Source organism: Thermobia domestica, chromosome 6 (assembly GCF_964235325.1).
Source record: "Thermobia domestica chromosome 6, izTheDome1.hap1.1, whole genome shotgun sequence".
NCBI lineage: Eukaryota > Metazoa > Arthropoda > Insecta > Zygentoma > Lepismatidae > Thermobia > Thermobia domestica.
The window spans coordinates 1,214,763-1,286,851 of NC_137459.1; the positions used below are offsets into that span (position 1 = coordinate 1,214,763).

The 72,089-nt window shown below is 36.2% G+C and overlaps 1 long non-coding RNA gene across 1 annotated transcript; it reads left to right on the forward strand.

Moving 5' to 3' along the window:
• Window positions 1–41,400: 41,400 nt before the first annotated feature.
• Window positions 41,401–57,624, forward strand: LOC145687624 (uncharacterized). Its single transcript, XR_014131686.1, has 3 exons — window positions 41,401–41,532; window positions 55,534–55,673; window positions 57,502–57,624. It is a non-coding gene; the product is annotated as an uncharacterized LOC145687624 (long non-coding RNA).
• Window positions 57,625–72,089: the final 14,465 nt, after the last annotated feature.

Below are 72,089 nucleotides of genomic sequence, written 5' to 3' on the forward strand. Positions count from 1 at the left end.
GGCGTAATCGCCATTTCGAACACCAACTAATAAAGATATCGATGGCAGATTGGAGTGCTGTGTTCAATTGATGGATCGTTTTGCCGAGAGCAAGAAAGGCTGTGTCGTCTGCAAACTTGAAGAGATGTACATTTGGAGGAATTGGAGGAAGATCGGCAACGAATAGCAGATACAGAAGTGGAGATAATCCTGAGGCCTGTGGAACGCCGGAATGAATAATGACAGGGTGTGATAAGGTGTTGTTTACAGATAAGCATGTAATGCGACATGATAGAAAGTAGAAAATGAATCGGATGTAGCACATTGGTAGTTTACAGAACAGAAGCTTAAACAAAAGCGCAAGATGCCATACCTTATCGAAAGCTTTCTCAAGGTCAAATAGAAGTAAACATGATGGCTGTGAGCGGCTAAAGTGATTCGTAATGAGATTGGTGAGGCGTAAGAGCTGGTCATGAACACCAATGCGAGGGCGGAAACCTGCTTGATGGAGTGGAATGATGCGATGGCGAGAGAAATGTGGATGAAGTCTGTTAACAAGAATGCGTTCGAGAATTTTGCAGAAAGAGTGGTTAATTGGATTGGAGGTAAGATGATACTGAGGTAGCTGGCTTGTTAGGTTTTAGAAACATTAAAGTCTTGGAGGTTTTCCAATTGACGGTGAGACCGGTACGTAAAATAAAGTGAAAATATGGCTAACAGGAGCAGTAAACAGAAAGGACTCTCTTTAATGTTACGGTATCTGATAAGGTCCATGCCTGGAGCAGTGTTACGTTTGCGAGCTGTGACTTCACAAATTTTTGGAACTGTGATAGGTGTGGTAAGTTCGTTATGAGCTGGAAAGGTATGCTATGTAGTGGGTTGAAGATGAGGAGAATCGTCATTAAACGTATATGCAGGATGGTGTCGTTCAGATCTTTCAGAAGGAAATGGCGTAAAGATGGTTTGAAGGTGATTCGCAAAGGCATCAGCTTTGGCACTATTTGAGGTGAGTGGATGATCGCCGTCAATGAGACGATAAGGTGTTCGAGTCAGTTTGCCAGTCAATGCATTGAATCTTTTCCAGTATTTGGTAGGATGTGAAGTTGCGTCCAGTGTATTGCACGTTTTGACCCAGTTTCGAAGTTTATAGGCTATAACGTAGTTACGAACAGTACGTTGGAGTTATCGGTGATGGCGTAGAGCCTCTTCGTTCTTTGTACGTACGTAATCTCGGTAAATTGTCGAAAACGTCTGATCATGTGAAGGTATTGAGGTGGTAATTGACTACGCCATGGATGTACTTGCGAGGTAGGTATATTCTCGGCAGATGCTGTATGGATAGAAGAGGTGATAGCATCCAGCTCCGAGTATAGTTCATCCTCAGTATTTGGTGGCTCTAGATGTTCAAGCTTAGAAGTAAGATGAAGTCTGTAGTTATCCCAATTAGCTTTGTCAAATCTTGGGACCTCCCTAGGTGGAATGTTTACAGAACAGTGGTGGCGAAAAGAACGTTTGATAGTTAACTTGACTGGAAGGTGGTCGCTGCCAAGAGAGTCTAAGATTTCGATATGGCATTTGCTAGCAAGGGTGATGACAACATCCGGTGTAGTATCTCACAGAGGGCGTGTTGATTTTGGAAGTTTGTGCAGAATGCAAGGTATGCGTGTTGTAACGAAGTCCTGGAATTGATCCTTCTGGCAAGCTGGTCTACTATGAATGTTAATATAGGCCATGATAATGAAGTGGCGAAAATTGTTTGCGATAGGAGCTTGGAAATAGGAGCTTGGAAAGTACGATAAGGTAACTGAGAAGCAAATCCAATGAGTACGCCGCCATTGGCGCGGAGGGCTGGTGTTTGATTGTTTGCTCGAAAGATCTGCTATCCTGAGAACTTACAATACATGCAAGGTGTGAGTTGCGTTTCGTTTAGTAGAAACGCTGATGCATGTTCATCCAGAAGAAGTTGTTCGAAGGGAGGTTTATGTTGATTGAGGGAACTGATGTTGAGAAAGATAATAACGATATCCATAAAGAAATTCATAATCTTAAACAGATGTTTCGAATCGGGTGGTGTGAAAGTAAACACGTTGGCCTGTGTAGGTGGCATTGAAGGTAACGTGGAATATGCAGCGGGCATATGAACTTGTTGTAGTACATGCGACCGTAGAAAAGGATGCACGCTTTGTAGTGTTAATGTGATGAACTGAATAAGTTGAGATACTGTAACAGGCTGAGAATCAGGTGGTACATTGGAGGAAGGAGTGGAGTCGGTCGTTGGTTCACTTTGAGTGCGAATTGGTGGCACTAAGTGAGGTTTATCCGGTGAAGGTGCGGGTCGAGCTTGACACTTAAAGCTATAAGTCGGGTGTTGTTCAGGACAAGCGGAGCACTGCGGTGGACGCTACAGGTTCGGACAGGTACGTGTGGAATGGAGTCCAGCACAATATCCACATTTCAAGTTATTCCTGCAGTTGACGGTGGTGTGCGTATTATATTCTTAGCAACGCTCGCAACGGATTGGTACGGATCGACACGATGCCATTTGCGATATATATATAAGCTCCGTTATCAAGTAGCTGGTTGATGGTGTCCTGCGTTTGAGATAACACTCAGACCATGTAAGTAAGACCTCGGTCGTTTCGAATACGGATGCACTTGGAGACTTTGTGCCCTTCTTCTGTGAGTTCTTGTAGAATCTCATCGTCCGTAAGGTCAGGATTTACACCTCGTATGACCACGGAGAAAGCATGCGTGCGAGGTGGCGGAGGCGGCTGTTTGATTCTCCGGTCAGTCAGTTTAGTGAGCTGTGCATTCTTGCCAAAAATTTCATAACTGAACTTGTTACGAATAGTGGTAGACAGATGCTAATCAGGAGATTTGATGATCATCCCATTTCTGGTGGCAACAATTTCTGAGATCTGAGCTCGCTGACAATATTTAGTGAGCTGAAGATAGATGTGCTTTTCGTTCTGATATTTTGTGTCGAAATTTGTAAGTAAGAACGAATAGATTGGTTGTTTTGTACTGTCAGATAGCGATGGAAACTCCGTGTCGTCGATTCTAAGTCGCTCACTATCAGAGTCTAAGATGCTATCTCGGCGATGACGTTTCGCAGATGGTGTGTGATGGTGACCTATAACTGGAGATCGGGATCTTTCCGGGCTATTGTCGGTACGGTGTGAATCTCTGTGCCTACTTCTGATATCCGAATCTGCAGAGGATACGGTAGGACCAGCTATTACCGTAGGAAGTCCGACATGTTGTCCTCCAGTCGCCGTATCGAGTCAACCAGTGATGGGTCCCAGGCCCACTGGTCGAAATTGGGGATAAGCAACAATGAGATGTGAAAATAAGATGAGTGTAATGAAGTTCAAACGACAAGGAACCCTTCGAATGCGATAACTTTCGTCTATCCTGTAAGTGCAGTATGTGTGTTATGCTCTCAGGTATATATTGCAATACCTGGTCCTCTTTGACACACTAACAAACACAAGACAGGCTAGGTTTCTTGATGAGGTAAGTATGCCAAAGTGTTTTTTTTTTTTTTTATTAATGCTAGCCCTTGGGCTAGCTACACCCTCTTTTAGGAAAGGAATGGAGCGGAATGAAGGATTTGAAGGTTATAATCGTTGGGCTAAGAGATATTTCTTTATTTATTACTTTATATTTTGGGTCATTATAGTCTTTGCGACTATAATCATTTTATAGGTGAGGTAATTAACAACAACAACAAATATATATACAAGTACAATAAATATGATTAGAATAATACAAAACAGGCTTGTGATAATAATTCAATACTGTATAAATGAATATGAGGTATGGAATGAGGTGCGATGCACGCCACAACACATAGGGACTGTTAATAAAGACAAATGCTGGTTATCTTCTGCCTAGGGGCGACGCTAGGCCAATGTAGACAGAGGAGGCCCTGTTAGATGACAGAGGAGTTACTGTGCTTGATGTGACGGGTAGATATGCGGGAGATGAACATGAAGGCGGTGATCCTGCACAAGTGCGAAGTCTGGATGATTAGGTGGTAAAATATAGCAATAGAGTGTGAAAAGTAAATTAAGAGGGAGATGGTAATATAGTGGCCGAACAGATGATAGAGCGAGGTAATGCATGATTTCGAAAAGCAATGGTTGTTCTTGCTGGAAGCGAATGGTAATGAAGTTTCGGCGGAGAGATTCAATGTGATAAAGCAATGTAGGAAAGGTTATGAGCGAATACAAGTAGCGAGTCGGACTAGGAAGGGAAATACGATGAGCGATACGAAAGGCATGGCGCTCGAAGGTTGCCAGTTTGAAGTAGAATGAAGATGGAGCTGATATCCAGGCAGTGAAGCCATAGGTAAGTACAGGACGAAGAAAAACCTTATATGTGTTGAGAACGATGTGTGATGTTAGTCCCCATGTGGTACCTGTCAGACGTTTTAGAAGATTGAGGCGGTTATAGACTTTAGTTTTAATGTAGTTTAGATGAGGAGTCCAAGTAAGGTGTTGATCAAATATAATGCCGAGATAAGTCACTGTTTTGCTGAGACGAATTGGCGAATTCTGAATGGAGAGAGAGAGAGAGAAGTGATGGATTTCTGTGAAATCGGGAGCGTTTGCGTGGTGGAAGAAATACGATGGCCTGTGTTTTTGAAGCATTTATAGTGAGCTTCCATTTTCGACACCACTGAGAAAAACGATCAATTGATTCTTGTAATATTAAGTTGATGTGTCTGATGGTACGGCCGAGAGCGAGGAAAGCAGTATCGTCGGCATATTGAAAGGTATGTACGTCTGCGGGCAGAGTCGGAAAGTCGGAAACGAATAGCAAGTACAGCAAGGGGGACAGAGCTAATCCTTGAGGGACGCCAGAATGTAAAAATATTGGATGAGATAAATGATTGTTAATATGAACATAGGTAATCCAAAGTGTGATTGACCTCAGATTTTGAATCTAGTTAGGAAAGAATTATAGCAAAATGAAGTTTTAACATTTAAATTATAAAGAAAACCTACATTGTTTTTTTAAAACCAGATTTATGGAGTATAACTACTATTTTGGTGAAACTAAATGCATAACATTTTCTTTTAAATATCTCTTATGTTGTTTCTGAGATATGTTTCCTAAGTTCTATGAAAATGCTGCCATCTGTGAGCATAAAATTAGGATATTTACGATTTATTATTACTCATGTCAGTAAATATCTTTTTCAAAAATAGGTTTCAGAAATGACAACATAAACTTCTTTTGCAGCCACAATATTGGGCGCCATATTGAATATCTCGATTTGTATAAATTTCATAACATTTTTGACATTATTATCGGAATCCAAAAAACACATAATTTGATACCCATCTTGATAAAGTATACAAAAATATTCCTATCACTTTTACAGCCGCCATATTGGCCGCCATCTTGAATTACTCAAAATGCTCAAGGTGTATATTTGTACACCCGGCAGATTCAGATTCATCACCCTCAAATGAGGTAAAAACCGCTGAAAAACATTCTACATACTGAAATTTTTGGTTTGGTCCAAAAGTAGGGTTTTTCCTCCAGACTAGAAGCTCGATACCTCTTAATACAAGCTGCGCTTTATTTGCTTTATGATGTTGGATCAACACCAAAAATGTGTATGTTTCACAGGTAATGAAGGAAGTACCTGTGCACCAAAGAAAACCAAAGTAACCGTTCCTGTGCAGGAGAACGTAATGCCATTGTACAGAAGAATCACCGGAACTACACTCTCTGGATGACATATGCCAAAACTCATGCTATGAACTTCAAATCTTATCAACAAAATGTAGATTTTTATTGTGCTTAAATGAAAACTGCATCACTTTTTCATACAATTGGCTGTTTGAAGACTTCTTTAACATTCTTTGGAAAGGTTAATATGCCATCGTCATCCTCTTTTACATAAACATAGCACAGTTCTGAATCCTAAATGTTTAAAGTCTCTGAGTTCACATCAAATTTTCAGTGAAGGAATGGCATTTAGTGCATAAAGTAGCAGTTTGATGCAGTATCTGTTATATAGTAGAGAGCAAGTTATGATATCCTAAGGAAATATTAGGACATTCACCATAGTTTTATGGGCAGAGTCCATATATATGGGGCGTTCAGAGCACAAGGGATACGAGTCCAATTATCTAAGTTGTAAGATTAGAGACATAAGGTTTGTAACCTCAGTTTTAAATCCATGGACAATTAATGGAAAGTTACATTATATAAGTTACTTACAATATCTGGACGTAAATCTTTCGACCACTGAAAGGAGAATCAGTTACAGATATGAAATATAAAATATCACCAAAATGACCAAAATTAGATTTGAATCCTTTGCGCACCCAACGCCCCATGTATAGATGGATTCTTCGTGTGTCAATGAATTTTCTTCCTCTGCCTTTACTACGTAAAAAGGATTTCAAATCCTACTAAAGGAAGTTGCTTTTATAAATATCCTAATTATTGGCTTATAGTGTCGTTTGTAGGGTTCTTAGAATTATTTAGACATGTATATAACCGAATGAATAATGGGAATAGCTTTCTTTACTGGAACATAGCTTTGAGAATGTTTTTAAAACTGTAGATTACATGAGTCGTTGCAGAAATAAAAAGAAAAAAATCATTGGAGTAAATTGACAAATAATAGTCTTAGAAACAGCTAATTAATTTCTAACACCATAAAACTTTTTGTTAGAAGGGCAGTTACATAGAACGCATTATTCATCTCTCCATTAGGATTTTATACTTTTCCCAATTATCGAATAAAGATGCACTGCTAACAGTTGCTGTGTGTACTAGAATGCCAGTGTGTCTTAAGCGTAATACTATGAATTAGGATTAGGGATTAGATTTCTGGGCTGCCGGCCCCGTCACGTATATAAGGGATGACGTCTCTCGGCGAGCCCTCTGTCCAATGAATGGGAAGGAAGAAAGGATTGGGGAAGGAAGGAAGCAGTCTGGGACCATTATGCTAGGTACCATCCCGGCATTCGCCTGGTGTGAATGAGGAAAACCCAGGAAAAACCTCACTCAGGATTACTGCCCTAAAAAATCTATTACACATTTTCGACCGAGTGTTGCCAACAGGAATCGAACTCGGGACCTCTCGCACCAAAGACGAGAGCATTAGCAACTAGGTCAAGGGGCCACTAAGATTAACATTGTCAATCAATGTCTTCTATGTATTTGTTTTACCATATAGGTCAGACAGTGACAAAATTAGATATTTATTCTCTGTAAACTACGCTAAGGATCATTGAGAGATGTATGCATGGAGCTACTGCAAAGATAGCAAAATAATCACATATCAGAACTATGGCAGGAGTGATGATTATGTGAAGCAGGAACATTGAAATGACAGTGGGCTGGAAATTTTGCCAGAAAAAAAAATATTATCGGTGGGCCAAGGTGATTCCTAACTGGACATTAAGAGACAAGAAACGATCTAGGAAATATCTTTGTACAAGTTGGTGTCACGAAATTAACGAATACTGTGCAGATCTTAGAAAAAACTGTCCCAGGATATATGGTTATGGAGAAGAATGGGAAAGACCTTCATCTGGCAGTGGATTGATAATATTGTTGTTCATAACGATGATATACAGGGTGTTTCAAAACATCACCGACAACGTTAGGTAGGTGATTACTAGAGCAACCCAAAAGCATAAAAAGCATAATAGCGATTTACACATATGGTTGGTACCTTACACATGGTTGTGGTTGTCTAAGGGTCTAGAAGAAACTAATTTTAAAAGCATAATAAAGCATAATTTTAGAAAATAAAGCATAAAGCATAATTTAAAATATATAGCACAATTCTTGAAAAATTCTGTTTAACTGCAAGTTTAACATACTGTATTAATATTTTTTAAAACCAATATTTACAACGCAAAATCATTGAGAACATAACAATGCAACAAGGAAAAGCTTATTTTTATTCCTGTAAACTTCTTTTCGGTGTAATCCTTTGATGTGGAGAAAAAAGTAAAAGAAGAAGAAAACTTTCAGCCAACAATGAATAGTATCCAAGAACTCCACACTGTATGTGTACCTCTTGAACTTGAGCACTTTCTGTACTTTTTGGTGGTATCTTTTACTTTCCCTTTCTGTATATACGTACCTCTAAGGTGCACACAAGTGATAAGAAAAACTGACTCGAGCAGATATCTCATTACAGTGCATTAAGTAGAAAGTTCATTAAATATGAAAGAAATCGGTTGCATAAAATATTAATAAATAGATCAAGATATTTAGAATATTCAATATGTAGTAAATATTATACATTATATACGATTAATGTAAAACAGTGATTGAAATTAACAATAAAGCATAATTTGAAAAAAAAAATAAAGCATAATTAAACAAAAAATAAAGCATAATGTGGGTTGCTCTAGTGATTACTAACAATAAGACAAAAAGTATAGACCAATCTTAGTGCACAAATGTTTCCTTTCGGAGTTATAGGCTACCGAAAACGTGAAAAAATGAACTTAAAAGTCCATAGCTTCAATACTATGGGAGCTACCGTAGTCAGGTCAAGACTTCACTTAGAAACTAGTATGTACCCTATCCAAATATCTAAGTTTCACAACCCTGCGGTACTTCCGCAACATTTTTTATATAGAGAGTTGGTGAGTACTTCAAATTATACACCCGTAGTCAAATTCCTCTATAAAAATTGCTGCGTGAGTACCTCAGGATTCTGAAACTTGGATATTTGGATAGCGCTCCTAAGTAAAGTCTTGACTCTCCTACAGTACGTTCCATAGTTTTGGAGCTATGAACCTTTAAAATTCATTTGTTCATGTTTTCGGCAGCCTGTAACTCCGAAAGGAAGTATTTGTGCACCCAGGTTGGTCGATACTTTTTGTCTTACCTTGGTGTCTGGAATAATCTCTCAAACGTTGTCGGTGTTGTTTTGAAACAGCCTGTATAGTCTTGTTTAACCGAATCCCGATTGACCGAATTTCTGGATTACCTGAATCACTAAGGAAAACCTTTTCCAAAGAAGTGCCAGAAGAAAATATCAATCTTTTTCACAAGCTGAATTAAACTTCATTATTTTAGTCGAAGTGATTTAGTTTGAAAATTCTCAGCTCCAATGTTCCGTTTCGAAGGTGTGTTGCCAAAAATGTCTATCAAATATATCAAATAAATAAATCATAAAATATATCAAATATACTGTACTGTATACCAAAAATGTTGTATTTAGGTTTAACTGAATTTTCATTTAACCGAGGCACCATCGGTCCCAGCAAATTCGGTTAAAGGGGCTCTACTGTAATTGGATTGTACATTAATGATCCTAAAAGTCCCTTATATGCTACGTGCCAAGGTTACGTGAACGAACCTTGTGTATTCTCTCATCGGGAATAGAACCCATCTCTGCAGCATAAAAGTGAGGATACCAACCATCTAGCCAGAGGGAAGATTTAATTGAATCAAGGTAATGAAGCAAGTCGATGGTAAATTCTTGGGAAGGGGACACCTTGTTAAGGCTTGTGCTGGAAATACCTAAAGCTGACCTTGATTCTGCGACCTACTGGTAGTTTTATTCCGAACTGAAGTTTTTCTTAACGAGTTTTCCATAAAGCTTTGCTCATTTTATTAGCTAATTTTCGGTAGCTGTGTTTACTGTGCAGAAGTATCTCGACTTATCAATTGTGTTGTTAGTTTTGCGTACACTCGAACATACATAATTTCCCTGAAAAAAGAAGTAGTTGCAAAGAGCAAAAAACCGGATGCAGACGACGCTTGGCGTCGCTGTTCTACAAACCATCGTTTCTCTCTCTCTTTCTGCAGCGTCCATCCAGGGGCTTGCTCTCTTGTGCAATGTGGTGAACGCTTGGAGAAGAAAGGTCTCTATGGAACGATAAGGTATTTTAAATCATTTTACGAGTAAATTGTCTTAACAGTTTTTGATTTATGTTTTACTTGCTGTCAGCGCTGGTTGTACACATTCCATTAATATACTTGATAAAAAGTTTTATTACAAATGTTGTAGTGGCACGGCTGGAAAATGCGTTGTTGAAAAATGACAAAATGGCGCCCTTTTGTAAGAGTCAACTTTTTAGCGATAATGGTTTTGAAGTCACAATGAAAAGTAGTTGAATTTGTGTCTTACTTCTCATGTACTTTTTCACGTAAGTAGCCATTTCCACGTAAGAACAGGAGTACATTTTTAATAGTATGGTACGACTAAAGATTTCACCAATTCTTAGGAATGTTTACAGAAATAGTGTTAGTTGTAATGCTAAAGTCTGTGGCGCATTTAAAGATTTTTTTAAAAATTTAATAAGTAGGCCTAATGATTTTGTCCACATAATGTGGCAGCCATATTTCCATCATTAGGTGATATTTCTATTGTTTTAAGCAATAGTACAACGATCCCTATCCAGTGACAAAATAATTCGTAAACTTCTGTTCGAAGTTGTGTTTCAATTCATCCGAATCCGCAAACTGTGTGGATAATAATGTGATGTAATGATGAGTAGTTATGGTTGTGAGTTGAGTTCCATTCAGAAGACGCAAACACTGTTGCCAATTAATATCAATACGCCATTTTTATTACAAAGCAGGTTGAAAAAATACGTTTAGTTACATGAAAAGAAATAGGTATACTTGTGTTTCCTTTTAGCACATTTCTCTCCACCTGAGTTTTAGAAAGTTTGCACTTATTTTCGATTGATACACTAATAGTAAATAAATGTTCCTTAGGTTGAAAACAGGTCTTGCGCCCTTTGTTTCATGAACGCCATCTTAAATATATTCAATCCTAATAATATATTATGTTGTTAGTAAATTACTAAAACTGCATTAAGATAGTGTAGATACATTTGTTATTTATAATAGGATAGCCTATCGCAATCTGAAGCTAATCTGTTTGTAGCTTATTTAAAGATAATCAAGTCGTAATGCGTTATTTACTAGTTATACATGGCATGGCGTATTGACTTGATATTGTTAATTAGAAAATAAGTTTCGCTTGATAATGATGCAGCCACGCAGTATGGCAAGATGTAGCAGGAAATTAGGATATTAATTACTAATAGAAATGAATGTATTAGCTTATGCTGTAGAAAAAAATATATCGTTTGAAATTAATCTCAAACACAGAGTATACATTTCCTGGATTTCGTGAGTCGATTTCCAATGATGTCGATGCACGATGAAGAACAAAATCGAATAATTAGAGATAAATTAATTATGATTAAAAAACTTATATAGCTTCATTGAAAGAATACATAACTTAGTAATCTTATAACAGAATATAGAAATTAGTCAAACTAATTTTGTGTATTGTAGTTTGACTACTGTCATGTGTAAATATTGTCCCTTTGTCGCTGTAAGCATATGATAATAATTCCTTAAAAATAGCAAGCTGGCATCTGTGTGGTACAACAAATTTTGTCATATGCTAAGTTTTGTGTATTTCTTTTAAACAAATTAGTTTTGAAAATTAAATCTTTGAGCTTTACGTCCCACAGTTATGCAGGTTAGGCTAAAGGAGACGGTGATAATGAGAGATGAGTGAAATGGTGGAATGAAGAAAGTGGGAGGAAACGGGAGTACCCCGAGAAAACACACGAGCACGGTGTTTGTCCACCACAAAGTTCACTTGGCGGGGGCTGGGATCGAACCCGGGACCCCTAGCACCAGAGGTGAACGCTCTACCACTGAGCCACCGCGCCCCCCAAGTAAGTATTTGAGAAGTATATATTAACAAGAATGCAATGTAAAACTTGTATTTTGTATATTTATAAAAAATTATTTCAGAAGCTCATGTGGCTCGGATTCCACATTGAACTGTAGGTTCACGTCCTATATAGCCTCACTGTTGAATGCGACGCTAAACTCAGCTCAAATCGAACGTTATTTCGGTTGATATTGCTGGTCGTTTATTGAATTGGAAAATTTTCCTGCAAGATTACAGCGAACCACTGACGATAATGTTGCTTTAGCCTAGTTGCGTAATGACAATGACGAGCAGTGTTCTTTCAGGCAAGTTTCTTGGTGGGGTAGTACCTCCCGGAGCTTTGAGAGTATACCCCGGAGAAGATAAGGTTAACATGTGCTAGAATAGTAACGGCAGTGGGTGATAAATAGTTTCGAAATACAATTAATAAATAAATAAACAGTTTAATGAAATATTTCAGTTTAATGAGCGCGAAATATTTCAGTATGCCCTTTAGGCTAAGGGAGACGATGATTAAGGCAAGTGAACGATGATGGAAGAATTGGCGGAATGAGGAAGTTGGAGGAAACGGGAATAACCCGAGAAAACCAACGGACACGATGTTTTCCACCAGAAACTTACTTGGCCGGGAATCGAACCAGATACCTCACATATCAGAGGTAAGCGCTCTACCACGGAGGCACCTTGCACCCAAAACATTTTAATATTTGTAAGTGTTCTAAATCTCGTGTTGAAGCTATTTTTTTCCTCCATATTTTGAGATTAGGTGGTACCTTGTGTTTCTAACTGCCAATCTTGAACAGATAAGTGACAATTGAGCATCTTGTTGCGCCTACGAGTATTTCAGAAAAATGAAAGACAAGTAGGTGCAGGCGTTGTTAATACGTAGTTTCATGTAGTTCTTCAAATATAAAACCTACAAGAATTTTTTTGTTGAAAAATATAATGGATCTTTTGGATCAGGGCCAAAATTTTTTTTGAACGGCCCCTAAATCGAGTTTTCGTATTTACTACGGAATAAGCACATCATACTGAGTTAAGTGATAGTTTGGGTTTGGCTATACTGTATGTAGTTCTTCAGATGTAAGGCGTACAAGAAATTTTTTGATTGAAATATATTGAATCTTTTGATCCAAAAACTATAGGGATGCATATCTACATGAAACATGAAAATACATACATAAACATTGTGTATCTATCTATCTGTAGATCTATCTATATATTTATCTATCTATCTATCTATCTGTATATCAAAGTTTAAAGAAAACGGTTTCAGATTACAGGCTGCGACACAAAATCATAGAAATTTGATGCTCTACACACTTAAAGTGATAATTTATTAACTGTGTGCGCTACTATTGCAATAAGAAAGTGTATCATTTTCTTTACTTCAAAAGAGAACGGTTCTCTTTCGATGTCATAATGTACTAGTAAACGTACAGTGATAAACATACCCTCATTCGAAAATCCAACTTTTCCCCTTTAGGTGTCTTTTAGATTCTTGATAATATAAACCAATCCACTACGAGCTACAACCATATTACTGGATACTAGCCATAAAATATACCTTGTGTACATTGAAAGTATATTGCATTTGAAAATAAGGTACTTTTTATGCGATTTGGAGATTCATGTCCCCACCTTATGTTTGGGAAATATGATCACTAGGAGAAGCACGGAACTTTAGCAGTCCCTCTTTTCCGGTTTTCCATCTTTTGTAAGGAGTTCATAAATAACAGATCTAGTTGTTACATAGCGTCGGTTTAGAAACAGTAATTTCGCTATGAGCTCTTCCTTTGCATTTAGAATGGAGAAAGAAAAGTTATGTTTGGCCTAGAACGTTTAGGAAAATGTGACCAGGGTAGCATTAGGCTACAATATTAGTTAGGAAATACCTTGGTTCTTTTCGTGGATGTGTAGACCAATGGCACCAAAAGCGTCCCAAGGAATCAACTCATATGAAGAGGTACTGTGCTTGAGATACTCCAGCAAAGCTATCTCCTTCAGATCTCCCTCTTCTACCTTCCACCGTTGTTATTTCCTGTTTGTATATATATAATTTCATTTTACAGTATGGTCAGTTAGATACCTTAGTAAGTCCTAGAACTAGGTCTATCAGCTCTTTCTCCCGATCATTCCCTTGAAATTATTGAGGTACAGAGCTAGCTTAATACATTCTCTACCTGCATAATACGATTACTGATGAATCTTTCAACAAATTGCTACAGTAAAAGTTACTCAACTGATTAAATTGAAACGTTTTGTACGCAATTTATCCACTATACACACACTTTTGAACTCTATTGTGGAATGAATGTTGAAGTTTCAATATATTTTAAAAATATAAATGTTATGCCCATTTCTTCATTTTTTTTCCAAACTTGGGCTTCATTACAACGTTAGAATATATTAACCTTTTTTTTTTTCATATCTTACCAAGTCATCACGTAATCCAAGTTGCAAATGTGCGTGCTATTTGGATCCGATTCTCACACTTTCGATTTTCTCGACCTACCCTAATATACATACTACTACCACTACTTTATACGGATAATACAGAGGAAGTTCTGACCTCTAAAATAAGGTACTGCAGCAGGTGCTTAAATAATCCTCCATGAACATCCGTGTACGAACATCTGCAAAGCATGTTCTGATATAGCTGGCTCTACTTCTGATGCTTGTAACGTACCTCATCCACAGCAGAGTGAATGCGTTCTTCGAAAATTTGGGCACTGGTGTCATGTATACTACATGTTCAAAACAATTGAAACTCATCTGAGAATGGAAGAATGATTCATCTATAATTCCTTTATAGCAAGAACCTTTTTCAGGACTTCAGTATTCGTTTTAGAAAACTGATTCGTATCTGTTGGGTTGCATAGCTATCCAGACGTTTGAAAGAAAAGAATAGATGAACACATCTATTGGAATTATGGCACTCAGGGGTCCATATACCATATACTTATATGGGTGACTGCACAATGTAGTGCCCATATTTACTGCAAACCCTGTGCTAACGGTATTTCACAGGAGTATATTAAGGATTTTAAACATCCCACACCTCATTTTTGTGACCGTTGAATATACCTGTCTTCGTGAATATTGCAAGATCGATACACAAAATCAGTTTTGAAAGTTCTTTATAGCAAGAGCTATGGAAAATACAGAGTATATTGGCAAAAATTCCTGGCGAAGAAAAGAGTTCTCGGATATTAAGGTGTTTAAGTTTTGCAAATACGATTACATTTCTTTCTCTTCGAATATATGTCACCTACTTACACGTCAAATACGTAGCGTCCTGCCTATGATTTCCGGATCGTCCGTGTGTTGATTCCAGGACAGGATATTATCAATCCAACCAGTGGCGGAGGTTGGACGTTAAAAGTGGAGGGGCAAGACATGATGTGAACAATTGTACCTAAGTATATCAATGTTAGATTTCCTGGTTGTTTCTAACACTGTTTGATGAAAGGTTGTATAACTAATAGGATACTATCTTTTTAGACTTAAAATACCGTATATCGTATTTCTATTTTATTAAGTAAATACATAAGAGCAATAGAGGTAGGTACTAGTCCTTTATACTCTAAAACAACGAAAGTGTAAGAAGAGATTTGAGTTCTTGCTCATGAACATCTTAAAATTCTGCCTGGAAAATTGTGTGATCAGATTGTTTAACAAATTTGCAAAACAAATAAATAGAAGGGATAATATTAATCATAGTAATGAGTAATGACGCTTGTTTTGCAGAAGTTATATTGAAACTGGGAATTAGTGAACAACTTATAGTTTTAATTTCACACATGCCATTAAATGAATGTTTTTACTCTTAGAAAATGAAATACAGCAAGTACTGCGAACATATGATATGACATATAAAGAAATAAGCAATTGCAATATTAATTGCTTTGAATTGCAATTAAAACGCAATTCCTGTAGCTTTCTTAACTCCACGGGAAGACAAATAACCAATACGTACTCACGCAACGGCAAACATCATATGGCACCATTTTTTCTATGAAACAGTAATACATACAAAACCTTTATTTTCCAGGTGTCCACATTCTGGAAAATAAGTGAAAATCAGGGAAAGATCAGGGAACTAAAAATGTAACAGGTGAAGTGAGGGAATTGGCAGATTGGTTAGGGAAAGTCAGGGAAAAATCGATTTAGGTCCATTGTTCAATTACTGATTTATGAAATAGGGTTGATTTCTTTACTGTTACTGGATGCAAAATGTGGTGTTCTTAATGATGATATTGAGGGAGTCAGTGTTCTCTGATATAGTTGTTGAAACTTTTTTTTTTTTTTTTGTGAGAAACACGTCTAACTGCATCCTGGCATATTGGCTCAAAAGGGTAGACGCTGTTCTAGAAGAATTGCATGGTGCCAAGAACATATCTCGACAAGTGGCCGAGAAAGCGAAGAAATAGTATCTCCAGTTCACAGTGAAAGCTCACACTGAAGAATTTAAGGAACACTCGAATTAATTCATAGCCAATGACAGAGATGGTATTGGACTTGATGAGCTTTTTTTACTTAGCCTTAGGAAATGGGAAGAACTTCGTTGACTTATGGTCAGTTATGAAATGTGTTTTATCTTCTTTCACGGAAACGCATTTTTTGAAAGTGGTTTCACAATAAATAAAATTCTCATTGTTGATAACTTACAAGAAGAATGTCTGGTGGCTCAACGGATCATATATGATTCTGTGATGAGAATAGGTGGATCATCAGGATTAATAATTACAAGAGGTATGGTAAATTCAGTGAGAAGTTCAATGAGACAATATCAGGTGTATTTGGAAAAGAAAAGAGAAATAGATGCTGGAGACGAGAAGAGGAGAGAGAAACGGAAGATTCAGCAACAACTAAAGGAGCTGGAGGAAGAAGAGAAGAAAATTAAACTGCGGAGACAACAAGAAGGATATTCAGATCAATAAAAAGAAAATTATGCGAGAAAGAATGAAAAAAAAAATCTAAATGGGTTGCATTTAACAACTGCACCAGCAAAAGTATGTGTCACATAATATGTGTGTGTGTGTTTTTTAAATAATCAGTAAAATCATGTATGAACTGTTCATTACTATAGGTAATATTATAATGCTGTGTAATTGGTATTATAATGTGTAATTTTTTCCATATCTTAAGTACTCTGTATACTGCACACTTTCGTTTGTAACTTTACATTTTGTGTAATATTTAAATATGTAGGCCTAATCAATATCGGCCTAATGCACATGTTTGTAAATTTACATTCCTTTGGAAAGAAAATTGAAAAAAGAAAGAAACAGAAGCGGAAGAGAACAATTGGGGAGTGTGGAGCCTGGGGTTTCTTTCTTTTTTCTATATTTTTAAGTTATTCAGGGGTCAGGGAAATCTGGAATTTTCGTCATGGAAAGTCAGGGAAAAATCAGAGATTTTTTCTCTAAATAGTATGGACACCCTGTTTACATTTCCAAATGAAACTATATAAATTAGGGCCTCACTTCAAAAAGTGGGGGGAGAAAACTGCCCCCTCTTGCCCCCCCCCTAATCGCCGCCCATGAATCCAACTGTATCTTCTTCAGAATTATCATTGTGTATAGTAGGAGGTCCCCCGAATTCTCGTCAAAAAGGTAAATTTAACACTATTACTTCTCGAAGATTAACACTAAATTTCTTGAAGACGTGAGACAGCAACCTTCGATCAGCAGTCTGCTCGCTTCCAGACTATTACAGACACCTCGCTTCTAGACTATTGCATTTAGTGTTCTCATAAATTGATTGCATATTTCCCAGAGTATTTCCTTGACCTGGCTACTGTAGATGTACTGCCGGTATTTCACAACATTATATCGAGAGGTAAACACAACACTTTATTTTGATGTCCGATAATACCACAATCCGTACCAAGACAATCCCTCCTGGTCTAGTGGCTAGCACGTGAGTCTTTGGTGTAGGTAGTCCCGGATTCGATTCTCAGTAGGAGAGCACTAAAATAATTACATAATTATTCACTTTCATTAACCATTCTTCTCCTTGAGCCTAAAGAGCATAAGCGTGGGACGTTAAACTAAAGCTTCATTTCGTTTCTTACTAACCAGGGATGAGTCCAAAGTTGAACCTTGAATCTGGGGATAACTTATATATATCCTGAAAGGGTTTGTCAAACAAGTTCCAAAACTAGTTTCAATTCCTTGCCCGGAAGTGATCCTAACCCTTCAAGGTTGGAAATATATATAGAACAACTTGATTTATATGTCCTATATATCAAAGTGATCTGCATGACTAGTAGAATATATAACACACACTACTCAATTGTATCCTATATTAGTGAATAAAACCCAAAAAATGATTATTTCACTATAAATGAAGGGTTTGAGGCAAGAACATGGTAACCCACATTTTACTATTTTAAGAAATTAGAGGTTTTCTGCTGCACAATTCTTTTTCAGAATCTGAAAGTTGATTTTTTTACATAAGACTATACATGAAGGATTAAACGGACAAGGTTAAAGGAAGCGGTATGTTTTGCTCTCTATCGGTTGCTGTAAAAGGCAGCAATTTCAAAATTGTGGGTTACCATGTTCTTGCCTCACACCCTTTAAATATCCTATATTAGTGGACCAGGGCCTAGAGTTGAACGGTATTCACCAGGTTATGGCATATGCTGATGATGTAAATTTAATAGGTGATGATAGGGGAACAATAGAAAGAAATGCAGAGATCTTATTAAACGCTTGCAGGGACATGGGTTTAGAAGTAAATGCAGATAAAACTAAATACATGGAAGTGCGTCGGGACCGGAATACGGCAAATTATGGATGTGTTAAAATATTAAATAATACTTTTGATAAAGTGGATAGTTTCAAATATCTAGGATCAGTATTAACAGAGGAAAATCATGTTCACGGAGAAATTAAATGTCGACTAAAATCAGGGAATTCGTGTTACTATTCGGTTCAAAATCTCTTGTCGTCGCGAATTCTTTCGAGGAATTTGAAGCTTAAAATATACAAAACGGTAATCATGCCTGTTGTTCTGTATGGTTGCGAAACATGGTCACTTACTCTGAGAGAAGAACATAGACTGAAAGTATTTGAGAACAAGATCCTGAGACGAATATTCGGACCCAAGAGGAACGGGAATGGGGAATGGCGGAAACTTCATAACGAGGAGCTACATAACTTATATGGTTTACCCAACATTGTTAGGGTCGTGAAGTCTAGGAGGCTTAGGTGGGCGGGTCATGTAGCTAGAATGGAAGAAAGTAGAAACGCTTTCAAAGTCTTGACTGGAAGACTAATCGGAAAACGACCATTAGGAAGACCTAGGCGCAGATGGGAGGACAATATTAAGATGGATCTCGCAGAGATTGGAATACAAAGTAGAAACTGGATGCAGTTAGCTAAGGATAGAAGTCAGTGGAGAGCTTTTGTGAACGCGGCATTGAACCTCCGGGTTCCATAGGCCATAGAGTTAGTTAGTTTAGTTAGTTATATTAGTGGACCTATAAAGTTGACAAAAGCATATCCATAATATCCAGTGAACAGCAAGTCATTTGGTATCACAACTAATGTGACTCCTTGGTATGGCTAGATGTGACACATTCGGTGTACGCATTTTAATTTCTATATTTTCCATGATTTCACACACACACACACACACACACACACACACACACACACACACACACACACATATATATATATATATATATATATATATATATATATATATATATATATATATAGATATAGATATATATATATAGATATAGATAGATAGATAGATATATTGTGAGACCAGTACGTTCATTATATATTCAACTCTCATCTAGATGAGTCGTTTGATAGGTCACACGGTACAAAAACGTTCAATAGATTTTGAGTTACAAATTACAGAAAACTAGTCGTTGTGGTAATTTGTGCTCATTCACTCGATCCGAACAGTTCTTCCTTTGTAGCTGTATAAACCCGATTGGTCCCCTTCAGGGTTAAAGTCATCTAGCCACGATAAGGCTCGGCTAATGAGAGGGAAGAAACCTCCAGCTGGATGTTGTTTGCTGGAGTTGGCTTTTTTCGGCTATGTGTGAGAGCCACGTAACTCATACGTCACGGTCCTGGCAAGATGATACTGCTAGGACTTAGGCTGTGTTTCTATGGTGTGAGGACCAAGTAACTCACACTGTCTCACAATCACTCTAAGGCGTGATAATGAGGTTCAATAAGATAGGATATTTATAGTGAAATAGTCATTTTTTGGGTTTATTACCTTGATATTGGATATAATTGGGGAGTGCACATTATATTCTTAATCTTCTAGTCTTGCGGACTGCTTTGATATATAGGGTATATAGGTCAAGTTGTTCTATATATTTCCAACCCAGAAGGGAGTGGGGTCACTTCCGGGCAAGGAATTGAAACCTGTTTTGGAACTTTCTCGACAAACCATTTCAGGAAATACAATAGGTTATCCCCAGATTCAAGGTTCAACTTTGAAGTCATCTTTAGTAAGATATTGCCCAACTAACATTAGACACTTTTGTCAATAACGCGCTAGATAGTTACGAACTGCAACACAGTATCATCCTTTGACGCTATTCAGCCACATCACTGCAAGAATACTTCCTACGAACCAAGGAATTTCGCCCTTAAAGCTCCAACAGGAACTACTGTTTTCATATAGCTACTACCTACCTACTCTTTCTCTCTCTCTTGGCTGCATTTGTGTGCCAATACATTGCACTGAAAGACAACTACAAGGTAGATGAGAGTATAAACGCGTCAGCTGGCAAACACTGATCGAAAAATTGTTTGCAACGTAGTTAAATAGATGCCGCATGACGTTACAAGTAATAATTTTATCTAAATATTAATTTTTGAAAATTCTACGTTACCTATGCATGTAGTAACCTTTTTCTTGTTTGAACGTACATTTTTAAAAAAAATCTATAGTGTAATACAAACAGGAATAGCTTCCAGTAAGTTGACAATAAATGAAGTCATTACAAGATGACGCATTTGCTGATTGCTTCTGGATTAACTCTACAGCAGTTTACATTATTTGTGCTCTACTAAAGAAAAAAAAACATATAATTGTAGTTTAGAAATCATAGTTTTAAAATCTGTTAAAATATCTGGAAACTTCATTTTGACCTTCAATTGACTTTGGTGGAGAAACATCGCAACAGGGGATTGTGTCAAGTGGTTTGAAAGAAGTGGGATTAAGGATGGTACATGAAATAGCAGCCTTCACAGCCCATGCTGCTGTTTTAGTTTACTGATCAAAATAATTCCTATTTCTGATTTGTGTTCAATTTTGAAAATATGTTCCTTTTTTGTTTGCTAATGTTGCATTTAATAAGTTGCATATAATTTCACCTTGTAAATATATTTGTTATTCAATATAGTAAAAGGAAACACAAATGCCAACTTCACCAGTGATGATTTCAAGGAGTGATCGGGCTAAATAACCCCCCCCCCCCCCTGAAGCTACGAAATTCCCTTCCGGGATATATCTCCGATAGTGCTCAATGTGAATTACCAGTGTTTTAGTACCTTCTATACGCATATATTGAAATCCCTTCCGGAAAATATCTTATGAACTTATAACTGTGCATGACTAATATGTCATCCGCTCTCAGCTGTAAATTCTTAGCCTACAACAGTGTTGCCAACGTTAGAGCTTTCCTACTTAATCTAACGGTATTTATGATGGTGTGTAGCGGTGAAAGTTGCTCGCCAGTGAGTTGGCGAAAAATCCGAATGTTTCAAGAACCTATTTGCAACGCATTTTCAAAGTAAGTAACATTTCAATTTCAAATACTTCTGTGCATTTTTTTTTTCGTTCAGGGCATGGTGGAAAGACTACAAGGTGGTTGCATGCGCATGTCGCCTGGAGCGCTGTCGTGGCTGTGACGTCATCTGGTTTGCAAAAGAGAACGGGAAAAGGCGCGGCTTTTTAAGTGACAAGTGGAAATCCTTTGTTGCTTTGTTCTTTTAAATTATATCGAGAATGCCTAACTGTGCAGTGAACGGCTGTAGTAATTATTACAGAAAAACTAAAGGGACTAATATAAAGTACTTTAGATTTCCTCAAAAAGAGGGGGGAACGTCTCCAGAAATTGATTTTAGCTTGCAGGCGACAGGACAAAATAAACCTAAAATATGATAAGTTTTACATAAAAGTAATAAATAAATGCAATATTAAATGAAATTATAAAAAAGCGATTACATTATGTAGTTTATTTTTAGTATTAATAGTATGTAATAGTAGTATATAGGACTACAGTAGCTTGGGTTGATTCTGCATACAAAAATCCAATAGTACGATTTAAAAAGATAAACTTTGAGGCAAGACCCGGATTCGAAATCATGAGGGAGGGGAACCGACAGAGATGATCATTTCTATCATCATTTCCTTCTACATAAGATATCGAGACAAAATTTTCATCACAGAGGCAGGCATGTAACTCGAGAAGGGAGGCACGATGATCTAGGAGGCTTACCTCCCTCGAGTTACGCAAACGGAGAGCATTGAACGTATTAAAGTAGTTCAGGTCCCATTTCCTTCTGGAGGTCTGCATTCCCTGTAGCCTCGGTGCTAAAACTGGATGTTGCACTTCAAATTAAGTAACGAATGGAAGGTTCGTAATAACGATTAACGGTTACAAAGATATATAATAATGTATTAGATCAAGAGAATAAAGTATCCACCTACCATGTCAGGGCATTGTCGGGACATTTTTACACTCAGATTTTGAAATTTTTGTTCATTTTAGGGGCCCCCTCCAGAATTACAAAATTAAGAATGACTGCAGTAAATTTAAAAATATGGTAGATTCTCAACCAATCAAGGTAGCACGGTGGCTCAGTGGCAGAAGGCTCACCTCTGGTGCAACGGATACTGGTCCACTTCTCGGTCAAGTGAGTTTGTGGTGGACAACATCGTGTCCGTGAGTTTCGGGGTACTCCCGCATTCTCATTCCGCCAAATTACAGCTAATCATTCACTTGCATTTATCTTTTGTCTTCTTTAGTCCACGGGACAGAAAAGAGAAAACTTATCAAGAAAATTAAGAAAATTATGTAAATTAATGGTTTATATGTTTTCTAGTCTAGCTGTAATACCCCTACATCGTCTTTACCTACGCCTAGTACTTTGTTTCTTGCTTGAAATAGTCAAGTTGCAATTTCTTTGAGGTGCCTTGTATATGCATATTTATTTATATATATTTTTAGAACACAATAATATATGTAACGTTCTATTTTGTACAAATGTTTAATAATACAATTTGTTGTGGAGTAAATTTTGACGCTAATATTCAGAGAACTGTCAGTTTCACCAAACCTTTTGTTTAAATACAAATTCTATAAATAAGCTATCAGAGATTTCAAATAAGATTACTTTTTTATAAATCAAAAATAAAAACTATGTTTAAAATATTAAATACGTGCGTCCCTGCTCAATAAAGGTTTTAACCTCCCCTGAGATTCTGCCAAAACTTACGTGGGATCAACCTCTTAAAAAAACTGTCCAAGCATAACGAAAATATACGTACGTGCATTTCTGTTTACGAAAACCATGAATTCTCCCTTGAGATATTCTCAAAATTTATATGAGGTCATCAGTAAAGAATTCTCTTTCAAGCAAAATAATAATAATAGTAAATCAAAACCGATCAATGTGTTACGAAAATATACTTGAGCATACATAAATATATAATAATGAAATGCATTAACGACACACTGCGTTATAGATTATTCAGGCCTATACATACTCGAATGTATTACTTTAGATGTTTAAAAAAGAAAAGAAAGAAAGAAAGAAAGAAAAAGCAGAAAATGTAGTGAGTAATATTGGCTTGTTCAAGTTTCAAAGTTTTTTAATATGAACTGATATTGCTGTTTCTTTTGCTATTGTAAATATCTTCCTTTGAATTCACTTAGCTTAAGCATTGATTACATTACGTTTATATAATTATTGTTTGTACTATAATTTTTGCTTCCTTGAAGATCACCATAAATAGAAGAGAAGTTTGCGTGTGAGATACCAGCGAGCAAGCGCTTGTTAAAAGTTCGTCTGACTCTCGCGGGCCACGTCTGCGACCAAGATGACGTCATGCGCCAGAGCGACAAGAATGTAGCACTGCATTGCATCCACCTTGTAGTCTTTCCATCATGGTTCAGGGTATGCTACCAGATGCTTGCGAATTGCGAATAAACGAGTTGAGTTGATTTAGAGTTTAACGTCCCCTTCAGCAGCGAGGCTATATGAGACGGGACATACTGATTTACTTGGAATCTGAACCACATGAGCTCCCGCCGGGAACCGAACCCGGGAGCGAATAAACGAAGTGGGAACATTACTCTTACAATAAATAGAAAATAAAATGTCTCAAAATTTAACGTCCCATGATTATGCCCTTAAGGCTAAGGGAGACAATGATCATGAAAGAATTGGTTTAATGAAAATGTGGGAGGAAACGGGAGCACCCCGAGAAGACCCACAGAAACGATGTTGTCCACAAAGAACTTACTTGGCTAGGGACCGAACCAAGGACCCTACGCACTAGAGATAAACGTTTTACCACTGAGCCACGTGGTCCCCATGGTCAAGAAGATTAGAAAAGTTGTGTCGTGGTATTGATTTCCAATTTCTGTATTACAAAGCATTGACACGATAAGAACACTTCACAAGCTGAAGATGTCGATTCAGGCGATGATTTAACGCGGAATATGCATTAATAGCAGGGGCGGATCCAGGGGGGCGATCGGGGTGATCGCCCCCCAAAAGAGGAAACTTTTTTTATTTTATATATAAATAAAACATATAGTTTATTTTTTGACGGTCTTAAAAGTAGCTCTAAGTAGTAGTATTACAACCCACCGCCCCCCAAGAAGTCCGTCCTGGATCCGCCCCTGATTAATAGTAATATAGTTTTACTGATAGCTTCTTAAGGGAACATTGGTTCCCAACCTTGTTTGACTTGCGCCCGCTTTCGTAAACTTTAGGGCTTCCTTTTGTCCGTTTATTGGTCATATCTGCTTTCTGTCGGACTCTTTCTGAGATTTCAGATACATCACTGAATTTTCAAATTTCCGTTACAACAACAACAACAAATACTACTACTACTTCTACAACAACAACAACAACAATAATAATAATAATAATAATAATAATAATAATAATAATAATAATAATAATAATAATACATTTTCAATTTACTCATATTTCCAATAAGACTTCTGTATAGTATTATAATGCAGTATTATTGTTACTATTACTACAACGTTGTTCTTAATGAAACCATTCTTCGTACTCAATAATTATTTTGCGTCTGGATGGTATTTAATGCCTCCTTGTTGAAACATTCATAATAATTCTAGATTAAATAACTAACAAGGGAACTTTTTCTGGTGTCACACGAAATGTGTTACAGGACTGTGGTCAATCGATTTGTGTTAGTGAACAAGAAAATCCATAGGTGGGGAAAACCCTCGATCGCAACCGTTCCGTACTTATAGGAAAGGAATAGGGGCAGTGTCAACACAACACGTATAAGTGAAATGAAATGAAATGAAATTTTTGAGTTTTACGTTCCACGATTTTGCCGGTTAGGCTAAAGGAGACGGTGAGAGATGAATCAAATGGTGGAATGAAACGAGCGAACCCCTAGAAAACCCACGCACACAGTATTTGTTCACCACAAAGTTCACTTGGCGGAAAAAAGGGTTTGAACCAGGGACCCCAAGCACCAGAGGTGAACGTTCTACCACTGAGCCACTGCCGTCCTTGTGGATAATGAGACGAAATATGGAGCGAGTTCGATGCTAACATGCTTAGAAGCACAACATATACTACAAAGTGACATTATATTCGTCAATACTCTGACAAGTGAGGTCAGAGGCGTAGCACATAACGACAGAGGAGGGGGCGGGTAAGCGCAAGTAAAAATTGTCATATAATTGAGGAAAACGGAGAAGCAAAACGTCGGGGGAATGGTACAGTAATAATACATGGTCAAAAGTCAATCACAAACTATAGAGAGCCTGTAGACGACACCGTGAATCAGAAATGAAATAATAATAAAAAAAAAAAGATTTATGGACAGGGTTGCCAGACGTCCCGGTTTTCAATGAAAGAATTAACTGCCCCGAGAATAGCTTTCGGGACGCCTTTTTGTCCAGGTTTTCGTTCTTTAAATTTAAAAAAAAATCTGAAAGAACTAGTATGTTTCACCTAAAAGCAGAAGGTTTTCGAAAGATTTGTGTAGCTAATTAATTTTACTAATCATATCCATTCTCTCGTCCTATAGGTTGTTTAGCTTTGAGATAGATAATTAATTGATTCTGACCAAATCAGTAGGAACCCTGGCCTTATATTTAGCTTGAGATTAGTGTCCCGGTTTTTAGTTTACTAAATTTGGCAACCCTAGCTGTGGAGGGGATTTTATGTAGGGTCCGAACCCCTCTTTTCGTAAGGTCCGATGCGTATAGACTGTTGTATACATGCAGGCATTCATGTACATATATACATGTACGCCATACTCCACGTCACCCGCCCTCCTCCTCTGTCGTTAAGTGCTACGCCTCTGCCCTCACTTTTCAGAGTATTGACGAATGTAATGTCAAATTGTAGGATATGTTTAACTGCGCTTCTATGCATATTTTCATCGAATTCGCGCCACATTTCGTCTCGTTATCTACAATGTGTTGTGTTGGCAGTGCCTCTACTCTTCCCCATAAGTACTGAACGGTTGCGATCGATAGTTTTTCCCCGCCTATGGATTTTGGTGTTCACTAACACAAATCGATTGACCGTAGTCTCGTTCCACATTTTGTGTGACACCAGAAAATGTTCCCTTGTCGGTATGCTGTGCTTATTCCGTAAAAAAAAATAATAAAAAGAAAAACTCTATTTAGGGGCCACTCCAAAATTTACATAAGACTGTACATGAAGGACTAAACGGACAAGGTTAACCGAAGCAGTATACGTTGCTCTCTATCGGGTGCTGCAAAATGCAGCAATTTTAAGGTTACCATGTTCTTGCCTCACACCCTTCAAATGAAGGATGATTTTTTTTCGACTATGCGTATTTCACTTGTATATATTTTCCATAAATACTTAACTCAAGGTGACCAGACGTCCTGTTTTAGCCGGGACAGTCCCTTATTTTCAACTGTTGTCCAGTTTTTTTCTGATTCACGAACGGGACGCCTAAATGTCCCGTTTTTAAGCAAACATGACCCAGGTGTCCCGTAATTATTATTCAAAATATAAATAGTCAATGTTAATTCTACACTCTTCCGTACTAACACTCATTGGGAAGATTTAGCCGTGCCTAGAACTTCTGAATATTCAAATGAGAATTGAGTGTTCTGTGGTTCAAGTGGGAATTTAGTGGGAATTCTGAGTGTTAAAGTAGTTAAAAGTATTTTTGGGTAGTACTTAAGTTAGAAACGCTGTGTTATTATTCTTACTTGTGTATTTTGTAAATTGAAAACACTGCTGAGTCCCAAAATGCAATGTGGAAGTCACCCCATCCTCCCCGTCGCCGATTCGTATGCGTCCCGTTTTTGAAAGTAAAAGTTCTGGTCACCTTGACTTAACTACATAATTATTTCAAATGTTATGCAAATTTCTCACGAATAACGGAATTCTGGGGGTTTTGTTCAAGAATCTGGAAGACTTTTCTGATCTCGTTGGCAACAGTGGCTTGAATCAGCTGAACTTCCCGTTGACTGAAAAACAGGAAACTAAAGATCATAGGTCAAACGCAAGAGCAACCATCTTGTTTTCTTTAGGTTTATGCTTCTCATGCACAGAAGTTCACAATTTCATACTCGACAGATATTATGTTATCACTATTTGTAATTGTAATTTTAAAAAGCAAAAAATGAAATAAAACGAAATTATTATTGTCTTCTCCTGTTTGTTGCTTGTTTAGGATAGGTGTCAGAAAAAAATGGCATTTTACATTGAGGTATAAGATTGGTCAAATTCATGACAGCTACTGCACTTTTAGTAAGAATGTAATTAAAGGTTTTAGTCGATTTTTGCAATTAATAAAAATAAAACATACCAGCCTGTTTATCACGCTAATTCCTAATAGTAAGCAGTTACATTAATAGATGTCACTATTTGTGCTGCCTGACACCAATAGATGTGTCTAGCGCAGGGGCGTATCCACGAGGGTTCAATGGATCCAGACCCTCCCAAAATTTCCAAATTCAACATACATTGGTACACTTTCTCAATAAAACTAAATTTGTTTAACAAGGAAATGATTGACGTAACATAAAAATATGATTTTACACTTCATCTGTATTCTTTCACTTACAAAAACAATCTAGTTCTATTACTTTTTCTGAAAATATAGGTTGAAATATTTTACAATATAATATCGTCTTTTCTGTTGCAGAGTAATACCCGTTCAGTACTACATAGATATAGTAGCTTCTAGTATTGAACCCCCCTCCAAATCTTGGAGCTGCCAACAAAAATTTCTGTATGTGCAGCCATTTTCCGATTTGAAACTAATATGACGATTTAGTTGCAACTTAAACTGTATTGTTTCAACTTAGTTAACTCAAAACGGATAGTGATAATGCTGGATAAGAACGTGCTTTGGTGTTTATTATTAAGACAAGGCAGGTAACCATATTTAGATTGGAGCCTTAATATTCGTTCTACCTCCTGTTGGTTGGTGGGCATATTTTTAAAAAGTTAAATGTAAACATTTAGAGTTCTTAATTAAACAAGTTAACATATAGTAGGGTGACCAACCGTCCCGTAAAAACGGGATTGTCCCGTTTCTTCACAACCATTCCCGGCGTCCACATTTTTTCCGGGACACCAAAATGTCCCGTATTTACGTATATTGGGTACAAAAAGTTTCCAATCTAAAATTTCCTAATTTATATTATTATTTTCTAAGCTATGTGATTAATTAGAATATGTCTAATTACTGAGCAACGTCATTACGGCGTTTGCGATATTGGATGTGGTGGCTGCACTGTTTTCTCTCCTAGACCTTCCCCTACAAGACTCTCGCTCCGCAGACGACAGTACAAGGGACTGGAAGTCTAATGAAAAACAAACTGTTTTTACTCTCTGTTTCGGGCGGTGGAACATTGTGGCGCTGTGCCTGTCATCAGTACAGTATAGTGTTTCCCTGATTTGACTGAGATGTAACATACTCTCATTTACGAAACGGGAACAAAAGTATAGAACTATAAAAGTGAAAGTAAAAATAAAACTAGTTGTAAGTGAAATATGTTTAAAAGTAAGAAAAATCAAACAAAGGGAGTTGGTATTCGATGCTGAGAATAGTTTGTTTAAATTCTGCCAATGACAGGTTTTATTGATTGACAGATATTGATAAATGTTTCATATATTTTTAGTAATGTTTTCAAAATTTCCTTTTTGTTAGTTGCTGATAGTTACTTGTTACTTAATTAATTCCACAACCTTTTCAATAGGTTTTAAAACGAAAAAGTGTATATTTGCCCTTTTTTTGTGAGAAATACAGAGGGAGAGAGAGAGAGAGAGAGAGAGAGAGAGAGAGAGAGAGAGAGAGAGAGAGAACGGAGAAGCAGAAATATATATTTAGGGGAGCAACCTATCCAAAAGTAAAAAAGTTGTCCCGTTTTTTCTAGTTGGCGATTTGGTCACCCTAACCTATAGCATACATCGACCAGAAGACTGAAAAACGTAACCACTGTCATAAAACATAAATATCAGGGATACCATCTGCTCCCCCCCCCCATAAATCCACGATGCATCACTTAACCCAAATAGTTTCAATGACTCATTTTTCCATCCCATAACAGTTCAATGACTCGCTTTGCGTTCTTCCCACCCTTGTGAGAACTCCTTTAAGTAACAAAATCATTCTAATAGGTCTATGGTTGGCACCTTCTACAGATATTTCGATGCCCAGAAACGTCAGAAATGTGAAATTTAAAAACAACAACTTCTCGTAGTACTCAAACCGTGTAAAGCAACGCAAGCAGACACCAGAGATGGAGTGGGTCAGTGGGTCAAGTTTTCTGAGTGGGTCAGTGGGTCGTGGGTCAACAGCATGTGACCCACTGTGACCCACCACCCACCGTGACCCACTGCGACCCACCACCCACCATGACCCACAGTGACCCACCACCCACCGTGACCCACGGCGACCCACCACCCACTATGACCCACTGTGACCCACCACCCACCATGACCCACTGCGACCCACCACCTATCGTGACCCACTGCGACCCACCGACTCAGTATGATCTACCGACCCTCTCTGTTCACTGCATTGTAGACAGTATCTTCTGAGGACTGGTCAATTTGTGTCCGTTTTACTTTCAAGACCTTCATTTCCCTTCCTTTTCCACTTGTTTCTGTCTACTTATTTGAGGTGAGTATGTCTAACCAAGTGAAAAAAGAACTTCAGGCACTTTTGGATATTGATATTTTTAATAGTAATAATAGCAATAGGAATTACACTACAACTTGGCTTTCGAGACCTGTGAGTTTTTAGAGCTAACTACTGGAAAAAATACATTCTTGAATCACTGTAATATATAAATTATTATATAAAAAATTGAATGTAACTACGTGTGCCTAATCATCACGATCAAATTGCAAAGTCAAATGAAATTACTTTTGGTATATAGTTAGGCCTTAATCCAAATTGTGATGTTATATTGCTTTCATTATAATGCATAATATCCTAAGGAGTAGTGAGTATCCGAATTTTTGAGGAAAAAAAATGAGTCTCGCAAACCGTTAAACTTAGGGAGCTGAAATTCAGTGTATTAACTTTTTATTGAAAATAAACATAATGGGTCCTAGCATTTTATAAAATTCTCCTTTATGTGTGGGGGGGGGGACTTTCTATATATGGAAAATTGGTAGTGAGCTGGTTTGTAAAAATGATCGAAAACGATCGATGTTATTTAAGAAAAAATTCAGAAACAAAAATTACAGTGTTTGGCTTCATATATCCATCGCTTTCTGCTATAATAATTGCTGAAGCTTATGTTTATTATATGGAGCGCTTACAGCACAGGGCAATCAACCCATAAAGTTGTTAGAAAAATAGGCATAAAATTTGTACTCTAAGCTTAATTACACGGAAATTTGAAGTTTGGATTATACGCATAATTGTATGGAAAATTTTACACTTTTTTTCCCTTTACGTTGGTCTACTTACTTTGATTTGGAACTTTGAAATTTCATCCTTTTTTCCACTAAAAAGTATTGATAATTCAACAAGGAAATAATTATACTATGATAATTTAATTGAAATTCATCGTAATTTGGCACATGGCAAACAGCAGTGTGGTAACTGAAGTTGAAGAAGGAGGGAAATTCCCCTTCACCTCTGAACACTTTCCAGGAACCTTGTTCCTTTCGCTTCCTAGACGGGGGAGGGAAGTTGGTAATGGTATCAAACCTTCATGTGTAATTACAAAAAATAAATTTATAAACAAATAAGAAATCATCAGTTTATCAGGCTTTAATTGATAATTTATTCACAAGATTCCCTATCAAAGGCGTGGTAGATGAAGTTTCTGTTCTACATGGGTCGACATTGCCAACTGGCATGGTCGATATGGAAAAGATGTTGTATGGTGATAGAGAGATGATACTTCTTGCTGAGTATTTCAAACCTGACCAAGAAAAATCGTTATCAGACTTAAGTCTAACAAGCAGATTGTCGACGAGGAGTTGCAGAAATCGGGTAGAAGTATTATCAATTTCCACGACAGAGTGCGAACGGGGATTTCCCCTTATGACTTTACAGATGACTGACTAAGTGCTCAAACATTGTCTAACTTGTTGTTCATCAATGTTAATGCCCCACCGCTAGACAAGCTCAAAGTAGACGAGCGAGTTATTTCTTGGCTGAAGGATGAACATCATTCCGCTGCGGATGATTTACCACGCAGATTTGTTTTAAGGTGGAAAATTATATACTTGTATATTGGAAAATGTATACTTGTATTACTAATGGCTTATTTGTGTTATTCAACTTTGTACCATTTTTAGTAAGTCTCTTCTTTGCTTTAGGTAAACTACTTTGAATAAATATTCATAATAATTGCAATTATGCACATTTGTAACTTAAATTTAACGTGGTGTTTTAGTGATTACACAAATTACAATTATGAGCATACTTTATGGAAATGCTCTCACATAGGGTACCCGAACTGAGAAACCATAACCTTTTCCATATTGTACAGGGGTATTTTCCTGCGAATAGAAGTTTCATGTGGAATGCGTTCAGAAATTAACACTTGCAAAGAATACTCTCTTAGTACAACTATATTTTAGGCACACATTAATTTCCCCCCACCTCGAACTGTTTCAATTTCCTCACTGACAAATACTTTACCATTTTATATCGTAAAGGTCAGATACACCGTTATTGTAACAGATAGGGATGGGCACGAGCGAATTCGAGCGAGTTATCTTTGAAACTCGACTCGACTCGAAACAGACATCTTTTAGCTCGACTCGAGAACTCGGCTCGAAAAATTTCCTTCAACTCGACTCGAATCTTGCTCGAGTTTCGAGTCGAGTCGAGCCAAAACGAGTCAAATCGAGCTAAATCCTGTACGTAGTTTCAAGTACTCTCTTGAATTATTCCACATAGACAATATAATTATTATCAATGTTACTAATTCTACTACAAATTATATTATTATTATTATTATTATTATTATTATTATTATTATTATTATTATTATTATTATTATTATTATTATTATTATTATAACACTGTGTATAAACATGAAAGATAGGCGGTATGTATCTGAATACTAAGAACTAGTTGACTGCGACCTAGGTAGTCGTGAAGTCTAGAAGGCAAGAACATTGTTCATGAGGTTGGAATTTGAATTCTGGAGGAGCAAGTATTCGAGCTCGAGCCAAAATTTGTTAAAAGTTATAGGGTGCCGGCCAAACATGTTCAAAACTACTCGGCCCGGGTGTAGGGTTGTCAACGGCTCGAGCGGCTCTGCTCACAGTTCATTCACTATGGAGCCGAACCGAGAAGTAGGGATGCGCACGAGTCGAGACATGTCTCGAATTCGAGTCGAGACTGTGCTCGTAAAAAATCTTTATTCAACTCGAATGTCTCGAAAATCTTTGCGTATTTTTAAAAATTATTTCGAAGTAACTAATCACACAGAAACAGCTATTTGCCTTGAAACCAACACCGTACGGTACCAGTATTTATTACTTTGAAAAGGTACAGGCATTTTTAAAATTAATAATTAACGTTTCGCCAGCGGGTTTTGATTTTCTTCTCATTTCAGTTAATTAATACTAATAATTATATGTCATGATATTTGATAGTACTTTAAATATGCTAACAATACTTAAGTATCTATCCAGATATCTAATTTGTATAAAACTGTTGCGTTAAAGTGAACTTCATAAATTGTCTAAGTGAGCAGTTGGATTAATCTGGAGCATTGGATTAATTCTAATAAATCATTCTGATTTAAATCAAGATTTAAATCACTTGGTTTTTAAAATAATCAAGTGATTATTAAAATCAAATTCCGAAATAAGTTAGGCCTAATTTGAAGTGAAAAAAGTAAAATCCCGTTTCTATTCTGTTATTTCAATTATGGAGGTAAGTGCAGTACAGTATGAAAACGAGTGTTATGCAGAGGATGATTAGGGAAAATCCCGTTTTTAACGGGCAACAAGGCATTTCTGCTTTCTTCTCTTCGTAACATAGTGTTTGTAAATCGTAAACTATTCCAACGGGGAAATCACCATTCGAATTTAAGACGAAAATTCTTTTATGTGCATGTCTGTTCCCAGATATTTTTTTTAGGTTTTATAACTTTAGGCGAAATTTACGGATGTTATATGTATTTCGTGCCGCAAGCTAGTTTTTTTTTTTTTTTTAATATGCCCTATCAAATATCAGTAACTTTTGTGGAAAAAATGCAATGCTGATAAACGTTGTTATACTTTTTCCGTAATGCCTAGGAAACATTGTTTGGGATTGAAATAGGTTAACGATTGGGGATTAATTCAAAATTCAACTACCAATACTATGGTACCTTCACTTAAATGGCATAATTAACATTTAATACTAATTCCTAATGTTTTTTTTCTTCAGTTCGCGACTTGTACTATATAGTAGGAGAAAGATTTCGTTTAATTAATTAATTAAATAAACAAATAAATAAAATGATTTAAATAAAAAAATATTTTTTAAAAAATCACGATTTTTTCCACCCTGAATAATTCACACGCATTTAGCATCTAGCATCTTGATTCTTCCTTCTGAGAACAGAAAAAAAAAACAACGAAAATTTAGGTAGTTCAACGACCGTCGGGAATTACCCTTTTTGGTTGGAGCAATAAAACTTGTCAGTATTTCCGCTGTTGCATTGTTAAATTCACAGAAATGTTCAAAAATAAGCAGAACGTGATTCTACAAAAGACTGTTTACCAATTACCCATAGTTTTATTAGTGTTAACTGAAATCTGAGTGTGTGGTTATCTGGAATGTTTGTGTCCCTTTTCAATTTAGAACTTGAGAGGGTAGGTGGATGAGCGTCAAATAACAGCCAGTAATACACCGTTAAAAGAAATGCTTCAGGGCTATGTCGGAAGCGGCATGTTTTGTGTAAACTTCTTAAAATGTTATCCATGCATAAAATATAAATTCGCCCTTCCCTCTTTCCAATACAGAGAACCGACTCTTTTGCCGAAGAAAGATGTTCAGAGAAAAATGAAACGCTTGTGTCAAGCACGAAGTTCTTTATCAGACACAATGAACGTAATTCTTTTAGTTTCTGAATGTGTTCAGCTTACAGGTTGTGACTAGTTCGAACCTTCCACGAAAATGGTAAAACCAATGACAAGTGCAAACATATATGACAAATCTGTGGGTGAATCAAATAATGCAGACAAATGGGAAGATGATTGAGCTCCTTTGTGGTTAAGCGGTTAGCGTAAGCGCCTTTGGTGTAGGAGATCCGGGTTCGATTCCTGACGGGAGCTAATGTGGTTCGGATTTCAGGTTAATCAGTAGGTCCATGTCTCATGTAGCCTCGCTGCTGAAGGGATGTTAAACTCAAAATCAGGTCAGCTCAGCAAATGGGAAAATGAGTTAACTTTGAGTTTAACGTCCTGTTCAGCAGCGAGACTATATGAGACGTTAATGGGAAAATGAAGAAGTTTTGTTTGAAGGTAACACTGCTTGATGCAGCGCAGTCTACCACTTGTAAAATAGTCTTGAATTGTTGATATTTGGTATGCATGTGTGTGTATGTATATACTCTTGTGTCTGAATATTTTTATACACTCGTGTCTTATAATTGTTATATTAATATCCACTGGATTAAGTGACAATATAAAACGGATTTGATTACAGTCAAATTCACGTCGTCTTGGTAAGCCATTAAAAATATTTAGTAATATTAAATTAGATTATAGTTTAGTGTCCCTTTCAGGAGCAAATCTGTATAAGACGTGAACCTACAGCTGAACCTGAGATTTGAACCACATGAGCTCCTGTTGTCAATCAAACCGCGGACACCCGACTCCCGCGCCGAAGAAGCATACGCTAACCACATAGCCACAGCTCAATATTTAGTAATATCTATTAAATTGTAAAATAGTATTTGCATAATTTTAACTAATATAATCTTCACAATGTAAAGTCTCAGCTAGGCACATTATCTTGTTTAAAATCAGAAAGCCCTGGGTTGGACTGTGGGATTATAGAAATCCGAATGATATACTTTTATTTTATTTTGTACAGTACATCCATCTCTTCATAATCTCCCTGTTTTATAGGAATAGTTATGAATAGAAATTTAAGTCACATTCAAATGTATCAAACTGTTCGATTAATCTGGGGCTGGTTAAAAAATTAAGTGCGTCTGGAGGTAGACTATTTCGCAAGTCAATGGATACAATGTGAATATATTAAAAGTCTACTGATTCAGCCATCAAATTCAAATTTTGAAAAAATATTCTCTGTGAATACTAAACAGGATATTTTTTTAAATCAATTGTTAATTTATACACACATACACGCATATTATATATATATATATATATATATATATATATATATATATATATATATATATATATAACCTCCAACAGCGTTTTCTCGAGACGAGTCGAAACAGTCTTAAATTTCGACTCGTCTCGTTCGCATCCCTACCGAGAAGTGAGCCGAGACAACAGCTCATCCCCACCAAGCCAACTCGAGCCGATGGCTCATCCCAATCGAGTCGGCTTGAGCCGGTGGCTCACCTGAGCGGAGCCGAATCGAGTTGATGGCTTACTTTAACCGACCCCACTGGAGCCATCGGCTTTGTTGAGCCGAGCCGATGGAGTCGTTTCAACCGAGCTCTCTCGAGCCGAAGGCTCACCTGAGCAGAGTCAAAACGAGTCGGTGGCTTATCTCAACCGAGCCGGCTCGAGCTATCTGCTTACTTGAGTCAAGTCGATAGCTCGTCGCAACCGAAGAAGCTCAAGCTGTCGGCTAAATTGAGCCGAGCCGATGTCTTATCCCAACCGAGCTGGCTCGAGCTGTTCACTCAGTTGAACCGAGTCGAGCCGGTTAACATCACTTCCCAGGGTGGGCTTCTGCTTGGGCTCAAAACTTCGATTGTGCAGGTCTGAGCCTTGATGGTAAGAACTACAGTATATACTTATATTGATGCTCACCACATTTGAAGGTGTCTCGTTATAAAAAATATATTGTCGTCTAGTTATCGAGACGAGACGAGATGCGAGCAATGTCTCCTCTCGTGAGCAACACTAAAAGTATTCCACATTAGTGCTTACATTTCTCATAGCTTTCGCTTTCCAGTCTAATCATTCAATCAGGCAATGATTTCGAAACAAGCTAAAACGAGCTGAACGAGCGAGCCATTTATCAAACTCGACTCGACTCGAAACTCGGCCTCAAAACAGCGACTCGACTCGGAACTCGAATCGAGAAAATTACCTTTGGCTCGACTCGAAACTTGACTCGAATTCGAGTCGAGTCGAGTTTTAGCTCGACTCGTGCCCATCCCTAGTAACAGAGTGGTGCTCTGTTTGAGCGATTGACTAGAAATTCAAACTTCAATTAGTGACAATTTCACAGTCTTGTTTTATTACAAGTGTAAACTCTTTAGTCAGTTCAGAAGAGGCCGTGGATCGTGTTCAGAGTTGATGACAAAGGATTTTGGTGAGTCAGAGTAGGTCAAAGTGGATGAGAGTGGTTCATGGTGGGTGGTGGGTCACGGTGGGTCACCGTGGGTGGTGGGTCACAGTGGGTCAGAGTGGGTCACGGTAGGTGGTGGGTCATGGGTCAGAGTGGGTCACGGTGGGTGGTGGGTCAGTGGGTCGTGGGTCAAGTTTTCATTGACCCACGCCAACTCTGGCAGACACCTGTGTTTCTTTGCTGTGTCATCTGAGGAAAAAGCCATTTCTTTACAGGTTGTTGACATGTGATGAGAAATGGGTCCTGTACGACGCTCCACGGCACCATCATCATTGGTTAGCATACCATGAACCGGTTCCAAAACAGCCGAAACCAGCACTGTATCAGAATAAGACTATCCTGTGTGTGTGGATTGCTCGCGGGATCGTGCATCGGTAACTGCTACCACTTGATCAGAGCATCAATGCAATTATGTACTGTCAGCAGTTGAGCCGTTTTTAAGAAGAACTCAAAACCATGGAGCCAGGAGTTCTGAATCGCAAAGCGGTTCTCCTGTTACAGGACAGCGCTAAATCTCATATGGCTAGGATGATACGGGACACCATTCTACGCCTTGAATAACAAAAACTATTGCATCCGCCATGTTCCCCGGATATTGCACCGCTTATTAAGCCTAATCGATGAAAATTTTATAGAAAAAGTGAAATAGGCCTTTGTTGTATTTATTGACCTAAAAAAGGCTTTTTAAAGCATGAACTGAAATTGTTGTTGGGAATTCTAAAGAAGATTGGGTTGGAACGGAAAGATCGAAGACTCATAAGAAACTTAGATATGAACCAACAGATAAGTGTTAGAATAGAGGAGGAAATGATAGAGGAAAGTGCAATTGGAAGGGAAGTTTGACAGGGATGTTGACTCTAGCTGACGTTACTTAATATCAAACTAGAAGAGATAGTAAAGAAGAGCCTACACAATAAAGATGATGTTTAGGTAGAAGTAGGATGATTATGTGTATACGGTTCGTAGATCATATGGAGCTTGTTGCGGAATCTGATAGAAAACCAATATGTTAGAAAACTTGAGGAAAGGCTGTGAAGAATATAGGTTGAAAATAAGTTGTTAGAAAGACAAAGCCATGGTGGTTGGATCGAAACGGTCGGAATCAAATATAGAAATAGGACGGGAGAAAATAGAGAGATGACTAGTTTTAGTACCTGCGTAGTATTATTAGTGATGATATGAAAGTGTGAACGCGAAAGCAAAAGCAAGGATAGGAATGGCGAAAGAAGATTCTAGGAGGAAGAAAACGTTATTTTGTGGGTCATTGAATAAAGATTTGAGAATAAGACTCATAAAATGCTTCGTGTGGAGAGCAAAAGTATGGGCATTACACAAACGAGATGGAAAAAGAGCTAGGAGCCTTTGAAATGTGAGTATGGAGAAGAATGGAGAAACTAAGCTGGGTTGAACGGAAAACAAATGAGAGTGTGTAAGGATAGTGGAGGAGAAAAAAGAATTAGATTATTGTTGAAAAGAGGAAAATAAACTGGTAGCAACATTGGCCAAGAAGGAACTGTATCATGAAGGACGTGCTAAAGGATGTGGTGGCAGGAAAGAGAGGGAGAGGCGAAGGAGTCTATAGCTGATAGATGGTATCGAAATAGAAAAATTGTATGCGAAGACAAAAAACTTATATAATGGCCGTGGTTCATGGAAGTAGGGCGCAAAATTTCCGGTCGCCAGGTCGCCATTGACGACTAAAAATATAGAGCTGGCCTCCAGTATTTAGCAGGAATGGCTTCTGCCTAAATTTACAGGGCTGCGCAGTTTCTGTTTTGCACGAAAATAATTGTCATTGAGTGCGAAAAAGCACGAAATGTGAAGTCTTCACAAGGACATGGAAAGTGAAGTCTTTACAACGTTGTAATTCGCCCTCCTTTCCCATCCTCAATCGAAAGATATAAGATATTTTGTCCAATTCAGTTATTATCCTTAATCTAATTGTCTGGTTTTGAAATTTTATGCCCTGATGTAATCTCTTTCTTTGTCAAACTAAAGGCCGTTGGAAGGACCCTCTGATAGTTTCTACGTTGACAGTTACTGGCGACCATTATTTTGAATTGGCTAGTGCGTCTAACTTTGAAATTTTACGCCCTGCATGGAAGCTTCTTATTTACGGCAAGTGACCTACCAATAATGGCAGAATACTTATGACGATGATAACAATAATGAGTCGTAGAGTTCTGTTAACATCGGAAGTGACGAAATAACCAGACTCGTCCATTGGTAATATAAGACGGTTGTGCAGAAACATTGGAGAGACAATCATCTAACAGTAGATTGACAATGTATTAACAGAAACAGTTGCAATCCAATCGTGAAACCTAGTGGGAGGTGGCGCCCGTTTAAAGCATCTGCTCTGAACACTTGAAGCTGACCTTGATATTGGCGCATTTCTGTTACACACCCGTTCCTCCCCGAGTTGAATCTTTTCGTAACAGAAGATGATCGACTGCTTTTTATATGAATTTATTACTGTCCTTTTCAAATAAATTCGAATATACGTTCTTTTACTGCTGAGAAAGAAAAGAAACTTTAAATACAGAGAAAACGGGTGGAAATGATGGTGAGCGTCGCCGTTCTATCTGCTATAATCACGCCCTCTTCGTTCAGCGTCCATCTTGACTGTTGCGCAGTGACGTATAGTTTAATAACTATAGTGGGTTGACCAGTGCAGTGCTCTTAGGTATTTTAACGTTTTTAGAAGTAAATTTTATTTATTTTAATCAAAAGTTTACTCCTTGTGTAGCTGTAATTATGTTCTTATTGAATACATGTACCAGAAGAGAATTTGTTGTCACAAATTTTGTTACGGCGCGTGTAGAAACGAGTGTCATTACAAAATCAAGAAAGCACGCCATATTTGTAGAAATACTTCAACTTTCAGGAAAAGTGTTTCAGCGTGATAGGTAATATCGTTTGTATTTTAAATTTTTTAATTTCGTTGTTCATGCGCTCAATTTTCTTAGCTACGTAAATAACATCCATTGTAGAGCTGTGAAAATCCCTTGTTTTACGGAAAGCATTCTAAGCATAATAATTGCAGTACTCCGTATTTAGGATAGTATTAGAACAAGACATATATAATTTATTAGATATATATTATGAAAATCTTTTTAAGTACAATACGGTAGCATGTATTTCATTAAAACTAGTATAGGAAGTATTTCTTTATAGCAAAACATTCATGCGTATTGCTCATTTGCCACGTCATTTGGTAGCCATGTTTTTTCACGTCATGTGACATTCGTGACCTTCAGTGTAACAAGCGATGGATGCTTCTTAGACAGAAGTAAGGACTTCTTTCAATGAGTGAGATTCATAAATCGATAAATCAATTTATGTAAATCGAAGAAATAGAGAAAGCAATGATATAATCCAATGATGAATTGATGTTATTGTGAACCTACTTGTGCTATTCCGAAAAAGAGAGTGTTCTTGGAAAATGATAGTGTAACGCCATCTTGTAACGTTTCAGAAACAGAGAGGAAAAATATTTCCTTAGCAGATTTTTATTCGTTTTAATTTATACGTGTGATACAAAGTTTGTGCTTATGTTTCATAAGAGAAGAATACAGAAAACTGATCTTTGTGTTAAAAAGTAATTTTAATTATTTCTTTCGTGACAGCCATTGGAAACATATTTCATCTTAAGAATGTCACATGGTAAGAATGAAACAATATAGTAATAATATTTTAAACATTTTTAAGATTACATTCTGTTAATTCGTAATCAAAATTTAGATGTTTTAGCATTTTTCGTATACATTTCTTTAACATTCTAGGTAAGAAGTTATTAAAAATTATGTTGCGATGTGTTTAGAAAAGAGATTTTTTCTTTTTTTCTTTTTCTTTCTTTCTTTCTTTCTTTTCTTTTTTTTTGGAAAATGATACTTCCATGACATATTAGAGCCTCACTGCTTAGTAAATAAAAATCGTTATCAGGAAACGAAGTGGTTTTCTATGACTTGCGATATTCATGAATATTTTAAAAATTGCGGAACAAATACTTGTTACGCAGCAACAAGATCTGTTCGAAATTAAATTAAAACGTAGATGATTTTCTTTGATTGTTATGCTAATAACGAGTCTTCGTGATGATAAGAAACCGTAAGCTGTTGGTTTTATGGAAATCTTTGATAATGTTCAGTTATCGTAAGAACTTATTGCTTATATTTTAAACTTTTATAAATTGTAGTGAAACTAGTTTCGGTACTTCTTAGAAACCTGTTAGTTAAAACGAGAGAAAACTTTTGGCTGTCTGTAATAAAAATATTTGTAGTTTATTTTAGGACAACTTAGTGGTAATGCTTAATTTTCATATCACATAGTAGGCATATGTGCCACGTCATTAATAATTGTGCAATGAGTCTGAAGAGCACTGTAAACCTCTAATGAAGTAGAATAGGAATAAAATATTTTAACATTTTTAAAGCTACATTTATTACTAGTTTTTAACCGTTTGTTTTCGTTTCTAGGTTTTAGTAATATTCATTCTCGTAGTGAGAGACACTTGGTGGTAAATTGCATTGTGGAAATTGTATGGGTTGCAAATTGGAAGAATAAGTCCATTGAATAATGTTGCTACGACGCAGCCTGGCAAGAAATAGCAGGTAACTATTCCAAATGTTGATTATTAATCAAATTACATTAAAAAAAAATAACATTTAAAATATTTCTTGAAGCCTGTGTGACATGCGTCACTATACTATTCCATAACCATTTAAGCACTTAACAGAAAAAAGTTACATTCTATATGTAGAAAATGAATGTCATACTTCAACCCTTCCCTCGCTGACATCCGCATATCTCGACATATATAATAACTCAAATGAGTAACGACTAATACAGTTATGCAGAATGTAACTTTCCCTCTGTTGTATACTTTGAGGTTACATTTAATTAAAGTATACTCACCTTCTTCATCGTCGGATATTAAATGCAACCAATCCTAGAAAAAATTGATTCATTAGTGTCGATATCTTTTATAGTATCGTAAATGTCATAATCTATTGTTCAACCACTCATAATTGGATATTTCCTGCACCGTTACCCACCAGTTTTGTAACGAAAAATTGTTTGAATTCATTAAAACGTGATATTTGGGGTTTCCTATGTCGCTGATTTCGTATTTCATATTATCTTTTTGAAAATATAAGATGGCGGAGGTAATATGGCCGTCTTAAAAGAAAAAAAAATCGATTTCAAGAGAAATTAGTATTGAGGAGTTATCGAGGTCACTCATTTTGAATTTTTGATAAAAATAATGATAAAATGATTTCATTGTCACATATTATTGAGTATTTTATTCACTTCTCGTGCATCAACTAAAAACAACAAAAAAAATCGTAATGATTGCCTAAAATTAAATTTATGTATTACTATAGAAAATTATAGATAAAAGAAAATAGTGAACCGGGGCCAACTACTTTTAATTTTGGATAAAAAGAAGAACGATTTAGAAATTCAGGCAAAATTGTTTGAGAGTGTGATCTCGTGGGATCTTGACTTCTGCATATTTTAATGTTTGCGATTCAACCTGAAGCGAATAAAAAAGACAATGTTCTAAATGCTCCAATAATATAATAACGATCAAATTTTACTGCATTTTACTTACATAATTAAAATTTACTTACTTTTAGTCGTTGACTTCATCTGAAAAGCCGAAAAAGGAAGAAACACTACAAATAGACCGAAATTGAGCGCGATTGAAACCTACTTTATTTGCATTCTGAGCAACATCTGAAGTGACTGGTTCAACGCTTAAATTGAAATAGATTCGATATCCAGGTATGTGTATCTGGGCCTACAAATGGTCATTTCTTAACGGTAATCATACCAAACTTAGAATCTTAAAAGTCTACAAACAGAAACTTCGATTTAGGGGATTTTGACCACGTTTCTGCCATAGTAGCACAGACAACTAGCAAACCGCTTGCTGTAGACTTGCATTGGAAGTCAGCAAGCTTGCATCCGGCTTGATTGTAAAGCGCATTTAGGGGGCGCGGTGGCTCAGTGGAAGAGCGTTCACCTCCGGTGCTTGGGATTCCTGGTTCGATCCCAGCTCGCGCCGTGTGGACCTTATGGTGGACAAACATTTAGGCTTTCTCGGAGTTCCCCGTTTCCTCCAACTTTCTACATTCCACCATTTCATTCATCTCTCATCATTATTGTCTCCTTCAGCCTAGAAGTCATAACTGGGACGTAATGAGATTTTATTTCATTTTAAGATGGCGCATTTGTTGTTCGTTTCTAGTTTCACCAGACTTCAGTTAACATTAGTGTTCAACTAAAGACATAAGAGAAATAATAATGCTCGTTAGAAAGTAACAAATTCCGTTTAAAACTGTTGAAATGTTTAAACGTTCATTTGGTGACCTTTGGACCTTCAATTGACTCTGGCAAAGAAACATTCAACATCGCGTCTACTGCGTTCTTTGAAGGAGTTGAGGGCGACAACGGTACTTGGAACGGCAGCATCCAGTACCCGTGCTTCCAATTATGTTTGCTAACCAAAATAAAAACTTCTTGTTTCATTTTCTTAAAAATAAATATTACTTTACAGTTGAAAACATAGCATTTCATAACTTTTAGATAATTTCGAACATTTTGCACAGTTTATACGTGAACCGAAATATAAGTGCTAACTTACATGTCATATGTTTTTACCTAGAAAATTCTTAACCTTGAAATCAGCTGAACTTCCGTTAGATGGAAAAAGCAGGAAGCTAAGGTTCATTGGTCAAACGCAAAGGCATATACCTTCTTCTTGCTTGTTATGGTGCTGACGCACAGAAGTTCGCCGTTCAAATTTCATTTTCGAAAAATCTATACGAGGGTAGAAAAACATCATAGGTACATTTTGTTTTAGTAGAGAAAATTAAAAGGTTTTGAATTAAATTAAAATTCTATTAGTTCACTCATAAAAACGAAATATACAGTATACTGCTAAAACGGGTATTTTTAATTAAGACATTCTCAAAATCAGAATTTACCAAAAGTGACATTATCATGTTTTGCTATCCTAATATAAGGAAATTATACAGGTTGACATTCCAGAACTCGGTCATAGATAATCTGATTCCTTCAGATTCCCTAGAGCATTTTCAAATTTACCGCGTTGGCGCGAAAGTCTTTTCTGGAGGTGCCATTTATGTTTTTATCGCACTGTTGTCAAAAATCAAGATTTTGTGTCTTTCATACACCTACCGACATGCATATCTTGACATTTTATCATTTATTAGCTCATTTGTCTTCCTTTAAAGATCTGTACAGGTATTTTCTGTTAAGGATTTATAACCTTCCAAAATCTGGGACTCCTCGGATCCGGAGGTAGCCGGTCTTTTAAATGTCAACCTGTGTTATGCCAACTTCTAATTGTGATTTGAAGCTATAGTCGATAAATAAAATACATGTTTATTGTCTGTTTCCTCTGTTGCTTGTTTAGGACAGCTTTCAAGGGAAAAATAAATTTTTCACCGATGTATAATACTGACCAAATTATCGACAGCTGCAGGAATTTTGAGAGAGAGTAAATTAGAAATTTGGTATTATACATAATAATCATGAAACATAAATAGCAGTAATAACCACGACTAGGGGCGTAGCGTTCCTAAGTAAATATAATAATGCATTAAGAATAATGCATTAACATAATATAGTGAACTTGAATCATATAACCCAGCTATCTTGAACGATATTATAATTAAGAAAGTTCTTAATTAGTTATAATTAAGAAAGTTCTGTCGCTTTTTCACCCACCACCTTTGAACATTGATATGTCACCTAAGACTTAACTGGGAGATGAAAAATACTCCCCATCATCATCGACGACCTTCTGCCAACGTTCTGGAAGGCCATGAATTCCATCGCGGTAGAACTTGATGGGCCGTGAAGTGAAGAAATTATCAAGTGCATTTTGCACCTCTACTATGGATTTGAACAGGCATCCTCGAAGGTGATAATCCAGGGAATGTAGCAGGTGATAATCGGACAGCGCAATGTCCGAAGAGTATAGCTGATGCAATAGGGTTTACTATCCAAGGTATAGAATGGTTTCTCGGGTCATCCAAGGGAGGAGTGAGCCCGTGGGACTTAGCGTTATCCTGTAACAGAAGAACCCCTTTGCGATTCAGAAGTGCTGCCTCCAGAGTTTTGAGTTTATCTTGAACACGGTTCAACTGCTGATAGTACATAGTTTCATTGATGCTCTGACCACCTGGTAGCAGTTCTCGATGCACGATGCAGTCCACCAAACACAGAGGAGGAATTTCTTCTGGTGTAGTGCTGGTTTTGGCTGCTTTGGAACCGGTTCATGCGATGCTAACAAGTCATGGTGGCGCCGTGAAGCTTTGTACAGGACCCGCATCTCATCACATGCCAACAACCCTGTCCAGAAATGGCTCCTTCCTCAGACGGGATAGCTAAGAAACACAGGTGTCTGCTCACGTTGCCTTCTGACCCGGAGTCAAATCATGTGGGCGACCCAACGTGTAGTGCTTTAGGCCGATCGACCAAACCTGTAGTGCTTCCAAAGTTGATGGAGGTGCTGCTAAATGGTTTCTGCACTCACACTGAATTGTAGTTTCAGAGTATCATATACCCGGCCATTGTTTGCCTCAATTGGTGCCTGAAGATCTTTATTTTGTACATGTGTTGTTGTTCCGGCACATGGTGGGTCTTCGAGTGTTTCCTCACAGTCCACAATCTTGTTGAACCACCACTGCACTCCCCGCGTATTCAAGACACACTCACGAAAGGCCTGCCATATCTTCCGCCCCGCTGCAGCTGCGTTTGACCCCGGTTTGAACTCGTACAACATACACGCACTTATGACGCTCTGTGGAGGTCCCATGTTCACTCTGTACTTACGCAAATTCACGGTGTAACTGAACCAGTTAGTATGTTGGATATATTCACACCGTCAACTCACCTTCGCCTTATCTCCATTCGCATTCAACTCACGGTGTGAGGGCCAATTGAACGCACACCTCCACGAAAAGAGACAAAACTTTCCTGGTTATCTTTATGGAAAATAAAATAAACATGTACATTTTCAAAAGAAAACAAAGAAAGAAAAAGGAATCTTATTGGATGTTCATATTCGCTGCTAAAAATGTAATTTCCTTGGCATTCCTAGAACACTGGTAGATCGGAAGAACTCATTTGTATTTAAGAAATTGTGATTGGATTCAAAATGTGAAAATGAGGTAATGTTGGATATTGCTAACAGATGTGGTAGAAGTAGAAGTAAGAAAATTTATCGGAATTCCGCTCTGCTTTTATTCAAAGAAATAGAGACGATTGCTTCAATTATCCGGATTGTCCGGCTTAGTCCAGATAATTGGAGTACCAGTGTGATGCAATAATGATTTGAGAATTATGCAGAATATGAACAATAATACATTAAAAATAACAGTTTCCCAGTTAAATTGTGCCCCTACACTTTACCCCCAAAGCCCATGTCCCACCATTACAACTAACTTGTTTTAAATGACTCATTTTTGATTCCTTAAAATTTAAATAACGCATTTTGAGTCATCATCCACCCTCGTCAGGACTTCTGTATAGCGTATAATACCATTATATTAGATCTATGTTGGCACCTTGTGAAAGTATTTCGATACCCACAGCTGTGAAACACTTGCAATTTGTAAAATAACACCTTCTGTAGTATACAAACAATACAAGTCATGACGTAAAGTGGAATTGGTGTTCGCTGTTTTGCTCTGATGACATTTTTTTTTTAATGATGCACAGTGAACTGCAGTAATCACAACAAGTCTACATATTCAGCGTAAAATTTCTTTCAGACAGCGGAGAAATAGATTACTAAATATGTAAGTGTATCAAGGCAGTGTTAAAAAATAACTAAACGATCTAGTCAGTGGCGGAACTAGAGGGAGTCAAGGGAGGTGTGAGCCCTCTGGTGGCATTGTCCGGGACCCTCCCCCAGACATGTGAATTTTACTGTAGGTCAAGTAATGTAAAAGTACTATTTTCGGTATACAAAAAACAGCTGGTACCCAAAATGCATTTATCCCTCTGCCAACTTCCCCAAAAGTTAAAGCTGGTGTCGTTACTAGACCTAGTGCATATTTATTGTTAGTTGTCTAGATATTGTATTACCACGGTTAATCCTACGTAATGTTGCAAAATATCCGGGTCGCGGTGGCTCAATGGTAGAGCGTTCAATTTTGGTGCATCGGGTAATTGGTTCGATCCACGATTAAGCCAAATGATCTTTGTGGTGGACATACACCATGTGCTTGTGTTTTCTCGGGGTTCTCCCGTTTCCTCCCACTTTCTTCATTCCACCCTTGCATTCATTTCTCATCTTCACCGTTTCCTTTAGCCTAGCCGGCATAACCATGGGGCATAAAACTTTAAGATTTCATTTTTTTTTCTAAACTATCCGAAAATTTTAAACGGTAGGGTAAAGGGTTCTTTTTTCCCGTGTTTTACCGATTTCTTTGAAGTTTCGTTTGTATATGGTTTCTTTCAATATATAATACCCTTACTGGACTTTAAAATAGAATATTTCCCGTTTCAAATACGACTAATATGATGGATATAATGCTCCTACTCAATAGTAATGGAATTGAATGAGGAAAGAGAGATATTGTTTCAATTAGTAGGTAGAAATATATAAATTAAACTCAATTCATACTTCGCTAGTGTGATAAATTAATAATAATGATAATAAAACTTAGATACCTCCTGTTTCTATTCTACTTAACTTAGGTCGATGGTCTTCATAATAAAGCAGGCGTTTGAATTTTACATATGTGTTATGATCTATACATTCAGAAAAATGTTCCGATATTTTCCTGGAAAGGATATTTAAAAAAGAAGTACGTCTGTTTGAGTTTTGGGGTCAGGTATTTCCACGAAAGATATTCCGTTAAATTCTACATGTTTCAGGTTATACATTTTCCTAGTTCAATGAAATATGTTAGTACATATCAATACATGCAGGTTTTCGAACCAAAAACACCATTTATATATATGTGTGTCTGTTCACATTCGCCGTACTCTCCGGTTATAGCACCACACAACTTTTGGCTATTCCCCAAAATCAAAACGGCGCTAAAAGAATGACTGTTCGACACACTTCCGACACTTAAAGTGTGACAACTGCGCAGTTGAGGATCCTTGAAGAAAGAACACTTCCAGAAGAGCTCCCATTCATGGCATCAACGTTGGAATAACTGGATCGAAATTTAAGGGGAGTACTTTCAAGGAGATTGATTCATATTTGATGTAAACCTATTACTCTGTTCGTAATAAAATAAAACATCTTACATTTTGATCACACCTCGCATAGTCCAAACGCCATTTCAAACGAGTCAGTTGTTTTTTCAGATTCTAGGAACTACAGATTTGACAATAATCTTAGTCATTTTTGGCTAATTTTATTTACTTAGACATTTTATTATTTAATCCTTCTCAACATCTACGTCGATGCGAACTGGACTTGGTGTTAACCGACATATCACTATGACACTCTCTTCCTATCCCAATGGTTGCTAGGGGTGCTTTACCCCATTGGGGCTGAACTTCGTCTTAAGTAATATCAGTAGTATCACTATTTATTTCAGCAAGCACGAAAACTGTGATTCGACTCTAATATCGATCATTCTCGTTTACTTTTGCATCTCATCCTTCACAACCCAGTTTTTAGGGGTGAAATAAATCTCTTACTCCTATTTTTTCAGGATTTAAGACATACGTGTACCAGTTTGGTTGAGATTCTTCAAGGCCTTCCAGAGTTATGTTCATAGACACACGTACTTACATTCGTATATAGCTGTATAAACAACGCCTTTGTCTATTCTCTGTCGATTCCCATTCCATTAGACATGCACATTTTTGTTTAGAGGATCCAAAACACATTTAGTGTACATATGATTTACAATCTGGAAATATACCGCTGGGATAAGACACGGCTAGCACTCCCTAAGGGAAAGGAGTTGAAGGAAGTGACATGTAAGCATAATAATGAATCCAGTTTTCGAGCTTGCTGAGATGAATAGTGATACGATCAGTGCCATTTATGTACAGTTACTAGCCGAAGTAACTCCCCCTGAGTGCTTTAATTCTATTCCATTGTGTCCAGAACATTTACCGTTGTGAAAACGCCTGGATACATGCAACCCAACTTACACGAAACTTTTCTCGGCACTCGCAGCAGTTGGTAGCACTGAGCTAGGTGTTTATGCAGGTAAAATTGTAGAGTAGGTGACTAACGAAACAGTTCTCCATTCTGATATTAATCTCTCTGGTTCGGATCGTGTTATCCAATGAACACCATATATTAATCTCAATATCGCTGTGTATGTAATGTATTATTTCATTATACAATGTATGTCCAAAGAAATAAAAGCACTGACCACGCATGAATCAGAAAATGTTTGAAAGTATACATTTTAGTAAATCTGTATTTTTCTGAAAGTAGAATCAGAAAAATATCAAATCTAGAACAACTGCAGGAAATAAGTTTGTAAATCATTGCCTCCATTGACAGGCCTTGTTCAATTTTCCTAATTGCAACATCCTCTTCTTTCTAGAGACGAGAGATCTTGCTTGTCACACTGAGTATGCATTGAAATTGTAATTGAAGCATTTTAAAAATTGGAAGTTGCTGGAATCGAACCCAGGTCTCCAAAATGACAGTTTATTGTGCTAACAATTAGCCTACAGCGTCACTTTTCCTTACACAGAGGCTGTTAGTTAGTTAAGTCGTTTCATTATAGGATTATAAACGATGGCCCAAAAGTAGGTATAGACCCCTGCATTGATGAAGTATAACATTTTAGTTCATGGATTTATTTGCTTCGGCTGTTCCGAGCTTAAAATATAAGTAAAAAGACATTAAAAGCAAATAATAAAGAAACTAAGTCTACTTGATGGATAACAATAAGAAATTATATAAAATGCAATGAGCTGATCAGTACCGTACTTTATTCCTACTTTTGGGCCACCCTGTATACTTGGGGTGTTACTTCTGCTGGCGACTGTACAAATTAAACACCTATCTACAAATGAAGGTGAAACGGAGTGAAAAATAAAATGTACAAAACTACTGAGATTAGTGTCGAATTCGTACCTTAGTATTTTAAGGACACTTATCATTACCCTTTCATTGAAATGCATATCCTAAGGGAGATGAGAATTTAAATATTTCCATAAAGCTAGTCTCCCATGGAAAGAATGGCCATTTCAGGTATTGAGAAATAAAATGTAATATATATATATATATATATATATATATATATATATATATATATATATATATATATATATATATATGGAATAATAAGTAAAATGAAAATATATTCAATTATACCTAGAAAGTAGAAAGTAAAATATTCTTTAAAACGGTTTCCTTAATAATAAAACACGTCGTACTAGAAAGCAGAAAAGGAAAATAAAAGTCTTTTTTGTTTTAAAAAAAAAACACTTTTATTAAAAATAAAACAACGTAGAAAAATAAAAAAAATACAATAAATTCTTGCAAAAAGTAAAAAAAAAAGTGTTTTAAAGAAAACTACTTTAAAAAAATCCATTTATGCATGGCTAAAAAGAGAAAACAACACAAGGAAAGCTCTCATATACAAAAAAAAAAAAAAAAGCCTTTAAACGCCCATTGACGCAACTGCAGGGTCAAGGATTTTAACCTTAATAGCTCAATCCCTAATTAAGCTAAGAAGGGAATTTTGATATCAATTTGTTTCTGAGGGATAAAACCTTCCGTTTCTATGCATTTTGTGTTCGTGTGGGGGTACTAGATGAAGAGGGAGGGTGAAGCTCGTGTTTTTTTAGTTTTTTTTTGCATCAGGATTTTTGGAGGGACTATTCCCAACTTGGGAGTATATACTTTTATTGGTATGCAAAGCAATGAAGTAGTCCAGTACGTGGTAATATCCGGTACTTGTTGATTTTAGGGGGGACAAGAAGGGAACACTTTGCCAATTTTTTGAATCTCGGTTTTTTAAGTAAATTACCTTTATTACATTTATTTTCAGGACGGTTTCATAAAAACCACGATATCTTTTCACTTAATTCGTATACAAGCATAATTCTTGTTGCTGTACGTAATGTGCGCAGCTAAAATTTGTATATAACGTTTTAGTATGGCGGGGTGGGCGGATCCATTGTCTAATTCAATTATTTTTCTTTTACACATAACATTGCGTTTTTCTTTATTTTTTTTTTTTTTGAGAATATTTCCTACATAAAACGAATTTGTTATGGTTTTCTTTTAAGTAAAATACAAAAAAGTACTTTCTTTTACACACACACACACATACATACGATAATTTCTTGTAGGAAGAAAAGAGAAGTCCGCAAATTTGTGCTAGGGCGCGGATCCGTACACTGAAAGAAAAACGTATGTGGCGTGCGTAACAACGTAGGCTACATGTGTAAATCCTGTAGTTTTGGGATTTAATCACAACAAACGTATAACTGAAAAAGTATATTTTATACATAGTTTCCGTTTAAGTGTTCCGAATAAACGTACTTTCCGTACGAACAAAAGCACTGTATATAGGTGGTCAGTGTCTCACATACAGATTGACGTAGATAGCATATAGCTGACGTATGTAACATGCGTATACCTATGTAATTTAAGGAAGTCTGGTAGACGTCAGACATCCTGCAACGAAATAATGTAACATCTAAGGGGGAGAAGGGGTAGCACATACGTAGATATGGATAACGTATGCTCCGTACTTATTTATGTAGTAAATAAGAAGATACCGTATATTTGTATATACAATGTACCGCTGTCCGGATAACGGATTTTTTTTCAGTGTACTTAGAAACAATCCGTCCAGCGACATCTTGGAACGGATTGCAACCAAACTCGGCAGACGTAGACTATGTCGAATTTGTGCGGATAACAATCTTCATAAAGATACCTATATTTTTTTTTTACTGGCTGCAAAGTCCCACCCTGCGTCCTATCCTGCTATCGATGGTTCCACAGTCCCCAATAGTGGTAAGAAGTTTTTTTTTTTTTTTTTACTATGAGTTTCGTTCTTTATTTTTATCTCGCTTTGTACTGCAGAAATGGCTACCATTTTAATGTTATTGTCAGAACTGTGTTGCCTACACATTAGCATAATTTTGTCGGCGAAAGATGACTACAAGGGTTGCTAGGGCTCCCTGAATTCTGCTTTTTTCATATTTTTACGTCATTTTTTTTTCTACGAATAAGGCGCGAATTGTAGGAATGTTACCTCTTTGGAATTTGTGCTACATAAGTTTTCTAACGATGTATTAGTCATCACACTGTAATAATTAGGGGAGATAACCAGGGCTCCCAACGTGAGAGTCCACGATTTCGTTCAAGTCCTTGACAGGCATAGAAAGGTTAATTATTTCTTTCAATTCTTATGTAAATCAAGTGATTCACTTTCCATGTTTTTTTTTTCTAGCCATGCATAAATATTTTTTAAAGTGGTTTTCTTGAAACCAATTATTTTCCATTTTTTTAAATATTTTGTCCGCTATGTTCTATTTTAAAATGAAGTACGTTTCTAAGAAAAAAAATACTTTTTTTATATAATATATTAGGAGTGAAGTTTATTTCTGTGAGTAGCTTGTTTATCACATTGGGTCGCGTAACCCAGGTTGGGATCCACTAATTTGGAGCCCTGCTATCATCGAAAGTTACGAAATTACTCGACTTTCCATTGCCTAAAATAGATTATTATAGCGTTATTTAGTAATAGATAAAAAATATTTAGAAGTGGACAATCCAGGAAGTGATGCAAATGAGTGGTAAAATCTGCGGAAGGTGGCGCTCTCCTAAGGCTTTTGCATTGGGTAGTTGAAGTTGACCTTGACTTTGGCGCCTTTCTGTTGCTCCTTTTTCCCTCCAAGTTGAATGATTTGCTACCAACAGCTATTCATGTAAGTTTATTATCGGCAATTTTCTTACATAGATGGATATTCATTTCGATAATTGTGCTTGCTACGCAGTTATATCTCAAACCTATTAACTGTATTGTATTTTTCAAGTATATTCGAACATACATACTTTCAATGCTCTGATTAAAAAATAATTAACTGTAAAGAAACGGATGCAGACGACGATAGGCGTCGCTGATCTACTACAGTGACTCCCTCTTCTTATAGGGTCGTTCTCGACGCTTCCACTTTTGCGCAACGTGTTAATGAGTGGATCGGCGGAAAACGCACATGCATCTGAACATTTTTAAAAGTAAAATTTCTTAGTGATTAATCAAAATTTTACTCATTATTTTATTTCAAGCCTTATATAATAAGTTAATATGGTGGAGAAGACATCTTTATCACAAATTTTGTTGTGACACTTGTAGAAAAGAGTGCTATTGGGAAATCAAGAATAGGCGTCATCTTTGTAAGAACTTCAGTCTTCAGGTAAAATGTTTTAGTTACCATAGAAAGGTATTTTCTTTTATTAAGCTGATTTTCTACTTTGGTTATTCAAGTGCTTAGTTTCCTTCGAAGCGTAACTAACATAAAAATATTATTGTTTACATTGTAGACGTATGGAAGTTCATTGTTTCACAAATTCGTTGCAAACACATTTCCTATTTAAAATATCAGTATAATAATGATAGATTAAGAATGTCATTATTTCTTAGATAGATTTATGGGAATTTTTTGTGTATAGTGCGAATACTTTACGTTGAAACATTTGATGGAAAAGTTTTTTTTTAACTAAAAATATGTATTTTTTTTTCTTGCCATAGTCATGTGGTAGCCATGTTTTACCACGTCATGCGGTAGCCATATTTTTCCACGTCATGTGACGTCATCCGCTGACGTTGAGAGCAATGAAGCAATGGACGCCTCTTAGTCAGAAACAAGGACTTAGTCAATAAATGCATTTAATTTTGTAATATTTATAGAACAGAAATCAATTTATATTAATCGAAGAAATAGAGGAAAGCAATTATGTAATCTAATAATGAATAGGTTTAATTGTGAAGTAACTTGTGCTATTCCGGAAATGAGAACGTTCTTGGGGACTGGCCAACGCCATTTTGTAACGTTTCAGTAACATAAAAGAAGACACACCTTTCTTAGCAGAGTTTTATTCTTCCTAACTCCTGGGTGTAGCAGAAAGTTTGTGTATTTATACCTGATCTAAAGAAGTGGAATCTGTGATACATGAAATTGATCTTTGTGTTAAAAAAAGAATTTTAAGTTCTTTCTTTCCACGGAAGCCATTGGGAACGAATTTCGTCTATTAAAGTCACATGGTAAGAGTGAAACAATATAGCGATAATATTTTAACGTTTTCAAAAGAACATTCTGTTAATTTGTAATCGAAATTTAATTGTCTTAGCTCTTTTCGTTTAGATTTATTTAATGTTCTAAGTACGAAGTTGTTGTTAGAAATTCTGTGGCGACATGTTTTGAAAAGAGTGTTATTGAAAACGACACAATCATGCATATTAGAAGTTCATTGCTTAGAAAAAAAAATGTATTAGTTTTGAGGAGAAGTAGTGGTTATATTTTAGCTTATTGTTTAATTCCGCTATTGAAATTCTTAGTTTTGTTTTATATGTAATTAGCGTGGGTAAATATTCTGTGATTTGGAAAAGATTGATTAGTTCTTTATTTTAAGAAAGCCATTACACAGCGCAACATTTTAAGATGCCCCACCACGGCGAAATTAAAATACCACTAATTTTACAGTATGTGATATCTTCAAATAGATAAAATATAATTGAAAAGCAGAACAAGAGCTCGCTACGCAATATTATTTTACATGAGATTCCATTATCATGACTCACGTATCTGCTTTTGAATTCCAGCGATTTAGAAAATTGGCATTTACTTTCGCTTTCACAAATGGCTGTAAACGGAAAGCTACTAGGTGACTTATGATAACGGTACCTCATGCAAAATAATATTATCTAGCGCGCTCTTGTTTCACATTTCAATTATCTTTTATCTATTTGAATGTTCCACATAATTACTGTAAAATTAGCGGTATTTTAGTTCCGCAGTGAGTAGAGCTCTTAAGAATACAAGTGTATTACGGCAGTATCAAAATAATAACTGGATTATTTTTTAGGATATTTTAGGAGAATCACGTTGGTTATAATGTGCAATATTGTTTTTAAATAATGATTCAAGTCTAAAGCTTAGGTTTAGCTACGTCACAAAATAGCCGCGTTTTCTATGACATATTAAAATCATCGTGAATCTTTTAAAGAATTACGTATCATCATATGTTGGATATTTTTATTCGAAATAGTTTTTAAATTTACCTGAGTCAAACAAACACAAATAATGTATTTTGATTGATAAGGTAATGCTGTAAGTAAGTATTGTTTGTGCTTGTAAGAAGCCGTTAGTTTTTGATTTCATGTAAACCTATGCTAAAGATATTGCATCCTAGGAACATATTAAGATTTTAGAAATTACAAAAATTGCAAACAAGTTAGTTTGGACGCTTCAGAGAAATCTGCTAATTATAACAAGAAAGCAATTCGCAGTTCGAAACCAAATTATTTGCAATTTATTTTTAGCAGTTTATGACTAGAGTAATGTATTTTAATAATTTGAAACATAATTTTAGTTTTTAACTGGAATTTCTGCATTTCTAGATTCTAATGGCATCTGTTTCCGTGGTTAGAGATGTTATGATTGTGTCGATTCATTGTAGAGATTATATTGGTGTGGGAAACTAAAAACACTAACTTCGTTGGATAATGATGCAACTACGTAACCTGGAAAAGTGTAGCAGGTAATTATGCCATAATACTAATTACCAATGTCAATACTTTTTTTTTATTGGTACAAAAAAATTAGCATATCTTTGGAGCATTTTGACTAAGCCAACTTAATTTACAATAAATTTCTTGGTTTTATGAGTCATTGAAGTTTCACCTTAAATATGCCAAGTTTTCTTGAGGTACTCCTGTTTCCTCCTACGTCCTCATTTCACCAATTCTTTCATTATCATTCTTTTGCCTTAAGTATACGTATCCCTTAGTCTAAAGAACATAATTGCGGGATGTTAAACTGAAATACTTAATTACTGAAATACATAAATGAATGATGAAATGAAATACTTTATCTAAATTTACTATTAGCAGCTAAATAGCAGCTAAATTTACTATTAACGAAACATTTCGCTTTTCATAAAATGTTTGTAACTTTCTGTTAATGTTTGTAACTGGTAATGATATGACAACGTATGGAAACATTCAATGCTATGTATAACCAATGTCATCTATATTGGATTGGATTCTGAGTTTAGCGTCCCTTTCAGCAGCGAGGCTATATGAGTCGTGGAACTGCATCTTAACGTGGAAACGGAACCACATGAGTCCCCTCTGGGAACCAAAGCCGGATCTTCCACGCCAGAGGTGCGTGCGCTAACCGCTCAACCGCGATGGAACTCGTTATCCATATTGAATTCATTTTATCTTTACATTTCTTCCTGTTAGTATAAGGTAATGAATTGCTGAGAATTGGAAACTGGTTTCTGTCTGGTAAGGGAAATTGTATAATCTTGTAAAATTAGGAAGCATATGATGTTGATATGAGTTTCGATTTTCCAAAAATTTCAAAATGAAAAACAGTTTGGTTTTGAATGTAAGGAAAAGGAATGTATCATTAAGTTTATTAAGTTCATTAACCAATGTTTCATTAAGTTTTCGTATTTTATTTTGTGTTTGTAGTAACTTTAAGAGAGATAGATATACGTACGGACTCTCTCACTTCAGCCCTTAAGAGTAAAGTGAAGTTTTAATTTCCTTTAGTTGAATACCCATGACAACATGGTTTCATTCTGAACTGTGACCCTAAACTGGATCTAGATCACGGGGACGAAATCATTTGCTTGCCTTTTGAAAATAAATACTATTTTTGCTCTTGTTTCATATTTTTAAAGAAACAAAACACTCTCGTAAATCTTTGAGTTTTACGTCCCACGGTATGCAGGCTAAGTAAGCTAAAGGAGACGACGATGATGAGAAATGAATGAAAATGGTGGAAGGAAGAAAGTGGAAGGAAACGGGTGGAACTCTGGGAAGTGGATGGAATCGCGAGAAAGCTAACGAACATGGTGTTCCTCCACCACAAAACCCACTTAGCGTGAGGTGGGATCAAACCAGGGACCCAAAGCACCACGCTCTACCACTGACCCACCATGGTCCTCAAAACACTCACGTGTTCACAAAACAATTAGATAATACCACAACAATACATTTCTCTTTACCACTTTATTAACTCTGCACTGTAACAATTATTGTCACATTTGCTGATTGATTACCGTCAATTCTGGCTGCCAACAGATTACTCTAAAAATGTACGGTATTACTGTAAAATTTATGGTCATAGGCCATGAAAAGGCCATATTTATGCCCTATTACCATAACATTAACACTAATACCGTAAAGTTTAGGGTAATCGGGTGGCAGTCAGAATTGACGGTAATAGGTCAGTAAATATGACCATAAGTGTTTACAGTGTGTAAAATTTTAAATGTCAAATTTCTAGCAATATTGATGATTATATTTAATTAGTTTTGAATAAATTGTTCATTTGTATTTTCTTTATTTTTTAAGAATACTTTAGACATCAATATGGCGCTCAGATGTAACCTACATTTCGACGTCGTGGGGATGGAATTTTAACCTAGATTTCAGAAATTGGGTCCAGTGATTCCTGTGAATATGATGATCAACGAGATGTACCTAAGTAAGAATTCTCAGAACTTGTAATTATTATTTGTCTTTCGATGTGAAGTTTCATTGTTTATTTACTTAAAGTAACTATTCTCCCAGAGTTAGTTAGCTGTTGGTCGTTACTGAAAGTGTATTGTGGCATTTTTCAGTAAGATGACAGGGAACCAGTGACAATTTTTTTTGTTAAATTAGAGTTTAAGATAACAGGAGGGATGGTTGATATTAAAATAACCACGATTTGTTGATGCATATTAACGAGCTGTTGAAAGAAGTATAATAATTTTATGGTACAACGTTATTACTTCGAGTGATAAAATAGTATCTAGAATAAATTAATTTGCACCAACGATATTATTTTCAATCATACTTTACAAATTTCGTTTATGTATGTGTAGCTAAACTAATATATATTTTTTTTTTGGCGCCACAAAAAACTACATTTGTTAATGTGCCGAATTAACATTTCTTATGTCAATTTTGCTTCAGATTTAGTATGTGTTGCATGAAGAAAAACACTATAAACCTGGTATTTAACCCAAGTCTACCTAAACTATAACACAGCGTAGAATATGCCAACCAACTGCCTTACGTGAAACTACATTACCCTACACGTAACTAATTTAAAAGAAATACAACTTTCCTAGTCTAATCTACTGTAAAGATAATCTTAACAAACGTGAGGAAAGGTAACCTAAAGGTAGCGAACCTCTGCTCCATTACAAGCTATAAAAAGTGCAAATATCGCCCACTCCTGTGCGTTGGGGACACTAATCTTCTTATGCTACTTGCACACCTCTTCTGGCTGTCGCTCTCTGCAGCTTCTCTCTTCCCAGGATTTAGATTTTTTTTGTGGAAACTTACATAGCTAAAGTTAAAATTAAAGTTAAAAGAATAAAAGTCACTAAAGAATAAAAGCTTCAATATGTCAAGAGACTATTTTGTCTGTTTTTTCTGCAAAAGGAAAGAGCAATTCAAAATCTTCATATCTCGTGTTTATGCATTATTGCAACAATTATTATTATTATTATTATTATTATTATTATTATTATTATTATTATTATTATTATTATTATTATTATTATTATTATTATTATTATTATTTTATTATTATTAATAGTAGTAGTAGTAGTAGTAGTAGTAACAGCTAATTTTCCATAATTTTCAGTTTCACGTGTGATATCTTTAATTTCAGTTTGTATGTCATTAGATTGTAGCTGTGAACTGTTCGCAAATCTACCTTAAATTATGAGGCTCTGAGATAAACACCAAATTGAAAACAGCAGAAATGGATAATTCGAGTGCAGCTGTTGTTTTTCGTACAACTTCAAGGCAAAGCATGTTTTCATGTAGTTTTTTTCAAGATTTATCTCTAAAAGAACTTAAAAGCCAAAAAGATTTTATACATTTATCTCCTTATTCAACACAATTCTCTTGTCCAAGTTACAGTGTTGTGCCTTTATAAATACATTTACTCATAACTGTATCTTTTAACAAAATTATTGAACCGCTCGTTAGTAACACTTTTACCATTTGACTCGATCGGCATTTATGTGTCTATCTAACGCCACGATAACTCTCGTAAAACATTCGATTTTAATGAAATTTGGGATATGTCTTCTTCCAGCTTAAAGGAATAATCTATGTTGTTTATAGTTGCAATCTATCAAGAATGAATGGGTAAATGGGGTAAAACTCACCGCCGTGTTGAAAGTTAGAATACATACATGCAAAAAAAAAAAAAAAAAAAAAACTTCAATATAAGCCCTGTAAAATAACATCGTTTACAACAACAACATAGTGCACAGTTTTTTTTATGGCATTTTGATCACCCTTGCAGTTTAGGGTTAGAATCTGTTAAGAAAAAAAGGGTTATTTGCTTTCCCCCCCCCCTTTCAGTTGAGGAGTTTGATGTAATAAGGGCGTAAGCGAGTTTACACCCTTTTTGCATCAAACGCATTTGAGGCTTTTGCCATGCTTGTTTACACTCCTGGTAACACTTCAATTCAATATCGGTATAAAATGCTGCATATTACAGTATTTTTTGTAAGAAAAAAAAAACACTACTTAAATTTTCAACACCGTTTTTCTCCAACTGCATGTTTCAGACTTACGCCCTTATTGCATCAAATATAATTTTACACAATTCCTCTGTTTTCCACTGACTTACCTCCTTCTTCCCCTATAGGCGAAATCTTTAACATTAAATTTTCCACTGACTAACCTCCTTCTTATTGTGGATTTAGTCCATGCAAACAACACTTTTAGGCTACACAATTTTGGTGTTAACTCATATTCGACCATTTCTTGACTTACCTTCTTTTTCTCCTGTGGTGTTCAATTTAATAAATATGGTTCACGATAACTTTTGTAAAAGAAAAATATCCATTTTGGTGTAATACGTTATACATTTTGTTTGAGGGTTCCTAATCGTTCCCTCTGTACAAAGCTAAAATCAGTAACTATTTGAAGTTAATCAAAAATGAGGATTCACTTCATCTCTCATTTAATCGATTATCGATTATGAAATTCATGCACGATCTTTCGTCATTACCCTTCTCTTACATCAATTTTTATAAAGATACCAGCATTATTGGTAGGTGACTGGCTCCTTAGCCTCGTACCTGAAGGTACAAAACCCAATTAATGTTATGAAACAAGGATATTTGATTTGATTTTTCGTTTAGCGTTCTTTTCAGCATCGAGGCTATATGAGACTTGCGACTACAGCTTAACGTGAAATCCAAACTTCAGTAGCTCCAACCGGAAATCGGCTCGGGTCCCCCCACACCAAAGGCATGTACTCTGACCGCTTAACCTCGGGGGAGCTTCATGAAAGAAGGAGGATAAGAAGCATAGAATATAGGTAGCAAATCAATAGTTATAGGAGAAATACTTTCGTTACTAAAGAGCACTCGATTCAACAAAGGAAACAGCGGAGAGAATATGTGAGTGAAATTTATTTATTTGTTTATTTTAGAAAGAACGAATTAAAATATTTCTTGAATCCATGTAATTATATCGGTTCATATTGAAAATAAACCGCACTTTAAAGTTATTGACTATATATTGCCTCTCTTTGAAATATGAGTCATAGGTGTCAATTTATGTTTACAAAATACCTTAATTCTAATATAGGGAAAAGATCGTGCAGATTAAGAATATAGAAGCCGCTTTATAAAATTCTTTCACATCATTCTTTTCTGCTTTAAATCATGTTTTCAGTATTCTAGATTATCCTTTTCTTGGTGCATGCACAAATAATTGAGTACAAATTGATAATAGGACTGAAAATTGACTTACCGTGAAAACGATGTTAATGTGCAAAACGGGCAAGCAACTTTCTTGGTCACTACAAGAGAGAAATTTGTGTATTCTTATTCCGAAAATATAGAAGGTAGTGGGACCGCTCTGTAGCGCAAGTGTCTATTTATAGGGAGCAGACGCGTTAGCGGTGGTGAATTTCGTGATAAACTAAAATTTCCTTACAAACTACAGCCACCACGGATATTTGAACTTAAAGCGTCTGTTTGTTTGGAAAATAAAAATAAATACTCTTAGTTGCCATTGGGATTGGTGACTAATACGATGTAAATACGATATAAAATAAAATATTTTGTTGCCTTGTACATTACAGAAACATTTATACCAGATATCCTTTCAATTGCATTGTAGGAAGGACTCACCCTCCATATAAGAGACTTAGTGAGGATGTTTGTTCTTGTCTTCTTACTGTGAAGTATACTGTTACTTCCTACCCGCGTTTCACCTGACGGGACATTTTATTGAACCTTCGAAGTAATATCAGGACCGTCAATTTTACCATCTAGCAATTTGTATACACTGAGAAAAAAAAAACGTATGTGGCGTTCGTAGGTTACATGTGTAGATCCTGTAATTTTTAGACTTAACGTGCAGCAAACGTATAACTGAAAAAGTATATTTTCCGTTCAAGTGTTCCGAATAAACGTACTTTCCGTATTAACGAAAGAACTGTGTAGAGGTGGCCAGGATCTCACATACAGATGGACGTATGTAACATATAGTTGACGCATATAACATATGTATATGCATCTAATATATGGAACTGTTAGATGTCATATATGCTGCAAAGGCATAATGTAACATCTAAGCGGGAAAAGTATCTAACATATGGATAACGTATGCTCCGTTCTGATTTCCGTAGTAAACATAAGGATTCCGCATATTTGTAGAATATATCGATGTCCGGAGAACGGATTTTTCACAATGTTACATTACAAGATCCACATGTTCTCTCTGCTGTTTAGGGATGCACGCGAGACGAGACGAGACGAGACGAGACGAGAAATGGAAAAGGCTCGTCTCGTCTCACAGCGTCAAAAGTTGGTCTCGTCTCGCGTCTCGTCTAGTCTCGCAAATTTGAAGTCTCGTCTCGCGTCTCGCATAAAATTTTGAATCTCATCTCGCGTCCCTAGCGAGACTTTCTCGCATGGTCTCGCAGTCGCGCATATATTCTGGGATAAAATTTTGCAATGTGTTATTCTATGGCTGTTAATGAATGATGATCTGATATTCTGTCCGAAGGCAGATATTTGTCCTAAAAGTCCCTTGGCAAGGTGAATCATTGGTGGTTTGACATTGCTTTCCATGGGATGAATGTTCATAACATCCTAAGGAGACGGAACCTAGAGTTCAACATGGTATCCGAACTTGTGTCTTCTCCGCTCCAAATTAAAAGAAAAGTTGTGCTGGAATTTGATTGCTGGACCATTAATTTTCGTCAAATTAATAGCATAATTTACAGCAAAACCAGCATAAATTGTGGCTGGATCCAACATTGTTTTCCAGCTTAGAGGTCTCCAGCAATATTTGGCTCTTCTAAAATATCGTCGCCACTATCAACATTTGCACGTTTTGGTCGTTTCCTTGAAGGGTGATTTTCCATTATAAAGATGTTTTTATACCACCGAAAGCGCTTGTAGACAACAAAAGAACTCCTCACAACACAATACAACCCAATTCTTTCGGTTCGTTCGAGCTTGTAGCAATGTTGCATTATCGCATTTTATCAACTTTCGCTTTCAACTTATATAGTGTTGCCAGATCTAGAAAATAAAATTACTGACAGATATAGGGCCATTCCTACCATCTCCCACCAAACCTATAGGGCCATCCTACCAAACCAGTGTTTGAATTAAACTTCCGAACCAGAGGGGAATGTTTTTGATAAATATATAGAAAGGAAATACTTATTCCATGTAAAAATATAATGTTATTTCTGCGAGACGGGCCGGGGATAAACTTTGACGACAGGGGATTTCCCCGCCATCCCCCAACATTGATCGCTAGTAGTAATGTGAAACATACAGAAACAAGAGAAATATCACATTTCGCAGCAATAGGGAGTCTTAGTCGCTTTTCAGACCAAAAACAGAAGTTCATGTATTCGTGCGCGCCCACGTGTATGTGTTTGTGTCGCAAAATACAGTCCTAAATTGATGCTGTAATAAATTTCCAATTTACAAAGCTTTTCTTTTTTAGAAACTAGTTCTGAAAATCAACCTTGAATAATAATAAATCTCATAAAATGTCTATTGCCCCATCACTTTTTTGTTCCTGGAGGCATTAACGCTCAACTTAGAAAACTCAATAAATGTCAATCACTAAATATACAATTAAATGCAATTCATAAATGTTGCGAGACTGCGAGAAGTCTCGCGAGACTTCTCGTGTGAGACTTAACCGAGTCTCGTCTAGCGTCTCGTATCGCGTCTCGCATAAGACTTTACCTCTCGTCTCGTGTCTCGTGTCGCAAATGCATCCCTACTGCTGTCTGAAAGTGAACATATTGAAATTTTGAATTAATTATTTTCTGAATATGATTCATATTTAGAATACAGCCCAATTTTTCTACTAGTAGGTAGTTTCAAGAATTTTGATTGTATTCTTTCAATTATAAAAATGTGTTTCAGTGCTTTTGGTGACAAAGACAAGGTCGCATATTCCAATTGCGACCTCACAAAACAGAAATAGAGTTTCATTATTGTAGCATCGTTTCCCATAACAAAATCAGAATTTTTATATAAATTATTAATGATCGTGTCAATGTTATAAGTAAAAGGTAATTTAGAATCAAATAGGACTTTCTCGATCTTAAGCATGGTGGGTCTAAAATAGTTCTGTCAACGTAGAAATCATGTATAAGACTGTTTTCTTTACTGGTAAAGGAGAGCGTTTTGCATTTATCCATGTTCTAGTTACTCTTGTTACTTTCAAACCAGTTCTTAACACTTCACAAGTCCATTTGAATTTTCTACACAGTCCTCAGTCAAATTAATTTTGGAAGATCATTCGCGAACACAATCACATTAGAAAAGTGAATGCAACACGATAGGCCATTTATAACTAAAATAAATAAGAGGGGGGACCAAGATTTGGGCCTTGAGGCACATCAGTAGAATGAAACTTTTTTGTTAATGCGATATGTACGAAACGTTAAAAAATGTGTGTATGTTTCAGGATACATCAAACTTTTCGTTTCAGAGAAAGAAATCACATTATCGCAAATTGATTTTAGGAAATTCGGCATTACTTGCAATAAATGCGATTGGAAACAAAAAAAAAAGTGAAATTCTTGTTAATTATTGCTAATGATAACTAAAAAGTGCATTTCCAATATTATTTAACTTAAAAAAAAAAACATTGTATTTACGAAAAAGCTCTGCGAGTTATTTGATCCAGAAACTGTTTTACTTCATTAAGATGTAGACATCAACTAAACTGAACTGTTGTTTAAATCGTTGACTGTGTTTTGTGGTGAAAATGTTCATGATCTGTTGGTTGATTACCGTGAATTTAAAAGTAAGGTTATTCAAGCTCTCAACAATGAGGACAAGAAAGTTGACATTGTATCATTGTTAAACAAATTAAAAGTTAACCCCAGGTCTTTTGCTGTCAGCTCGTTACGTTCAATATGGTTGCCAGTCTCGAGTGTTGATGCCGAGAGATTCTTTTTCAAGTATATGATTACTACTGACAGGAGAACAAACTTACAAGAAGAATTGGGAATGTCTTGCTGCATGCTATCCTTTAACTAAGAATGAGGTTAGAAGAAATATTTAAATTTTTGCATTAATTTCTATATTTCAGTGAATACATTAGCCTCAGTATGCACCTAATCAAGGTATAGCCTCAATTTTCTATTGGATATACACTTTACTACCAAAAATATAGATACTCTTTACAAGTTGCATATTTTTTTTTTTTAAAGAAACAAACTTGTGCTACATTTAAAAAAATAAATGCGACATAAATGCGAAAATTGTGATAATTAATGCTACAAATATCAAAATTTTTGAGAAAAAGTTTCGTCTCTACACATCAGATCAGAATGTGAATTTCTTAGAAACATCTTTTGTCTGTGTAAATAGACACAAAAAGATTTCTTGCTTTAATAGAGCAATTAAAATACATAACTTCTTGTAAGAATACATCGTCTTGTACCAAATAAAAGATTTTTGAGAAATCAGGATAAATCCCATCTATTATATCCCCTGTAACGTACGTTTACAATAGAGATGAAAAGTACGATAATTAAAATTTATATGTATGATATTTCTCCACAGAGGAGTTTCCAACCCTGCATGTCTGCTGATAGCTGAGCACGAGGGCCGACTCCGCCATTCCTGTTGAATCGTGGTAGCTGTGTACATCACCAAATTGAGGAAAGGATGAATGGACTGCACGTATACCAAAATTACTTTTGTTTCGGGAATTAGTAACATATTTTCTTCGAAGAGAGTATTTTTGCGAGTATTTAGTTTCTTTCTTTACGTTCGGTATTATTAACGTTTCGTGGCGAATTATGTTGCATTTTTCTTTTTTCCGAATTTGATTAAAACCGAGAGAATGAGGGAGTTGTCGAGCAAGGTGTATGCCTGAACGAGTGATTGGTAAGTGTTATTTTATTTTCTTTAAATTTTGATTCAGTTGTATTTTTTTCTTTTTTTTTTCTGTCTGTCCAATGTTGTGTTGTTTTTGTGATTAGTTGGGTAGACTGGATTGAATGGAGGAGCGTGTGCGTGTGTGTGTGACACTCGCGGAACGAGGTATTTCTTTTTTCTTTTTTTTCCCTTGGGCTGTTGAATAGCTGGTACGTTGGTCGCGGTTTATGTTAAGACGTGCTATCGGAATATTTCATTCAGTATCTTTTGTGCATAAGTGTTATTTGAGGCCCATTCATTCTTTCTCCAATTTAATTTTTTTTTTTAAAAAAAGAAATCTTACCACTCGGAAAGTATCACCAATGAATAAAAATTTTCTTGATTTAAAGAAATCTTGTATTTTGTTAAGAAAATAAAATTGTTGTTAGATTTTTGTTAATTTGAAATCCTAGTTTCTTTAAAAAAAAAATAAAAATCCAATACTCTCATCAAACTTCAATGATCTACACAAGCTCCAACCTGTAATCTCTCTTCCCGTTTCTGATTCCTTGTTGTATTCTTGTTTCTGAGGTGCGGGTTTAGATCAACCTTACTCAGGAATGGGGGTACCACTTGGATTAGATTGGGGGAGGGAGGTTACAAGGTAAGTTCAACAGGAATGCTTAATTTGGAATAATTATCCAAATTGATGGGAGCATTGGATAGAAAGGTGATACTAGAAGTTCTTAAATATAGGGTGGTTCATTTGTATAAAAGAAAAATTAAATTAAATCATTAGTATATCAGTTTGTATTGATGAGTGGTGATTTCTCGGTCATTAAAAACAGTGAATGTCGGTCACTTCTCTGTGGGAAATGAATATCAAAAGAAAGTAATAAGGCTAATGTATACTAGGCACGATATTAGGATAAATGACTTTGTATAGTATATTTGTAAAGTCATTCCTTATTTTCGAGATAGTGAAGCGTACGTTTGTAATTTGGTGGTTATTAAATATTCCCCCCCCCCTCTTGAAAAAGGATTTTAAAAAAAATTTTTTCTCTTCTTTTTTGAATTTGTTAGTACGTATTATTGAATGCCGATCGATTGAGAATCCTAAGAGTGTAGAGTGTAATTATTTAATGTATTTTTGTGTATCTAGTAGAGTAAGTAGTGTGAGTAGAAAATTAAATTTATATTTATTGTTTGCCTATATTGTTTTGTGTAATGAAATGGAATCGCGAGACGAATCAGTATATATAAATATGCCCGATGATGTTTTTACTGTAGATCAAACGGGATATTCATATTTGAGTAGTATACCTTCAGGTTCGTCGGTACCTTTTCGAAGTACTGAAAGAAGTCTGCATAGTGAGAGTAATAGAATGTTCGGATTTAACTCGCAAATGGCGACAAGGGGATCTAGCGATATGCTTGAAACGCCTACGGTATGCGGAATTAGTGATTTTAACCCTTGTTATACTGGAAATCCTCCATTGTGGCAGGAGAATTCGTGGCAGAGTAATCAAAATTTTGGAAATATGAATAATTTTGGATATCGTATGCCTAGTTTTAGTAATCCAACTCCTAGAAGACTATCTGTACACTTTGATGAGAGTAGTATAGTTAATCCTCAGATTAGAATAGGAGCTGTTCCACAAGTCCCAGAACAAAGTAGATTTCCTAGATTTCCATTGGAAGTTGGTCCTTCTAATAGGATAGATCAACGTACTATTAATAGGTCAATGTCAGATCAGGGACATGTATATGAAGGGAATATAGGAAATAGGGAATTTCCTAATAGATACGAAAATGAATCAGTTCGCCAGGTTCAAAGTAGAGACGATAATGTAGAAATATCATCATTAGGTTGTGTAGGAAATTCTGTACCTTGGTCTAGATTGGATGAAAAGCAGGTTATTAATTATAATTTTAAGAAAATTTCTGGAATTTTGGATGGCCGATTCCGTGAATTTAGTAATGTAAATGGGCATAATAGTTTTATTGTTTTTGATTTCTTGCTGCGAATCCAGGAGATCCTAAGTGATTCCTATTATCCTTTAGGTATGGTTTTAATGGCTTCATCAGTAAAGTGCAGTGGAGAATTTTTAAAAGAAATGCAAACTGCTATGTTATCGAATATTCCCTGGGAGAATTTGAAAGATCGTTTAATGACGAAATTTGTTACGCCTGTAGTGAGGAGTTCGTTAATTGCGGACCGAATTTATAGAAAAATGGGAGTTCATGAATTAGTAGAACACTATATTGATTCTGTAGTAAATGCTTCGAAATTATTAAATTTTACGAGATCTGAGATGGAATTAATGTCCATAATTGTAAATGGTTTAAATCCTGCGATTAAATTTAAATGCTTAGGCAACACTATTCCGAGTAGTTTGGAGGAATTGCGTAGGAAAGTATTTGAATATCAACAGTATAAGTGTTCTAAAGTTGAATATAGTAGGTTAGCAAGTAAAGAAAATAAAGATAAAAAATATGTAAGTAATTATAGCTCCCATAATTTGAAAGAGAGTCGCGCTGATAATAAGTTTGATGTAACTCACAAGGGAAGGACTCCAAGTGATGGTTGTGTAAATACAGGTAAACAAAGAAATAAATATGAAAATAAGTTTAGGAATAAAAATTGGAAAGAAAGTAATGTACAGTCGGGAACAAATAGGCGGAATTTTGGGTTTGGTGATTCCAATGCTATAAAAGTGGTACCATCTGTTGCTCAAAATAAAACGGCACCCTTGGTGAGTGGTCGTGTGAATGGGGTGAATGTGAAAATATATATTGATACAGGCAGCTCTTTTAATTTTGTCTCTGGCGAATTGTTAGAAAAACTTAAAATAAATCCGAACCAATCGAAAGAAGTTCAACTTTTTGAAGTGGCTACTGCTGCTGGTAAATTAGTTTCGAACAAAGAAATTACGTTGAACATTGAGGTGGCAGGAGTTAAACAAGCAGTGTGTTTTCGTGTGGTGGATCCGTTCCCGTGTAGTATTTTGCTAGGCATTCCATATTTGAAAGCTTTACAAGCAAAGGTAGATTTGGTCAATGACATACTTTGGTTACGCGATGGATTGCGACGAACATCTATACAATGGTTAACAGAGGGAACCTCGACTTCAGTTCATTTTTCATATAATGGACGAAGTGATTTAACTCGAGGAGATCAGCTGTCCGCATATATTTATATGTGTTTACGTCCTTCTCAAAATAAGGGAACACAGTTCTACCGAAATTTAGTTTTTAAAAATTTATTAGAAACCAGTGTTCAGTGTAATCGGTCATTGGAGGAAATAGAGGAAAAATTATTGACTATACCTAGCAGTAGTGATAGGTCAGGAGAGTTGTCAGGCCATTCTAGGAAGACTACTAAAAATATTTATAGTCCGCAAGTATCAGCGGAGAGTGATAGAACATATGACCGAATGCGATCTCCATTGCAATCGAAGATGAGATTGACATCGGATGATGTGGTTGGCCAGTGTACACCATCAGTAGGAAAAATCTTGTCTGGTGATCGAGATGTCCAGTCACGAAATTATAGTAATGAGTTTAAATTAGAACTAGTGAATCCGGTGGAGGATTACTTGTCGATTAATAGAACGGGATTGAGATCCGGTGAATTAGATGGCCATTCACAAATAGAATCTAGTATGTTGAACTTAGAAGGAAATGATATATATAGACAGGGACGGAATGAAGAAGTTAACCCTAAATTGATGGAAAATCAATTTCGAATTTTTACTCAGGGGTTTACATCAGGTGATAGTGGTGGCCAGTCTCATATTAATAATGATAAACCTAGATCAGGCGATATGATTGACTTATTTTCAACTCGGTATGTGCCAGTTAACTTTAGTGATCGGAATGATGACATCCAAAATCAAGTCGAAGGGTTCACATCGGGAGATCATGGTGACCAATTCATGGAATCTGATGTGAGGTTGAGATCAATACGTCGTAATGGCCAGTTTTATAAATCAAAAGAGGACTCCTTACGAGATAATTTTCAGGATAAAGCATTTAATAACATCGATGGGTTTAAATCAGGAGACGTGCTTGGCCATTATACAGGATCTCAGAATTTAACATCGGGAACCATGGGAGATCATATGAGAAGACAATGTGAACAGTTAAGGTTACAAGAGACAATTAATTCTTCAGATCAGGGTTTAAATGGATTTAAGTCTGTGAATAGGGATGGCCATTTGGAAAAATTGAGTTGTCCTTTAACATCTGGAGGTCTGGATAACCATGTTCCAGGATTAGATATACCTAGTACCTCTGGTGACTTAGTTGGCCAATGGATGAAAATCGATAAGCAGATTAGATCGGTTGACAAGGGTGACCAAAACAATTTTAAGATTAACATAGTGAGTTCGGAAAGGAATTTGAATTCCAATTTAGAAACTAGTGAGGTGCAACACGTGGATTGTTCGGATAAACAACAATTATCGGATAATAAGTCTGATATTTCGGATATCGATGAACAATTTTCACATCGATTTAATAAATTATTGCGCATGATGAATAGACCTTCTCAGGACGACACCTCAGGAGAGAAACCTATAATTACGCAGGTGGAAAACTCTCACACACAGAGTGAAAAACCAAATGAAAGGACTTTGCCCACAAGTCCTAAGGATAGTGATTGGGATCACCTAGACCCTGAAGTTCAGCAATTTGTTGACGACCTAAGAGCTAATTATTCTGATGTTATTACATCAAAAATAGGATGTTTGAGAGATTATGAATGTAAAATATATTTGAAAGATCAAAAGCCATTTCGACATAATCCCTTTCCGATTCCTAAACAAAAACAAAAAATTTTTGATGACCTTATAAAGAAATTAATAGATGAAGGTATTATTGAGGAAACTGATTGTTCCGAATATGGTAGCAGTTGTTTCTTAGTTAAGAATCGGGATGGCAGTCATAGACTTGTTGGTAATTATACTCAAGCGAATTCTATGATCTTAGGGGATGTTTTTCCGACTCCTAATATGGAAGAATGTTTGGCTAGTTTAGCTGGTTGCCGTTTCTTTTCCAGACTGGACTTGTCCAAAGCATACCACCAAATTCGCATTAGTGAAGAGTCTAGGTCGATTACAACAATCGTTACTCCTAAGGGATGTTATAGATTTATCCGTGTACCAATGGGAATAAAGACTGGTAGTAATTTATTAGCTCGAGCTATGACCAAAATCTTAGGAGATTTAGAAAATGAAGGAGTAAAGATATTTTATGATGACATATTGTGTGCTCATTCAGATTTTGAACAACATAGAAGGGTAGTTCAAAAGGTATTAAATCGTTTAAGAAAACATGGGTTAACAATCTCACAGGAAAAATCTTATTTTTGTAAAAAGAAAATTATGTATCTAGGATTCTTAGTCGACGGTGATTCAATTCAAATTGATCCAACTCGAATCCTGGCAATTAAAAATATGCCTCCTCCTAAAAATAGAAAAGGTTTAATGAGATTCTTAGGGGTAATAAATTTTTTGGCTAAGTTTTTGCCAAATGTACAAGATATATTGGCTCCTCTTACTGATTTGAGATCACCTAAGGAACCCTTTAAATGGGAAAGGGAACAACAAAGAGCCTTTGAAGAGATAAAAGAGTTATTATCTACACATGCTATCTTAAAGACACCTGATTTAAGTAAGCCTTTTTTCGTCTATGTCGATGGGTGTGGTAAAAGTATAGGTGGATGGATAGGTCAATTAGATGCAAATAATAACGTAAGACCTGTGGCATATTATTCAAAAAAATTAAGTGAACCAGATCGACATCGGTCAATATACGAGATAGAGTTTATTAGTTTGGTGAAAACCATTACTCGTTTTAAACATTATTTAGTTAATCATTTTGTAGTCTATACGGACAATAAATCTTTAAGTTGGATATTAGGAAACCCTAAAAGACTATTAAAGTATGGACCATTAGTTGAACAACTGTGTAGTTTTGATTTTACTATTCACCATATTAGATCAGGTGATAATAAGTTAGCTGATTTATTATCACGTCTTTATGATCCCGTAGACTATGATCTAACAGAATCAGGTTTGGGAAGTAAAATTAGAGAAAGTAATTTAGCTATGGTAAATATTTGGAAACATCCATTCGCTCATAAACCAATTTCAGAATCACAAAGATCCGATCCAGAATTGAATCAAATCATTAAGAAAATTGAATCAGGCCAAGTAGTAGAGAATTACTTAATTAGTGATAAATTGCTAGTAAAGAAAACTAAAGCGGTTTCAAACCCTTATAAAATTGTAGTTCCTGACAGTTTGAAAAGAGGTATTATGGAATACTATCATAATGAACAGCTAACAGGTGGACATTCAGGAATTCGGAGAACACTAGCTAAAATACTTAAAAGGTATACTTGGTCGAAAGTAATTGAGGAGGTAAATGAGTTTGTAAAATCTTGTGAAATCTGTCAAAAGGTAAAAGAGTGTAATAAAAGGAAAATGGGTGAATTAGGATCCAAAGTCATTAGTCGTATAGATCAGAACTGGATGTGCGATCTAGCTGGTCCTTTGCCAC